At 41.7% G+C, this 72,089-nt stretch overlaps 2 protein-coding genes across 6 annotated transcripts in view; one reads left to right on the forward strand and one right to left on the reverse strand.

Annotated features, from left to right (window-relative positions):
* The window catches only part of sybu (syntabulin (syntaxin-interacting)), a 31,944-nt gene extending 15,985 nt beyond the window's left edge, over positions 1-15,959 (reverse strand). For 3 of the 5 annotated variants that reach the window (XM_039804810.1, XM_039804808.1, XM_039804806.1), the window contains exons 1-2: positions 9,670-9,689; positions 7,705-7,913 (exon numbers count right to left, since the gene is read on the reverse strand). In XM_039804810.1, coding sequence (XP_039660744.1) covers positions 7,705-7,913; positions 9,670-9,674 — 214 coding nt within the window. In that variant the 5' untranslated portion in view covers positions 9,675-9,689. Of the gene's footprint in view, positions 1-7,704; positions 7,914-9,669; positions 9,717-15,809 lie in introns of those variants that run through there. The other 2 variants (XM_039804809.1, XM_039804807.1) reach the window with 1 other exon arrangement.
* Positions 15,960-18,864: 2,905 nt separating this feature from the next.
* On the forward strand, positions 18,865-26,007 carry gdf6a (growth differentiation factor 6a). The gene is made up of 2 exons (XM_039804812.1): positions 18,865-19,388; positions 23,577-26,007. Exons 1-2 carry the CDS (start codon positions 19,028-19,030, stop codon positions 24,563-24,565), a joined length of 1,350 nt encoding a protein of 449 aa, XP_039660746.1. The 5' UTR covers positions 18,865-19,027; the 3' UTR covers positions 24,566-26,007.
* Positions 26,008-72,089: the final 46,082 nt, after the last annotated feature.

Consider the following 72,089-nt stretch of genomic DNA (forward strand, 5'->3'; position numbering starts at 1 on the left):
GTATCGGTCAGGGAGGAGCAACAAAAATGCTGATGCTCTTTCTCGTCAGCATCCACCTCGTCCTCAGGATGTGGAAGTGATGCTTCCTAGTACTGCAATACCTCAGCCTTTGCAGCAAGCTTTAGAGTTGAGAAAGGTGGAGGTAACCCAAGCTGCCATTGCAGCTTTGCCACAACACACCTCCTCAGAGATTTATGCCTTTCAACAGGCTGACCCTGTGATCCGGGAATTGTTAGCGTTTTGGGAACAAAAGCGGCGTCCCAGCCATGAAGAGCGGGCACGGTTGTCCCAGGCCACACTGTCGCTCCTTCGACAGTGGGACCGCCTGATCGAGAAGGATGGAATCCTTTATCGCCAGGTGTTCCGCTCCGATGGTGCTGAGGCTGTTTTTCAGCTGTTGCTTCCTGGTACGCTGAGAAACAAGGTTTTGACCCAAGTCCACCAGGAGCATGGGCATCAGGGAGTGGAGCGGACATTGGTGCTCCTTCGGTCTCGGTGTTACTGGCCTGGCATGTCTTCAGATGTGGCACAGTGGTGTCAGACATGTGAAAGGTGTCAAACTGCTAAAGATGTTCACCCAACAGCTCGTAGCTATATGGGGCATCTGTTGGCGTCTCGCCCCAACGAAGTCCTTGCCATTGACTACACTACTCTGGAGCCTGCCCAGAATGGTGTGGAAAACGTCTTGGTGATGACAGATGTTTTCAGTAAGTACACAATAGCTGTCCCCACCCGGGATCAACGTACCCCCACTGTGGCTAGGGTTTTGGTGGCGGAGTGGTTTTACAAATTTGGCGTCCCTGCTCGTTTGCATTCCGACCAGGGCCGTAATTTTGAAAGCTCTCTTATCCAACAGCTTTGCAGTTTGTACGGTGTTGTAAAAACCCGCACTACCCCATACCATCCAGCTGGGAATGGTCAGTGTGAGCGGTTCAACAGAACCCTCCACAATCTGCTGCGTACACTGCCTGTCTCTCGAAAGCGGGACTGGAACGCATGTTTGCCCCAGGTACTATACTGCTATAACACAACGCCCCATCAGGCCACTGGAGAGTCCCCCTTTTTCCTAATGTTTGGCCAGGAACCTAGGCTGCCAGTGGACTTCTTGCTGGGTAGAATCGAGAGTCCTGTTAGTGGAACTGTTCATGAGTGGGTTCAGGAGCATCAGGCTCGACTGCGGGTGGCATTTGAAGGGGCAAGGGAGCGCTTGCAGCATGCGGCTGACCGCAGAAAGCAAACCCATGATAGGCATGTTAAGGACCTGCCACTGAGTGAAGGTCAATTGGTGTTCTTGCGTGACTTCAGTGCCAGGGGGCCCCATAAGATCCGGGATCGGTGGAGCTCTGTGAGGTATAGAGTGTCGAGAGCACCCAGGGAAGGTGGCTCAGTGTACACCATTGTGCCAGTAAATGACCCGACCAAGGTCAGGCAGGTTCACTGCAACATGCTGAAGGCGGTGGTTGGAGTGGACCCCCCTGGTGGTGCCTCTTTCCATAACTTGGTTGTGGAAGAGCCACCCTCTGTGGATGAGCATTCAGTTGAGTATGACTTGTGGGTTCTTGGACAACCGCCCTCTGTGCACCCTTCTGCTTTGCCCTCTGACAGATCGACCCTGGTGACCCTTAATCCCTACCAACTGCCAGTACCATCCGACCCAGATTCTCCGGGGTGTAGCGCATCGATGACTCCACATGTTGGAGCATCGCCACTTCTGGCGGCTCCTCCAGTTGGCTGTCCTGGCCCCAGCCATGAAGCCCCACGTCGGACTACCCGGTCAACTGCTGGCCACCACGCTAATGTTCACCATCTTCCACGGCCGGTGGGAGAGGTGGCGCCTGCTAATCCTCCCACTGTTGTGGCTAATGCTGTTTTTGCTCTGTTCAGACCTTGGAGTTAATTTGTAGCACTTGCTTTGATTTGTCCATCGTCGGGGCGTCGATGCAAGAAGGGTTAGTGCAGCAGAATGTAGCAGTATAGAAATAAAGTTGTCTTGTTGCGCCTGCTGACCACTAGGGCGGCAGTGTATAAGTGCGGCCTTCCTTCTCGCGCTCCCACTGCTGCATCATTTCCGGGTCAGGTGTCTGTCTGTGCAGAGCAGCGACCGAGTGCTCCGTGTGGCGTTCTCCATTTTTATTTCCTGGTTCTCTTGAGCGGTGGTAGATGTCTGCTGTCGTGTGGGTCTTTCTCTCCCTCCCTCTCGCTGTGCAGGTTTGACTTTGAAAACAGGGAATGCTCATCAGCTGGCCGAAGTCTACCGGTGGTGATTGATGTGATTCCACCACCAGCTGATTGGGGCCGCTGCTGTTTTGTCTCCACTGCTAAATGCTGCTTGGTCTGCCTTTGTCTCCACTGCTAAATGCTGCTTGGTCTGCCTTTGTCTCCACTGCTAAATGCTGCTAATTGTACAGCTTTCTCTGTTGCTGAATGTATAGCTTTGCCTACAGAACCTTGTCTGCTGCTGTGCCTCGGCTGCTAACTGCACAGCTTTGTTTTTGCCGCGAACTACACAGCGTGTCGCTACTGCTTGGCACTGTTATTGCTGGCTTTTGGTGCGCATGGTGAATTGCCAACACCAGACTTTTAACTTGTTTATTCCTTTAATTTTAATTGACAGAGGGATTAATCATTTAGTTTGTATTATTGTTTTTTTTATTTTATTATTTTGATCAAGTAAACTGTTTTTGTTTATCTTATTGTTTTGGTTAACCTGATTTTGTGAATTATCTCCTGTTTTGTTGTACATTTTTGAGATTAATTTTGTTGTAACCTCCTTTTTGTTTGTCCTTTTCAGTGGCTGCAGGCTGGTGGTGGTGCTGGTGACGTGGGTGGTGGTGGTTTTCCTTCTCGTGTGCCGTGTTAACTTGGATTTGGTGATCTCACTGTGTGTCTGGGTGAACCCTTTTTTTTTTTCTTTAATTTAGTTTTATTAGTTCTTCTTCCCCTTCACCTGCCCTTCCCACCAGTAGGCCTCAGCCCCTGATTAGGTTTCTTTCCTTTTTCTTATTTGTGATCAATGCTATATTTTATATCTATACAGTTTTATTGAATAAACTATTTTTGTAATCTGGGAACCACGTGTTTTTGCCCATTGAGTGGAACGAACCTGTGTGCTTTAAAGGTCTTGGGCCTATCCCAAGTGGCGTTGTCGGAAATCTTAAAATCTCAGAGTGTCATCAAACCCATTCGCTTTGCCACATTACAAATAGGGCCATATTCACAGGGTAGTTATGGGCCCATAAAATAGCATTCGGGCAATTTCAGCCCAACCAATGTAACATTGGTTGGGCTGAAATCTCCCAACCCTATTAGGAGACCTTAAGGAACAATGTGAAATACCCTAAATAATCCTTCTATCACCCCTTTAAATTGTCTTGTTGCTGAAATGTGCTATACAAATAAAACTGCCTTGCCTTGCAAGGTGCTGTAGGTAGGACTGTGAAGATCCAGGACTTAGCCAATAAAGTTGAACATCAACAACTTCTCAGTCCCTCCCCCCTTTCCGCTAAAGCCCAAAATGGTCTCCTAAGCCCCTCCTAAGCCCCTCCCCCCACAAGGGAGAATGAATGTGTGTGCATGAGCAGTGATTGACATGCAGTTAGACACCCCCCCGCCCTGATAGGTGCATCTGAACAGGGAGCGGTGGATTTTTGCAAATCACACTACAGGCTGTAGGTGGAGCCAGAGGAGCCAGATGTTATTTTTTTAGTGACCTGCTTCATGTAGTTCTACTGGAACATAGGGTCAGTTTAGCAAATATGACAGAAAGGTAGGTAGTTTTATAAGGCTTACCTACTGCATCTTTAAGAAGGCTAATTTAGGGGAACCTAAAATACACATAACCAAATTTTCTGTTTGAGGTTTTATAATCCGGCATGCTGTACTAAAAAAAGAAGTTAGAATATCTGAATCAAAGTAACTGCTTTCATCCAGTAAAGTAAAGTAACTAAGGATTTACTCAGTCACTGTACTCAAGAATAATTTTCAGGTATGTTTACTTTACTTGAGTATTTTCGTTTTCTGCTACTTGATACTTACTCACGTCAGAGGGAAATATTGTACATTTTACTAGTCTACTACATGTATATGATTGATTGAGTTACTTTGCAGAATAACATTTTGCATAGTGCAAACTGTAAAAATCTTTATGTTACCAAGTAATGTGTGTCTATTATTAAAAATCTTCCATTGTGGTAAGATAATATAGATAATAAGATTTGAAGAGACATGGTCAAAACACATTTTGTTAAAACCAAAACTACGAGCTTATATTAAAATCAAACATTGTTATGGTCCTGAACTATATGTTACAGCAAACTTATGGAGAAGTCAGAGGTGGTTGGTGGCTCAGTTGAGAACAGGAATCCTTCCCCTCGCTCTTGAAGTAGGTAGATTCAAAAACATCCAAGGAAATAAAAGGTTGTGCAAACTATGTAAACTAGGAGAAGTTGAGAACGAATCACATTTTTTTTTTGTATTGTCTGTATTATGATGAGGTGTCGAAGTAACGAAGTTCAAATACTTTGTTACCTTACTTAAGTAAACATTTTGGGTATCTATACTTTACTAGAGTAATTATTTTATAGCAGACTTTTTACTTCTACTCCTTACATTTTCACGCAATTATCTGTACTTTCTACTCCTTACATTTTAAAAATAGCCTCGTTACTCCTATTTCAGTTCGGCTTGTTTTCATTCCAGCTTGTCATCATTCAAAAAAACACAAAAAAAACAAAAACCTATCCAGATAAATCACGCCATTTGATTGTGGTTGGATGAGAAGTATAAACATATACCATTCTGACACCCTATTGGTTTGCACCTGATCCATCGCACCTGCACATGACACAAATCACGTCACGCTCCAGCAAAGAAATAGCAGACGTATGTAGCCTAGTATGAAGATGTCCGTGGCAGAGACTCAAGAGAACTTGAGCGAAATGTCCCAACCAAGCACCAGCGAGGACGTTGGTAGCCAGGAAGACCAGCCAACCCTTCTACAGCCCTGATCGTACCAGGAAGACCAGCCAACCCTTCCACAGCCCTGGTCGTACCAGGAAGACCAGCCAACCCTTCCACAGCCCTGGTCGTACCAGGAAGACCAGCCAACCCTTCCACAGCCCTGGTCGTACCAGGAAGACCAGCCAACCCTTCCACAGCCCTGGTCGTACCAGGAAGACCAGCCAACCCTTCCACAGCCCTGGTCGTACCAGGAAGACCAGCCAACCCTTCCACAGCCCTGGTCGTACCAGGAAGACCAGCCAACCCTTCCACAGCCCTGGTCGTACCAGGAAAACCAGCCAACCCTTCCACAGCCCTGGTCGTACCAGGAAGACCAGCCAACCCTTCCACAGCCCTGGTCGTACCAGGAAGACCAGCCAACCCTTCTACAGTCCTGGTTGTACCAGGAAGAATTTTTCAAAATGGTTGGATGCAAAAACAACTCCTTTTGAATGCGCTGCAAGCTCTGCGCACCCAAGTAACATGAGCTAATTGTTTCCAAAACTCGCCGTCTAATTTGAAAAAGCATATTGATATTATTTTTTTCCCTTACATTACTTTTACTTTTATACTTTAAGTAATTTTGAAACCAGTACTTTTACACTTTTACTTGAGTAAAAAGCTTGAGTTGATACTTCAACTTCTACAGAAGTCTTTTTAAACCCTAGTATCTATACTTCTATCTGAGTAATCAATGGGAATACTTTTGACACCTCTGTGCATGGATGATGACCAATTGGTTGTTTAAATTTAATATTTATTAGTTGGCGACTTTTATTTCTAAAGCTTGGCAAAAAAGACTAGAAGGTTTATTTGTTTAGGGTATGTTGTTACTTTGGCATCTGGTCCTTTGTCCTAGGTAATGTATAATATATATCACTTTGGAACACACGTTATGATGCTCGCCTAGCTGCTAGCATGGTATGTCCTCATGCTCTGCTTCTGACTGGCTAGTAGTCCTTACCTAGGTACTGTCAGGGCACGCCCTCATACTCTGCTTCTGACTGGCTAGTAGTCCTTACCTAGCTACTGTCAGGGCACGCCCTCATACTCTGCTTCTGACTGGCTAGTAGTCCTTACCTAGGCACTGTCATGGCACGCCCTCATACTCTGCTTCTGACTGGCTAGTAGTCCTTACCTAGCTACTGTCAGGGCACGCCCTCATACTCTGCTTCTGACTGGCTAGTAGTCCTTACCTAGGCACTGTCATGGCACGCCCTCATACTCTGCTTCTGACTGGCTAGTAGTCCTTACCTAGGTACTGTCAGGGCACGCCCTCATACTCTGCTTCTGACTGACTAGTAGTCCTTACCTAGGGACTGTCAGGGCACGCCCTCATACTCTGCTTCTGACTGGCTAGTAGTCCTTACCTAGGTATTGAGCATGTGCGACTCCCAACAAAGATGTTACAGCAGTGAGATGTCTCACTCTGTAGCTAAAACAGAGAGCTCAACACACAGGGTGAAAAGAGGAGCTGCAGCAATGTGCAGTACAACAAAAATATGGTGTTTTGAAAATTAAACCATGTAAAATTATTCTGATATAACCTCTAAATACAATTATGAACCTGAAAATGAGCATAATATGAGCATTTTAAGGAAAAAATCTAATTGTGATTTTTCTGCCAGATATTGCGATTACGATTAAAGTTTTGCTAAAGTTCAATATTCACTGTGTACCAGATAAAACATGTCATGGAACATTATAACATGAGACACCATCAAAACTGCTCTATATCTTCATGCGAGGAACATAGATACAAATTTCCAGCAATAAGTGATATGTAACATTATTTCAGTATTTACTTTATAAAAAACAGTAAATATAATAATAAAAAGAGGAATAAAAAATGTTAAACCAAATGTTACACCAACCATTCAACTAAATGTTGCACATTTGATTAATCGTGGCCTTCATGATTAGCTTATCGCATTCTTTCAAATCGCGATTTCGATTTGAAAACTATTAATCATTCAGCCCTACTTTAATTACATCTTGCTGATAATAATTCTGTACTTGTTACTAAGTAGGATTTTTGTTGCAAGAGTTTTACTTGTACTGGTCTTTTTTTACACTGTGGTTTTGATTTCACTTAAGTAAAGGATCTAAATAGGTCTGCCACCTCTGCTTTCATCAGTAAGGATTCACCTAGTCTTGCATTGCCGGACCTTCCTCTACAGCGCTGTGGAGGAGGGTCTGGCTAGTCCACACAGCATTCTGAGGTTTGGTTTGGTTTTATTGTCATTTCTTTAAACCAATCACAATCATCTTGGGCGGTGCTAAGCACCGGAGAAAAGCCGCTGCTAAATAGTCTCAGGAAGGAACTTGTTTTGGTGGAACATGTGTACGTTCAAAAGTAGTTTTAGTCGTGCAACAAAAAAATCAGATTGGACAGATAGCTAGCTGTCTGGATTTACCCTGAAGAGATCTGAGGAGAAGTTAACCATAGTCCTCACAAATCCACCCGAGTTTAAAATGCCAACACAAAGAAAGCCCAAGCTATTGGATATCTGGCCTGAATGAGTGAAATCTGGCGGAATTTCTGTCGGCAACGGAGCAATCCCCGAAGTGGAACGTCGAGGAAATAGACTAGGATTCACCCAACCAATCAAGAGCATTGCAATACAATCTTGCACTTGACAGCCTGTAAATGACTTTTTCCCACCATGAACTCAGCTGTCCTCAGACGGGAGCTGAACTTCTTACCAGAGCAGTAGCTGTTGGTGCTGATGGTCCTTTTGGAGAGGTCTGAGCTGTCACATTCCTTCCCCTCCTCCTCTGAAAAAGGTGAATCGGACAGAGGCGAACCTTTGTCTTTTGGTCGGAAGGGATGGAGGACCAAACGCGGGATGCGGCTGCGGGGGCTTCCTTTCTCCGGTGACTTCTTTTCCTGTTCGAAGCAACATCTGTCAGAGCTGGAGGCAGGGATGTAACCACCCACCCACCTTAACTCAGTGTACCATCTTTTTCAGGATGGCAATATTTTCAAAGTCATTAAAGGTCCCATGACATGGTGCTCTTTGGATTCTTTTATATAGGCCTTAGTGGTCCCCTAATACTGTATCTGAAGTCTCTTTTATATAGGCCTTAGTGGTCCCCTAATACTGTATCTGAAGTCTCTTTTATATAGACCTTAGTGGTCCCCTAATACTGTATCTGAAGTCTCTTTTATATAGGCCTTAGTGGTCCCCTAATACTGTATCTGAAGTCTCTTTTATATAGGCCTTAGTGGTTCCCTAATACTGTATCTGAAGTCTCTTTTATATAGACCTTAGTGGTCCCCTAAAACTGTATCTGAAGTCTCTTTTATATAGACCTTAGTGGTCCCCTAATACTGTATCTGAAGTCTCTTTTATATAGACCTTAGTGGTCCCCTAATACTGTATCTGAAGTCTCTTTTATATAGGCCTTAGTGGTCCCGTAATACTGTATCTGAAGTCTCTTTTATATAGACCTTAGTGGTCCCCTAATACTGTATCTGAAGTCTCTTTTATATAGGCCTTAGTGGTCCCCTAATACTGTATCTGAAGTCTCTTTTATATAGACCTTAGTGGTCCCCTAATACTGTATCTGAAGTCTCTTTTATATAAGCCTTAGTCGTCCCCTAATACTGTATCTGAAGTCTCTTTTATATAGGCCTTAGTGGTCCCCTAATACTGTATCTGAAGTCTCTTTTATATAAGCCTTAGTCGTCCCCTAATACTGTATCTGAAGTCTCTTTTATATAAGCCTTAGTGGTCCCCTAATACTGTATCTGAAGTCTCTTTATATAGACCAAGTCTCTTTTATATAGACCTTAGTGGTCCCCTAATACTGTATCTGAAGTCTCTTTTATATAGACCTTAGTGGTCCCCTAATACTGTATCTGAAGTCTCTTTTATATAGACCTTAGTGGTCCCCTAATACTGTATCTGAAGTCTCTTTTATATAGACCTTAGAGGTCCCCTAATACTGTATCTGAAGTCTCTTTTATATAGACCTTAGTGGTCCCCTAATACTGTATCTGAAGTCTCTTTTATATAGACCTTAGTGGTCCCCTTATACTGTATCTGAAGTCTCTTTCCCGAAATTCAGCCTTGGTGCAGAATTACAGCCACTAGAGCCAGTCCCACAATAAGCTTTCCTTAGGATGTGCCATTTCTGTGTCTGTAGCTACTGAGGAGGAGAGAGGGGGGGGGCAAGGTGGAGGGTGGGGGTGTGGCCTTGACCAACTGCCACTTTGCTCGTTTGAAAGCCATGATGTCTCTCTCTCATGGGTGGGCCAAATTCTCTGGGCGGGCAAAGCAGAGAAAGGGGAGGTAACCTTGCTCCTTATGACCTCATAAGGAGAAGATTCCAGATCGGCCCATCTGAGCTTTCATTTTCTCAAAGGCAGAGCAGGATACCCAGGGCTCGGTTTACACCTATCACCATTTCTAGCCACTGGGGGACCATAGGCAGGCTGGGGGAACTCATATTAATGTTTAAAAACCTCATAAAGTGACATTTTCATGTCATGGGACCTTTAAAGATTACATGTTGTATCTGTTGTTGGTTGTCTGCCTTCTGATCATACACATTTTACTCGTCTTTTTCTATATTAAATTGCTGAAAAAACACTTCTATTTGGAAAAGACCCATACAACATGCAGACATCTATCACCAAAGGCCAGCTGCAATGATAAGACTCACCTCATATTCTTGGAAGGGTCCCATTGTGCTTCACGCAGCGTTTTCCTCTGTCAAATGAAAAAGAGGAGAAAAATCAGTCATTTTTTCAGTGTTTTGCATATGTGGCAGCGTTTTGACATGGCGCTCAAACCCTCAACAAACAAGGTCCCTCTGTCTGAATTCTGTTACGCCACTAAATCCCTCCCACCACACACACACACACACACACACACACACACACACACACACACACACACACACACACACACACACACACACACACACACACATCCTGCCAGCCTGGTACAGATGGCACAGGAAGCCAAGAGCATGACTAACACACACTGAATTTATGACCTTATGAAACAAATTCTCCACATTAACCCAGAGAAATAAACAGCCAAGTACCTTTTTAAACCAGAATATGTAGTCCTTTAACAGTCAAATCAAGGCAAATTAATTTAACAGCAAAAGCAAATAAAAAGTGTAAAAATAATGAGATAACAAGACTAAGAGTCTGCATGCTTACATCCCCGCAGTGATAATGCTAGCATGTTGATGTTTAGCAGGTATATTGTTAACATCTTAATTTAGCATGTTAGCATGCTAACATTTGTGAATCAGCAAGTACAGCTAAGGCTGGTAGGAATGTCATTAGCTTTGCACGTATTTGGTCATTAATTAAGTATTTGATTAAAAAAACAATTTTGACCTGAAGATGGCCCTAGATCCAACAGTCGCAATACAAAACAAAAATGTCAACTTCATGGTGGCATTAGAGCAAAAGTCAGGGGATCACTAAAGTCTTTAGGATCCATCCTCTAGGGACTATGAATGTACAAAATTGTACGGCCATCCATCTAATAGTTGGCGAGATATTTCACTCTGAATCATAGTCTGTATATGAAGAGCTCTGAATCACAAATGTCAACCTCATGGTGCCACTACAGGACATGTCTGGGAAAGTCTTAATGATCCATCCTGGGGGGACCATGAATGTCTTATGAATGTCTTATGAATGTCAGAAGAAGCACAGTAGCAGATGAAAGGAGTCCAACTTCAGGATAACACTCTAAGATAAGCAAAAGATAGCAAAACCCACTCTCTGTGTCCTCATTCTGTGCCATGACTGTGGGGCTGCCTGCCAAAAGCTACCAAGTGCTCCCAGCATTGACAGATAATAGATGATGGAGTGATATTATATCCTCTTTAAAAAGATTGGTCACAAGTAGAGACCAAACTAGTAATAAACTCTTGGCAAAACGTTTTGTTCTGTACGTGCACATTTAAACAAGGTAGAAACTATTTCTTATTGATGATTTGAAGCTAAATAATGCAGAATTTCTCTCATGCTTGAATAAACTTCATACAATCACTTAACTTCCTCTCGCCTGTTGATTTCCTCTCAGCATCGTTGCCTTAGGGGTCAGTTGCATAAGTGCACACGTTCTTTCCTTTTTTGCATTTGGAATGATGTAAGACCTGTGTGCTGCTGTCACATCAGTGAACCCAAGCCTGTCTTCCCTCGCTCCGTCCAGATGGTACATTGTTTTACATTTTGCTGTGATCATCTAACTTCCCAAACAATTCCCCATCAATAACAGCATGATATCACCACTTGACCCAATATAAGCCATGTTCCCTTTATGAGCAGCCCAGAATCCTCTTTCTTTCCATACTGAGGCCCAAAGAGGATTGCAAAAATAGAGCAGAGACTCGTGGGAATCAAGCTCAAACCTTGTTTTATCAGACTCAAAAATAGATTTGCGTTCTGGGTGGCCTGCGTCATCTTGCCTACAGTTTCACTTTTATTTTCAGGCATCCATAGTATCATCATGCTGGAGCATTGTACAGCTGCCTGGCACACTGGCACAGCAGAATCAGATTATAGGCAGCAAAGCAGGGCAGAGCAAGCAGAGCCTTGCCCTAGCAACAGTCTTAGCAACCAAGGGAAAAAACGCTGCATGAAGGACTCAGGCTAGATGGGACCAATTATGTGTAAATCTGCACCGTACACAGTGTAGGTTTCTGTTGCTCATCCTGAGACGCTGTTCTTCACTGAGAAAATATCTGGAGTGTGCCGAGGTGGTGTGTGGGTGTTCACCATTCAGCTGCACAGTGTTTTTCTCAGACTGAATAAACATTGTGTCCTTGAGCCAGCGGGTGTCAGCTTAACTTCTATGCTATATAGTTATCCAAGTACTACAGACTTGTATTTCAGCTGTTTGTTGCCTAAGATTATGGTTTCATTTGGAATAATTTGGAATATGTCGCTTTTTCAAAACAGATTTTTCTTCCGAGGAGTGCAATAAATCCATTTATCAGAGAAAATGAACTAATGATGAAGGCATCATGGGTATTTAGCCATGATGATGGGCGTTAAATTAAATCTTCCAATGAGCCTGGGATATTGTTAATTTTGTCACCTATTTTTAATTTAGTCTTAGTCTTAGTCTTGTGCCAAAATGTTTTGTTAGTCAAGTTTTAGTCGACTAAAAGTCTCGTCATTTTAGTCTAGTTTTAGTCAAAAGAGAACTCAAGGTATCTTAGTCAAGTTTAGTCGACTAAAAGTCTCGCCATTTTAGTCAAGTTTTAGTCAAAACATTTTAGTCTTTTTTTTAAATAAATTATTTCTGATAACCATTTAAGTCAAATAGTTATAAAAATAAATATATGCTATAAAGTTATATAAATATTGAGCCTCTTCCTTTTTTCACTAGTAAACGACAAAAACAACCACTGCATGGGGAAAGGATATTTTACAATAAAATAAATGCAGCACGAAACTGGCGAGGCGTATTTCAAGTGAACGCAACATGTGTTGTTTTTCAGACAACGGCAGCTGCAGACTGTCGTACGTCTCGTGTTGGAATCCTCCACAGTGAAATAGAGACAAACCTTTACACCGTTTAGCTGTCAGCATTTTAACTGTGTTAAATCCAACTGCTAGCTAACGGTGGGCTAACGTTACCTGCTGCCAAGTGTAGTGTTAACTAGCGCCCCATGCAGCGATGTTTCGGTTGACTCTAACGTCCGTTTAGGAGCATCAGAGAGCAGCGCAGGCTATTCGGTCCGGTAGATAACGGTCGTTAGGGCACCTGTCGGTGCCGTAGCACCGGGTCTCGGTAACAGCTGAATATTCTATCTCATGATGAAAAAGTAGAGACGATTGTAGACAAAAATGAAGAGAGATTTTATCTTGGTTTTTATTTTATGCAAAACATTTTAGTTTCATCTTTTTTCTTCAACAATAATGAATGTTAATTTAGTTTTAGTCAGCGTTTTTGGACATTGGCGCAGTCTCGTCATCGTCTCGTCTTAGTCATGGAAAAAAAGGTCGTTGACGAACATATTTAGTCTCGTCTCGTCTGACGAAATTAACACTAGCCTGGGATGACTATGTACACTAGTAAAGTGCTTGAAAAATAATAAGATCCGAAGCGAATAAATAGTGGGAGAAATAATTCAACAAACAGGATGTCGTTGAGAGGAGAGAGCGGCATTTTACTATCTTAGGAAGTGACTTTTATACTTTCATGCAACTACAAGCAGCCATATGAAGGAAGTGCAGGAAGGTGGTGACATTAGAACATGAAAAATAAAGATCAGCTGTAGCGTCCTGGATCAAAATCATTTAAAAAGGAATCATCTCCTATTATTTTTTTGGGGGGGGGGGGGTATTTTAAGGTGTTTTTCCCCCCTTTTTTTTCCGCTTTTACCCCGAACCCCATTTAGGTTGTTTGACCAAAAAAAAAAAAAAAAAAAAAAAACGCCTGCTCATGCATGCTCTGCTTAGGGTTGGGTACCGAAACCCGGTTCCACTATGGAACTGGTTCCTACGCAACCGGTAGGAATCGGATCGAATTAGAACGCAAATTTCGGTTCCTCATTTTCAGTTCCATCATCCTTTCTCTGTAGTCTACCGTTAGCTAGCTAAAGTAAATGTAGGCTACTTTTAAAATGCCATATTTCCCCTCTGGGCTCACCAAAACAGACGTAAAAGCATATTAACCATTCACTTTTCAGTTTTTCAAGAATCAGTTTAGGAATCAGAATCGTTTTAAAAGTACCGGTTCGGCATCGGAATCGTAAAAATCCAAACGATACCCAACCCTAGCTCTGCTACCTGAAGTTAGTTAACAGGTTATCATAATTAGATTTTTATTTTTATTTTTATTTTTTTAATCTTAACTGTGGTTTCCATTGTGTTGATCCTGAACTAGCCCCTGTAAAGAAGCATTATGCCTTCAGGTCTCTTGCTTGACTCCAGACAATGTTGATTGGCTAGCCACTGAGCGACAGGCCAAGCATTATCTAAGTTGCAAACACAGGATTTTCAACTCTCTTAACCATGACAAACTGCTGCACACTACCTGCATAAGCAATACACAGTCACTCCAACAACTCAACCAAACACAGGAGTGCCCTGATTTAGGAAGTAGAAATACCGGGAAAGGAAGACTTGGGTAAAAGCTGTCAGTCGGATGCTGAGATAACACATATATGACTGGTAAACAAGTCTTTAAGCCTCAACTGAAGCTATTTCCCTGATCCAGATGGTCTACTTTTAAAACAGCATGGAGTGGGCGTGAATAGTAGATTCCCTTAATCCATCCCAGTCTATGTGCTTTCTAATGTTGATCATGCACATGGATTAAAGCTCTTTATTCCAATTTAACATTAACCCCATGATGCTCTCAGCCCATTTTGTTGTATTGACGTGGTTTTTAAGGAGGCTTTTTCCCAGTGATGACGACATTTAAAACACACTGATAAACTCCTAGGCGACATACTGTTGTACAGTTTTAAAAGGTGTGAGCTTAACTGAGCATCTATGTTCTAACACAGTAATTAGGGCTGGGTATCAGCAGTGAGCTCCTGAAATCGATTTGCTTCCGATTCACAAGGTCCCGATTCGATCACATTTCCAATTCAATATCATATACAGTAGGTTAGAGAAAATTCAGTTGCAATACCAATTTTGCTAGGATATAAAAGAGTTTCGTGGAGAACTTATGCTGTAAACTGTACAAGCAAGAAGCAACTCTCAAATATTTTTTAATACGCAAATGACCCGCATAAAGTACGTTTAAAGTACTTTTTTTCTTATACATTCATGATGAAAATGCATGTGTTAAAATTATTTTTTGAATCTATCACTCAAACAAAAATCGATTTTAATTGGTATTTTGAAAATGAAAAGATTTCACTCTTTTTTTTAGCAGCACATCGTTGGCAACACTTGTTCTGAGCTCATCAACCCTTAAACAGACTGCATCATCATTGCATGATGGCATGGCTGAGTAATCACTTCATCATTCCAGGGAGCATAAAGCATATTGAAACCAATACCAACACTGATAAAAAAAAAATGTTTTGATAGTCCAGAAGATGTTTATCAAGCTTGTATCATACATAAAAACACGGCTGACTGCTATGATGAACCCTACAGCATCTTTTTTATGCATCATTTTCTTCCACATAGACAATTAATGGTGCTAAAACCTTCACAAAATACATGAAATTATCACAATAATAATAATAATGTAACATTTTTTAAAGACTATATCAGCCATCAAATAAAACCACTGCTCTTACCACTGAAAAGACCCTCCCATGTGTTTCCATGTTTACATGCCTGCCTTTGTTTTTCACATCACTTCAGAGCCATTTTCATTGTTTCTAAGGAGATTTTCATGTCCTGATATCCACTGACAACGACAGCATCTTCTCCCACTCTGCCTGAAAATGGCTTGTGTTTTTATTCTATGATGTTGTATCCAGCGATGGGGATTTTGTTTTGCTTCATCTGGCGCTTCCACACTTGCTGCCTGGGCAGGTTTTACCCCCGGGAGATGCCTCAAGACTAAAGGCACGCGAAGTACGACATAGGCTAAGCAATGGTGATGTAAACATTCAACTTCAGACCTGATGGGTCCACATTTAACCCAGAACCACATACAACATTCATAATGTGTGCGAACATTTGGATGACTCGACAAAAGACTCGATCTTGAACTTATAAACAGCTCCTCCTCAGCCAAACTGTTCCCACCCTGTGTATAGTTTCATTTCATTTCGTTTTTCTTTTTAACCTAATGGTAATAATGGATTGGTTTGAAGTACTTTTTTGGTGAAAGGAGAATAAATGAAATGCTTGCCTGGATGTGTGATGGTGGTTGCTCTCAGAAGGATGCTGGTGCTCCGGGGGTGCCTGTCTCTCTGTCTCTCTGTCTCTCTGCCTCTCTGCTGCTCGGATGTCGGCTGGAGGAGAGCTGTGTGCACACTGAGGACACACACGATTGGACAAGAAGCGAAACCACTGACAGTGCACGCGCAATATGACGACCATCCCATAGTGTGTTACATAACACATGAGGCGTTACTTAACCACGCACTCCCCTCTATCATATGGAGCCATACGATGCAGACAGGCACACGTAGGTTATATGTGACATGTTTACATGAAAATCGGGCACATGGCATGTCTGTCAACATATGATGTAAATCTAAATGTAGGCTACGTTGTCCCTATAGTTTTTTTCAATCTAATAGGTGTTGTCTCATTTTACCACATGACATACGCCACAATACATTATTCATAAATGCACATTCTAATATATGAATATGTGAAAATCGACAAAATCAATACTATGTTTTCAGTTCTTGCATGGATTTGTGGGATATAATATTTCCTTGAAGGTTATTTTGTTGACTAAGTCACGCTAAAATGCACAGCATGACATACAGGCTGTTCAACACACAATGCAGGTACAGTGATGTGCATGTGTATATGTGCGTGTGTGTGTGTCTGTGAGTGCCTGCGTGCGTTTGTGTGTGCGTGCGTGTGTGTGTACGTGTGTGTGTGTGTGTGTGTGTGTGTGTGCGTGCGTGCGTGCGTGTGTGTGTGTGTTTGTTGACTTCCTCTCAGTGTGAGAGCGTGTTTGCTCTCCATGGTGCTGAAATCAGGGAGGTGGGTGCTGTTCCTGTGCCAATGCATATATCATTTATATTCGCCTGCGCTATGCCAATGTATCACGGTGACTGCAGCACTTACATATTTTGTAATATAGAAACATCATGTTTGCCTGAGCAACTGCGTCATGTAATCAAAACAGGGGAATTGTAGTGCCCTATTAACAGTCACTCTAGCTCTAGCCCATAGTAGGAATCCAATAATGTCATACATGTATCTCTGAAATAACCAGTAGGCCGTACGTTAATGTTAATGTGTCTTCGTTTGCGCGTTCATCAAGTGTGTCAGATTGGGTTCTAAAGAAGCACTGGACACTGGCAATTGTTAGCATGTGACATATGAGCAGCAGTGTGTCTTCTTATCACAGAGGCCCTCTGCTGGAACCCGATAATGTCAGACAGTGGGAGGCTGCCGGTTAACACAGCTAAATGGATTGCCATGAAGATCCCCATCACTATGACCTGATCACTGCAACTCACAACGCCTTGTTTGTTTTTGTATGGCCTAAAGCAAGTGGCACAGCCCTCCACGCCTATCTAAAACTTATGCCTAGCATTGATTATTCTTGATGCAAAATAACTTCAAACTGTTGAAATTACATTTGCTCCGTGATCTTGCATTATTGTGCCTTGTTTCATTTCTTTTTCGGTTAAAAAGAGCAAAGGACTGTAATAGGCTATGGCAATGACTGCGTGTTACACTATTATTTGATATGGCGGAGTTTACTTTAAAGAGTCAGAAAACCTTTAGAATATTTATCTAAACACAGTATGGCACGGTTTGGAAATTACAAATTTAGCCTGCAAATACATTACAAATCTTCCATCTGTTGGTGGCACGTGCATCTTTCTGGTTATCCAGACCATAGACTGTTAGTCTATGATCCAGACACAGCCCTGGTGATGCATTTAGGTAACATTGAGAAAACATTTTCCTACTTGATTTTTCTTTTCATTGGCTACGTTCTGCAGTGAGCCCTGGTGTCACCTCCTGAAACGTAAATGCTGGTCACAAAGAAAGCCCTGTGTAGAAGGGTTGGGAATGATATGTTCACTTCGGATTAAATGAAATAAACGACTTATTCTTTACCATTTGAGATGGCAACCCCTCAACTCATTGTTACATTTTATGTTTTTACATCGACATCATTACATCATGTTCCCTTTGCTATGAAAAAAAAATCAGACGCGTAAGTCCGCGCGTGAAAGCTGATCATGACTAATGGACGAGGTTAAAACCAGTTGAACGATAGAGCACTGGCCTAATACTGCACAATTGAAACGGTTTCCTACGATCAGATTTCCCCAGAGAACGTGAATGCAGCGTTTGTCCTCGTTTCTTTGTTTATGGGAGACATCGGGTTGTAATAAATGGCAATGTCCACTAGAGGTCACTGATGTTATTTAAAACATGTTTATGCATTGGAATGACTCCACATCGGAGCTAAACTGGGTTTACTGTGATCACACCTTTAGGTTACATTTTAATGCACGAGACATCTACCCGCAACTTATCGAACCGTGGTTCTGTTTCTGAGAAGTCGATTCTCTGCTCTTTAAATGCCATCCGCTCAACACTAAAGCAAATACTGAAATTCCATTTGGCTTGTTATATATTCATTCCATAGAATTTACGAACATCTCTACATAACGTGTCAAACCCAGTTACAAAACGCATGTCTTTAAATACCGCTGCTTTATGATCACCTTGTGCACACAGTGTTTTCAGTATATCTGTGCGTAAAATCTAATCTAATCTGACGTGTCCTTGGAAGTTTACAGACTCACAGACTTTGTGATAAGGAGCACTATAACTCTGTTTTAGTTTCTCTGAAAATTGTGTGGCCCTAAATATACTTTGGTCAACTTTATAAACTTGGTAGTAACGGAAGTAGCTCTATGTGCTTATAGTCTAAGTCTTTGAGAAAGGATCCACATTGACAATAGTTTATTTCATTTCAGTTTGATTCACTAATTGATGTCACAAGTTAAGTCATTGTCATCCAAAATAAAGTTCCCTATTATTCTCTATGGACAGTGTATATAGGCTAAGTTCAGCAATTGGCTGCTGAACCACCACCAACAAAAACTCTCGTGTCTGTATCTTGTGGCGATCCGTTGTCACTAGTGCGCGTCTGTTTGGAAGGTCTGTGACAAGAAATTGTTTGGGAAGCCCTGCACTGAGCGACCATGTGGGCGTGTTTCTCTCGGCCCAGCAGTCTCCGCTCTTGTGTGTAATCCAGAGCGCAAAACGCACTTCTTCTGGTGCGACCGGAGGGCGCAAAAGTAGCAGTTCTCCGACACTGACGCGCACACCATCTCCAACTCCGGCGGCCCCCTGAATCCAACTTCAGTGAGCGGGAAATAAAGACTTTCTCAATAACTCCCGGTGACTCTTCCAGCCATGGACGCATCTCGACTCGTAACGCTATATCTGGGCCTGCTCCTTCTTTTCCTTGGGAATATACCGTGTTTCCAGTCTGCTGCTATCATCTCTCCCTCTGCGCCGAGAAGAAACAGAGGAGCCCGGATCTCTCATCGGGACGGACAAAGGTCATCCAAAATCCTAAAAGACATATTCACGTCTACGCACCCTATCGTGGGCCATCACAAAGAAGACCTAAAGGACTCTATTGTGCCGCATGAATACATGCTCTCCATATACAGGACGTACTCGGCTGCAGAGAAGCTCGGACTAAACGCAAGCTTTTTCCGCTCCTCTAAATCTGCCAACACCATAACAAGTTTTGTGGACAGAGGAACAGGTTGGTTTCAGTCCGCTGCCAGCTCCATCAGCTCATTCTTGCATAATTATGTGGCACAGTTTCTTCTCAACTGACTTGTCTAATATTCTCCTCTTGTATAGATCTGAAGCAAATGTGACTAAAAACTACAGTCATGCATAAAAAAATATAGAAAAACACGCTCGCAGCGGTAACTTTTACGCACGTTTTAAATCGGGCAAGAATAATGTGCAAAAGCACTTTTACGCGCAGAAAATATCAATAAAAAATAAGAATAACTGTTAAACAAAAGAAAAGTTAGAAAGCTGCAGGATTATATGTTGTTCACGAGCAGTGCTGTGGTTGTATTCGGATCTGTTTGCCGTACAGCTGCCGAAACATGTAACTTTTTCCAAGTATTAACTTATATTACACTTAAATTAACCTCTTGGCAACACGACAGTTAAACACTAATTAAGGCACTCTAAATGAAGGCTGTAAATCACTGTCAGTGCAGGCTGCAGCCAAAACTGTTCTGCTCCCAACCTCCACGTGAATACAGAGGAAACTTTTTCAGTAATATGAGAGCACTAGGTGGTTGTTTCATTTTCGATTTTTATAAATAAATCTCCAAACGCAAACACCGTGGAATAAGCCCGTACATTTTAAAATACAAACCGAGGTTAAACCCCAAATCCGGCACATATTAGAAAAGTACAATCTGTTGCCATTATGGTGCCCAGTTTGGCCAACTTGTGCTGACAAAGGGAGCCGGGGGCCCTGGCAGAGCGGCTCGGTGTGAGAAGCAGGTGTTTGGGTCAGTTAACATGTGTTACTAAGTGATTTGACTGGCCTGCGAGGACAAACACAATCTGATAAACACAAACACATCCAACACACACAATGGGACATCAGCCGAGTTAATCTTTGCAGGGGAAATAAAAGCTATCTTTGTTTGCGTTCCCTCCGGTCTGAAACACTGCGAGACTGCGCGCTGCAAGAAATGTCCATCATTACGACTTATTTAGTCCTGAGTAAATCACATTATTATCTGCCTACTTGTTGAGGTGCAACTGCAATTATTTCCAATGCAATTTTTTTTTCAAGCTTCATGTTCAGTGAAATGTACTTTTTAAAAACCTATTACAAGGTTTGATACTTATTGCTAAAAATAAACTGATGAATAAAAGGTGTTCTCTCACACAACTGCTCGTTTTCAGAGGAAAAAACAAGACGTTTTAAGAATGAATATGAAGCTAAAAGGCTCGTCCGTGTGGGCATTTCTTGCAGTGTGAACTGATTTTATAGGAAAAACGCCTCACTTTCTCCTGTGATTTTGATGTGATGTGTCACTGGCTCTGACCCCGAGCTGGACCCTCTGAGAGCTGCTTGGCATCGAACGGCTGATTGGAGTATTTGAACTCGGTGATCTAATTGAGTATTCATGTCATAACATATCAAACACTGTCTATTCTCCCATAATGACCCAGCTCGGCCACGATGGGCACATCACCAAAAAAATGAATGAGCACTTCCTCCGCTGTGAAGTGGTTCGTATTTTTACTGCGGAACCTCCCTTTGCGACCGCCACTTTAATTACGGAAAATTATTTTTTCTTCCAGTTCTTTCAGCTCAAGCGCCTTTGTTTTTTTTTTAGGATCCCTCCCAGCGTCCCCTAAGTGTTGCATTGCATTAACCTGCAGAATGAACCTCAGCTGGGAGTTGTTGTTATTTAAATCGCCTCCATCAGGAAAGAAATGCACATGGGGCAGCTTTCGACGCGTAAAGTAACAGGTTTTACGTCTTTTACGCATTATTCATCCAAGCAGAGACAGGTTTTACTGAGTGCGCCTATGATCCACGGCTTCTTTGGCTTTTTGCACTTTTTGTAGGTAAATCCATTTTGCTTATAAAACCAGGCAGGGTGTTTCCTGGAGGTCAGAAAAGGCAAGATCAGAAAAGAATAACCCGAATCTGAAAATCAGTTTTGGCACTTGGGGTAACTCATTAAAGCGCAGATGGCGCAGTCCGGCCTCTCTCTCTCTCTCTCTCTCTCTCTCTCTCTCTTTCTAAACAGAGGCATACATGACAAAAACATGTTTTGCATTTGTTCAAATACAAGCAACAAGGTCAAACAAAAGTGCACAGGATGCCGTTTTAGTACTAAAGTCCACCGCATTCTCCCCCCAATTATCCACCGTCAAGCATCTTACGCGTAAAGGAAAAAAAAATGGCTTTTTACGTTATAATGAAATTAAGAAAACTCTCTTTTTTGAAACTGTCAACACGAATATCTCTCGATAACTCCAACAGTGTGTTCAGTCAGTCAGTCAGTCAGTCAGTCAGTCAGTCAGTCAGTCCATGCAGGCGCGTTTTAAGGGGAATGTTGTCGTTGGCAGGATGAAATGAAATATAAGAAGGGAAGTGCTTTAATGAGGAAGTTGGGAATTCAGAACTGTTAATTATTTGGTGAACTTGTATTCGATTTGTTTGAGGTCTTATAAAAAAAGGAGAAAAAAAAAGAATCCTAATGCAGACCATACGCGCAGACACTGAAACGAGCACAAGGTTTCAATCTGCTTTTAGTGTTTGCCTCGGCAGGGTTCACGGAGGGAAACTGACAACTAGATTCAAATATGTCTTTAGAACAAGCTTTACAAATCTCATCACAGGGGTGTTTAGATGTAGCATGTCACTTTTATTCATTTATTGATTTCTTTCCAGAAAGAAATGGAGACAACCAACCATCCATCTCAACAAGCAATTTAATTCCGCATTTAGGTTTTGAACATTGGGCTTTTAATAAGTAGAAAAATGGGACACGTACTGTAAAAGAAAATATTTCACTCATCCCAAACGTAAATCAACTTTTTCTTTCTTGGATTTAATGCAATATTCTTGATCAATTCTGCCCCGGATTCTGCAGTTGCTCAATCGAAAAAAATGCAGGAAATAAAAATTATATTTAATTCATATTTGCTGAATTGTTTTCGTTTTTCATAAGAAGGAAATAGGCTATATGAACGAAATGTTACAAAATGGCTTGTTATAGCGTATTGTTTTTGGGAGCAAAACCGAGAAAATGTTCATTGTGTCTATACTACAATAAGCTGCAGCTTGACATGAATGATAACATATGCTAAACATAAATCATTTTGATCCAAAACGTATTTTGTAAAAACCACAGACACATAAATGAAGAGATTGAAGGTGTTGTTGTAAACGCTTCGTGTATTCCAGTCTCATTGATTCGCCTTGATGGTATATTTGCAGGCCTCCTGGGTCTCCAGCGGGGAATAATGCATTAATTGTGTATTGTTCAGTTGAGTGTACAGTATGTCGCCTTTAGTCCGTTGTGTCTGGCAGCACCCAGGGGCCTTCACATCACTAGGCCCCTTGTTTTTTTTTTTTCTTTGCTTTACAACTCTGCAAGAGCTCTCAAGAAAAGAAAACTACATTGGTGATGTTCTGACTGCTGCTATAGATTTAAGACCTGTTAGGACTGTAAAAAAGGAAAAGCTTTCTTCCACTCTGTCAAAGAGCTGGAAATTCATAATCAATCTGTCATCAAGTGAAATGAAAGCAGAACTATTTTCATTAAAGCATACTGGCTTTGATTAAAAGTGACGTAGCATTCAAATGTCGCCATTTCGAATATATTGGATTATTGTCACTGCAATATCAAAAACGAATGCTGGCCCAGATATTCCTGTATGTGACGTGATATTGTGTACTTTGCATCACAATATAATTTCAAATTGTTCATGTGCAACAAATTTGCGTGAAATGAAATCAAGACTTTTGGGGAACTAGAAGTTTAGGGAGGAAGCCTGGCAGCAGGTTCATGTAAACTTAGCCCCCATGTAGCCTTTAGCATTATCACAACATGTATTATCAAGAGAATGATGTTAGAGTGTAATCAAGTCACAGTAAATACAGGGAAGTAATGTACAATATAGTCATGGAGTTTTTAACAATAATAATTTTCAAACTGAGGACTTGTCAGCTGTAGTTTGTTTCAGACAGGTGCAGGGTGGACATTTGGAAAACAAGAGAGAGAGAGAGAGAGATAGATAGAGAGATAGAGAGAGAGAGAGAGAGAGAGAGAGAGAGAGAGAGAGAGAGAAGGCCTCTGGGGTAGAATGTGCCCCCTCCCCCCCTCCATCCCTCTGAACACTGTACACCCTAAGTGAATCTGACTGCAATTATTTTCTTCTTTTATCCTTGCAGACGATCTTTTGCACTCTCCTCTGCGAAGACAAAAGTATCTGTTTGATGTCTCAACCCTTTCAGACAAAGAGGAGCTGGTCGGGGCGGAATTAAGGATATTCCGGAGAGCGCCCGGGGACGTGCAGACTTCCCTGCAGACGACGGGCCTCTACGACATCCAGCTGTACCCCTGCCGCTCGGACCGGCTGCTGGACTCCAGGTCTCTGGACCCGCTGGACTCCACCAAGGCTGGCTGGGAAGTGTTGGACGCGTGGGAAATGTTTAAAGCACACCAGCATCACTATCATCCCCACCACCCCCATCATCATCACCACCCCCATCCCTATCAGCAAGGGAACCAGCTCTGCTTCCAGCTCCGCGTCACTCTCCGCAAATCCAACACCGAGGTGGACCTGAGGCAGCTGGGGTTGGGCAGGAGCGGCCGGCCCCAGCAGGAGAAGGCCATACTGGTGGCCTACACCCGCTCCAAGAAGCGGGAGAACCTGTTCAACGAGATGAAGGAGAAGATCAAGTCGCGGAGGTCGGTCGGCGAGAAGGAGGAGAGGGCGGTGAAGGGGAAGGCGGCGGAGGAGGAGGGGGTGGCGCTGAGAGGGGTAACAGGAGAGGGGCCCAGGCGGCGGCGGAGGACCGCGCTGAGCAACCGGCACGGAAAGAGGCATGGGAAGAAATCCAAATCCAGGTGTAGCAAAAAGGCGTTGCACGTGAATTTCAAAGAGCTGGGCTGGGACGACTGGATCATCGCGCCTCTGGATTACGAGGCGTACCACTGCGAGGGGGTGTGCGACTTCCCCCTGCGGTCGCACCTCGAGCCGACCAACCACGCCATCATACAGACGCTCATGAACTCCATGGACCCCAACAGTACCCCGCCCAGCTGCTGCGTCCCCACCAAGCTCAGCCCCATCAGCATCCTGTACATAGACTCGGGCAATAACGTGGTGTACAAACAGTACGAGGACATGGTGGTGGAGCAGTGTGGGTGCAGGTAGCGGTCCTTATATAATATACATAAAAAAAACTTTAAAAGACAGAGAAATCAAAGATAAGTCTTGATGGGTCACAGGTTGAAGATGTAAAGCCCTCACAGGTCTGACATGCTTTGACGCATGACGCGCCTTGTCTTTATTGAAAAGGGATGCACACAGTGGCGATAGCTGCTATTTATTCAGACTCAGTACAGTCATAATAATTCACACTCTCTGCCTTAACGCGTTACGCCTTCATTCCCATCCACGCAACAAGTCATCACTCATCAAACAGGCTTCTGTTTCCCAGTGAGTGAGGCGCGTCCATTATGGCACAAGGGATGGGTACAAGGCGAGATGCACGGGGGCCTATTGAGTGCGACTGTGCACCTGTTCGTGCCGAGGCCAGCGGACAGTGGGCTTTGCCTGTCAGCGCTTTATTGTTGCAGCTCTGCCGTGTGATCCTGCCAGCCAGGCCGGCCTCTTTTGGGTATGTGCATCCAGGCCGTAATTGCCACTGTCCAGCTGGAGCCATTACAGGCCCGAGCAAGTGCCTGTTTTCCAAATAAAGGGGGTGAATGTCTAATCTACCAAACACACACACACACACACACACACACACACACACACACACACACACACACACACACACACACACACACACACACACACACACACACACACACAGACTGGTCTGAGGAGAGGAGATAAGATGGTGATGGTAATGCCTTCAAGAGATTTTTGCCTTACTTGAGAGCATTTGAGAGGCGCTGGGAGAGGCGTCGTGCGCCTTTGTGGACAGAAAGGACACAACAGCAGGCTTGTGCCTGACTGGGGCCCTGTTGTTAAAAAAACAAACAAAAAAAGCACACAAATTTGAGGCGAACTTTTTGCTCAAAAGTCTGCATCTTTACGAAATGCACTTCCACGCCTGACTGCGCCAAGGACCCGCGGTCAGCGAGAGTTGTCTTTTCTGATGACGACAATATAAGAAAAGAAGACTCGCAAACGAGACGATATTTAAATGCACATTAGCTTTGAATGCACTGCTGTTCATTATTAATTTTTTTGGAGCTGTAAATATTTGTACAGTCGAAAACTTTACAAAGTGCAACGAATGAAGAAATGAGAAAACGGCATTTCTTTGTAAATATACAAAATGCACTCAAATCGGTATAATTTCTATTCTATAATTATTTTATTATTTGTGATGTACAGAGTTCCATGATAATCATATATTTCTTACATTGATAAGAGTAATTTAAGCTGTATTCGATATTGTTCTTGCAGAGGGTGGAAAATACCATTATTAATGTCTACCTCATAATTGCATATAGGATCTGAGTTTTGAGGTGCATTCAGTTAGAGTGTAAAGAGCTTTTACAATGATATATAAGATCATTTATATACATATATTACTGGATACTATTCCACACCATTACTGTACAAATAAAATTCAAAACTAAGTCTACCAGTCTGGTACTTCTGATGATTAATGTAAACCCCATTTTTGTGCTTCCATTTAATTCATTTTAAGTTGTTTTTAAGAGTCTGACTTCCCTTAAATGTACAAAAACAAGAACACACAATCTTTATGAGGGAATAGGGGGCCAAGAACTTGTCTTTTTTTATCAATGAATTAAAAATGTATTATTTATATATATATATATATATATATATATGCTTAAATGACACACACATCTTAACAAAACATGGTTTAACATCATATTGAATGGCTTTTTATGAAAATAAACTACTATATTATGGCAATTTTAGACCCTTCTAAGTAGTTATAGAGAATTTCTAAGCTTTGGTTTCCTCAAAATCAACACCAGAATCCCCCAATACGATGTGTACAGTGCATATGGAGCACATATGCCTTTGCTTCAGGTATGCTAATCTAGTCTCCCCTTTGTAAACAGTCTCTCATCATGGACAAGAAATGTCATAATTTAGTGACAGGCTGGCTCAGGGTTGTACCATATAAACATATGGTGACCATCCGTATAGAAGAAGGAAGTCCACTGACTGACTGTCATTGATATGGCACTGAATGCACAAACCCAATGAATTAGCCGGCCTGGGTCAAGTTTACTTAACACTTTAATGTGCCCCAATCTGTGGGTGAAACAAAAAAAGTCTGAAAGAAGGGATTGCTTCCATATAGGCTTCCATGTCGACCTTGGCCTGGAAACAATTAGGAAATTGCTTTGAAATGTTATATGTTGTCCAGGCAGTCTTGTACAGTATCATGTCACTCCCCACATGTTTGCTAGGGGGAAACAGAGGATGCTAAGTGCACTCTTTAGCGCTCGCCGCAAATGACTGACACAACAACCATTCCCCAGAGTATAACCAAATGGCCCTCCAGGCTATATGTGTCTGGTACTCCATCGCTGGGGTGCTACTACTAGCCATGCTATCCCTGCTGCTCACAAGTGCACTATGGGAGATACTTTGCAACACCATGAGCCTTTGCAGCTGATTCTGGATTAGAAACACTGTAATGTTGTGCAATCAAGTCTACATTTCTCAGCAACTTCATGTAACTTGTGGGATAAACCTTTCCTTTTTGATTTATATTTATTTGACAAGTTCCCCGTTCTGGTGGGCACTGGCCTGGAGGTGAGACTGAATGTTAAGGGAACAGTTAAATGGTGATGAAAGGGAAAGGAATGCTTTGTTTACCCGCTTCAATCCCTCACTCTCAAGTTAAATGTTCCTATAAAGTTCTTCATCACAACCACCTTATTGTCCCTCCGCTCCATGCCTAGGAAAGCAAGAGCAAAAACAGAGAGTGGTGTTTATTTGAAACTCTGCCCTAATATATTAGTCTAAGCAAACCAAAGTTGGCAAAGAGACGGGTCCTTTTCCTCAGAAACACAAATAGTCTTGACACCCCACATCTGTGCGTGGAGGCTCCACTGCAGAGAGCTGTATGGCTGCATACGTGAAGATCTACTAGGTGTTGCTCTGAGTGGAAGGCCCGGGAGCCACTCCAAGATTTAAAAGAACATCTTGGCTTGTAGGGAGACTTCATACTTAACCTCTCCGTTATCAGTGATGTCCCCATCAGCGACAGGAAAGGCATAAATCACACTGATCTTTCAGATGGCGAGGACCTCTAAGCAAGCAGAAATTTGTTTAACTGGCATTAACGCGCATTAGACAATTTATCATGAGGACTTAGATCTCGCTCTGATTTCTTGAAAGGATACAATTTAAATGTAGAGAAGGGAAGATAATAGAGGAACCTGGACTTTTAAAATTCTACTGATAAAATCAAGATAGAACTTTTGTTTTTCAGTAACTGTTTCTTTCCTCACAGTTTTTTTTTTTTGCCTCTGGAGGGGTCCGTCCTTCTCTAGTTTCTTCTAGTACCCACCATTATGGTTTACAGATACTGTAGTTTCCCCTATAATAAAGCTTGACACCTTTTTCCAGCTAAGAACACAGGCCACTTCAATGTGGTGCTTCCCTGCACTAAACAGATGCAGAATGAAAACACCCTGACAGGCGTACGTGCCTACAGTACATGTGCATTCACACGCAACATCAAGTTGAGTGTATCTTTCTGCATATGTGTTTCTGGGAGTGTGTATGAGTGGACAGAAGGGCAGCAGCGTACACAGATGGACAGATGAGTGTTGCAGGAGAGCAGCAGATGCCTGAAGTGACCCCTACTGCCGCCTTTCATTGAACCACTGGCTTCAACACAAAGGCAGGGGCGGCCCCAAACATTAAATACACTTGCTTGTGCCTTAATGCCAGAGGTCACTGTTGTTTTTTTTCTTCTGATATCCATTTAAAAAAAACATATTTTGGAAAAACAAAGATTTGTTCTGTACATAAAAAAAAAAAAATCATGTGTCGAAGGAGAAGCAGAACTGTAAAAATGTTTAAGAGATTGATGGTTGGTTGCACTTGGCATCTGCTGTTTAATCAGAGACAGATAATAAACCCCAAACACAGCAGCCACAGTGTAACAAAAGATCAGGGTGTTTCCTCTAACGGGGCATCTGCCCATCTCTTCCTCTGTCTCTTTCTCTGTGGTCCTACAGAACGCCCTCCCTCCCTCCTGTCAGACCATACGATAACAGGAAGAGAGCAGACACCTCCACTTCACTACAGATAACCTGCTAATTGCATTAAACTCACTCACAACTGGGCTTTTGAAATGTGAGGATGAAGCCATTACTAATGCCTCTTATTTTAGCTGCTGTAGAACCTTTGCTGTAATAAATCTTTGCATGAAATGCATTTATAAACTCTGAAAGCAGCAAAGACTAAAGTCAACTTGATGGATCTGCTTGGAATACCTGTCCAGAGAAGCCCACTTTTGTTCTGTTTATTTTCTAAAGGAATGTCTGAGGGTGCCCTTTCACCCCTCCTCATCCATTTACTGCCCCTGGTCTATGTTACAGATTGTGACCCGGGTCCTTCACCATCCCAGACCCTGATTAACAAGTACACCTTCTGATTCTTCTGCAAATCTCTGCAGAAAGGGAGCTCGTCTTTTTGTATGCTCGCAAGTTCATCTTTTTGTCTCTGTGTGTGTTTGTGTGAGGGTCTGAATGAGCTCGAGTCAAAAGTAAATTTACCCAGTTCACTCTGACAATGCGTCTGTTTGGGAGCAAGGCAAGGACATGACCTCGCTGCCAATTCACATCCGCGGAGGCTTGTGGAGAGGAGAGGGGGGGTCGTTGACCAACAGGGGCCGGACAATGGCATTCACTGGCCTGAGCACTCGGCCCACATGAGGAAAAATTTGGCCAAAAATAGAAAAATGAAGCTGAGTCAAAGGCACAATTGTTTCTCTACTGATCCATGTTCAATCAATGCCCATTAACCTTTTCTCTCCAATACACGAAACATACACAAATTCAAAGAGGGACCTGGGTGGTAAAAAGAGGTTTTGGTTCTGCATTGTAAAACGAGACATGTAGGCAAACAAACAGGGGTCAGGGGCAATGAGGCAGCAAGACAAGGATCTGACTTTGGAAGGGGGGATAATGGTGGGGTGGGGGGTGGCGGGGTGCAGGAGGACTTGATGGACAACTCCACAACTCGGCAGAGGCAGAGCTTTCACTTAAAAATGGTGCCTGGCCTATCTCAAAAGGTCAGAGCCCAGAACACTAACACACTACATTAATCATGAGAGGCTGCGGCTTACCTGTCTAGCGTTTCAGCCATGCCGTACAGTTAACCTCAATTATGCTTGATTACGAGGTGTGGAAGACGCAGGGCCCAGGCAAAAGATCAGGCATCAATTATGCAATTTCAGATTAGATGTGCCCGTCTGTCACTGTGCAGAATGGACAGAGTGGTTTCTTGGGGACCAGGGACCAGGGTCAATGAAAAGGTACAAGTGGAGTGTTTTTTTGCAATATGATTCACTCTGTGCCTCTTTTAATATCTACACATTGTGTTCCTGAGCTGGAATGAAGCAGCAACATATGCATACACACAGACATATGCATATGAGACACAAACACACCAAAGCATTGTGTGGTGTACCAAAGACAGCTAAAGGCTTCATGCTGTCCTAGCCCCTTTCTTGGTAATTGCCCCATTATGTGTTGGTGGTGGATGGAGCCGTTACAGATGTTTTACGACGGGGCCATTTTCATTTTGTCTCCCCGATGAGGGACAGATTTATGGTGCTAGGCAGTCTTCCTTTCAGAGGTGAAAAAAACCCTCACCACCACATTCCCCAATACACAAACACACACACACACACACACACACACACGCACACACACACACACACACACACACACACACACACACACACACACACACACACACACACACACACACACACACACACACACACACACACACACACACACACATAAATTCACTGCACTATCTTTTATATGACAGTCATAACTGTGAGGCTGACCTGCCCTCCCTTTGCCAAGTTCACTGCAGTGCCCACGGCTGTGAGTGAGGCTGCTTGAGTGAGCAGCAGCTTATGAGATGAATAAATGTTTGATGGCCCTGTGGAACAAGGCACACTTCCAAGCTTCATCAGTCTGTTACCCAAGGGGGGAGGAGGGAGGTTGAAGGGGGGTGGGGATCTCCTTGAAGAGTCCCTGTTCTGCGGGGAAGCAGCAGACCTCGAGCAAAACCAAGTTTGACACTTTCTCACCAAATGTTATCCTACTAAAAGGAACCATCATAAAGGGCAAAGTAAACACCCGTTAGCTTTTCAGAATTAATCTCTTTTAGCTGGCAGTAAAGTGTTTGAAGTGCTGAAGACTCTTTGGCAGCGCGGTTTCTTTCCAGAGGCTGTTTTGGTGTGGTTCCCCAGAGTTCCCATTTGGAAATCGAATCTTTAGCTCAGTAGCTTTTATGCCAAGAAAAATATCGGCCATAAATTGGTGCCTGAATAGGCAGTCTAATTACAGGGCTGCGGATTGAAAATGTACCCTCAACTCATGGCTACAATTATTAAGGTTAACAATAGGGACACTGGGGTAGAGATCACAAAGATCAAAGAGCTCAACTTATTCTATGACTCGTGTAACCGGCACAGGGAGACGTTGTGAAATAGGAGTAGGTCCCAGTCTGTGTCAGAAATAGTTTTCCTTTCTGAGCACAAACTGTGGAAAGTTGTCAGGTACAAGTCTTTTAACAAACAAGGTCAGCAGAGGAACACTCATTATTAATGATTTACCATAGCAGCACAAAGAGAGCTGGAGAGACTAGATAGCCCAAAGGACCCGGGGGGTTGTGACTGAAACACTGCCTCATCATGTTACACACACCGGCCACTGTGACATTTCTGACACCTCGCTGCTATCAGCCCTACCTGCCCGGTGATGATTGATTTTCCCATTGTGATGATGTGATGTGACCTTAGACAAAACAACCCTTGTATCATCATTTGACTTTACGGGGAAAAAAATATCCCACTGTTGTGGCTCCAAATTTCTACTGCAGCTGTTTGAGCTACACCAGGAAATCCGACCTGTGTGGAAATCTGGGTGCATGGATGTGGAGTTGAATGAATGATGTATGGCTGACCATGTCCGAGGTTAGCCTCTGTCAATTCTCTCAAATACCACTCTTTATTCACGACAACATAAATTCCCGCTCTGGCATGAGGAATGGAGTGAGGTTTGTTTGACCAGATGTAACTTTATCAGCAGCTCTCTCTCCCTAGCTACCCTTGTGTCTCTCACATCGCTTAGCTCAGGCACAAAAAAGTGAGCTCTCACACAATATTTCTGTTTGCTGTGTCTGACCCCTTTGTGAACTGCGGTAAAGTGAAAGGCACTTTCAGCCGAGGGGAATCGGATGGCAGTAACCATATGCCTTTCAACTGATACAAAGGTGGGAAAGGGGGGAGGCTAGGGGTGTGTGTGTGTGTGTGTCGGGTGGGGTAGGGGGAGTTGCATGCTAGGGTGAAAAGGAAAGTGCCGTGCTGCATCTTTTTGTGTTAGTAAAGTGGTGGCGGTTTAGGGTTGGGGGGTTTGGGGGAAGAGAAGGGGGGTGTTGGCTGGATGTGGTGCTGAACTCAAGACAACGTCCGGCTGACTGACTGTTGAGATGGAGCCCTCTCATGGATGAGTGCAATGAGTAAACAGCATTCCTTTCTCTCTGTCTGACCCTCTCTGACTCCTATTTTTGTCTCTCTTTCTCATCTTTCTTATAGTCTGTCTATATTAGCAAAAGTACTTCACCTCCCAGTTTGTGTCTGCTGTCTGTTATCCACTCTTCGTCCAACCATCAGCCTTTTTCATTAAAACTATTTACCTATGATAGTTCCTTTTTATGAGGGAAATATATGTCATTATTGAAATAATATGAAATACAGTCTACAGTCTTTTATTTGCACTGTACACAAAATCACATTCTTGGGGGACACTACACTGAGAGCCAACAAAACTGCTGCTCAAAAGTAGTGTGTCTCCTTGGAGTTGAAAAGTCAGTAAAGCTGAATTCTGTGGCCCTTGCTCGACGTGTGACGAAATAGCCAAGACTGACGTATATTTTGTTTGTTGACTGGAAAAGGCTTTTGTTTATCGTTGGAGGGTATGAAAGGTATTCCGGTCAAGATAAGTCCACCATATATGGTGGAAAAAGTGCCCTGTCAAAAGTGCCCTGAGTGTTGTTGCTATTCATACTAGCTAAAAGTGGTCAGAACGCATTTGACAAATAGCCTCTGGGGGGCATTGGACAATATTTTGGAGGGTCCCAATGTAACCAGCGGATATCTTCATAACTGATATCTGGACTACAAAAGGACTACAAACAGAAACCAGAACGCTTTTGATGCCAAAATCTATACTATTTAAAATACTTTGCACGACACCTGGATTCTCACGATACCAAGAGATTACGCAATAATCCATCTTGTCAGGCCTCAAGTAATGTTTGTGTCCACACAGGGGTGGCCCTAACCAATCAGCGTCTTGTAAGGAGCTACTGGCAGGTACAGTAAGGGCATGTTTAGGTTAAAAACAACAATGGCGGATGTGATAGACAGATGGTTCATCCAATCCCCTGCCAGGTATTTTTTTGTAAGTTCCTGCCCTTTTCCAAACTGTTTCCAAAGATGGCTTCTCAGATGGTTCTGTGTTGACAAACCATCTGGTGCGTCAGGTTTACAAATCTTGTCCCGTCGCCTGCAGGTTTTGCATTCATGTACAGATATCTATTTTTAGAGACTAGCCCCCATCTAACCCCTAACACCACATCACATTTCTTTTTTAATATTCTGGTAATAAGGATATTTTTCAAGTAGTCTATGATGTGATCTATGTCCATGCCTTTGAAGACAAAAGTGGTAGGTACTTAACTCAAACACCTATACTGTGCTTGTCAAAATTGGTATAAAACAATAAGAAATAAAAAAATGTGCCATGGTAATACAGTTTTTTACAATCACTTTGCTACTAATTTCAGAACCTTGACGTCATTTTTCAAAACTCTAGACACAAAACTCAAAACAATCATCACTTGGAACACAGGCTGTCCAATGTTCAAAACATTGCAGTGCATTCATATCTTTAAATAAATCTTGCACTTGCACAATCATTGGTTCAAAAGACAAATTGATTGTGAAATACCATTGAAATGTTACTTTAGATCACCCACACACAAGCTACCCATAGTTTCACTGGGTCATTGTTCGTACAATCATTAAATATTGTAGTACAAAATAGGTGATACCTGTTTCATTATGGTACTAGATGTAAATACGTCCCTGTAAAAGTACTGCAGTAGTAGAGAGAAAACTACAGACAGTGGATTCATTGACCATAACCTGAAATATATTGATGAAAAACAATACAGTATCACAACATAGGTTTACTTGAATCAAAGCAAAATAATTAGCTACAAAATAGAAAAGACAGTACTGTAAAACATCAAATGCAGTGTTCCTCAACTTGCTTGTACTGTAAAAAGCTAAACGAAGAAGTGATTACTGTACTTCTACATCTTCATCAACTCTGTCTTGTGGATTTGGCCACAGGTTCTCATCTACATTGCAATTAGCCAAACATCTTGGAAAAAACCGTCGTGCATGGCGAACAATGTGGTACAAGTATATATGTATATGTATATATACAGTATATATATATATATATAGGCCTGCATGCATACAGTGCAGTATTGTCAATACTGTAAATAGTCTCAAAGGGTATGGAGTTATATTCCTATCTTTAATCAAGAGCGTATTCTTTCAATTTGAGAGCATTTCTCACTGATATTACGTTCAGATTTTGTAATAATTTCCCTCAAAACCTTGCTCTCACACTCAAATAGTCACTGCTCGCGCTTGGATTTGCTCTGCTTGTGCTCAAAGTTTGTGCTCGCGCTTGGATTTGCTCTGCTTGCACTCAAACTTTCTGCTTGGACTCAGATATGTTGTTGTTTGGACAGATTTCCTGCTCTCAGCTTTGAACCTTCTCCTCGCACTCAGGCTGATTCTGGTCACTTGCAAAGTTTCTGCTCTCGGATTTCTCCTGCGCGCTTGGATTTTTTGTGTGTTATAACCCTATCAAAAGTCAACAACCAATAGAATGCCAGCTGTAGTGTTGACCAATGAAATGATCCCAACCCCGTTGAGGGTGCGTTCACTTTACTTTAGAACGTCTGTTGAGGGCGGCTGCACTGTAACCTGACTGTAACCAAGTTTATATATCCCCGCGCCGTTTATAGCTTTATTATAAGTATATGTCAACAATGTGCACAGAATGGTCGACGCACTTTCACCTGCACCCGTCAGGAAACGGGAGAAAGCTTTGAAGTGGGACGTATGAAGTTATGTCCACAACTACGAGGGTGAGAAACATAACTTAAGCACCTAGCTAGCTAGCTAGCATATGGCGCTAGCATATAGCCTAGCTTGATGTCCAGAAACAAATATATGTTCTTTATTGTATAGCTAGCTAGATTGAACGACATATGACGGACAGTGTGTGTATATGTGATGACCCTACTTTGTATTTTTTCCTCGTTTGGTTAACCATGTTCCTGGGATTTGGCTAATTTCATGTTAGAGCCAGTAGTAAAACATAAACTGTAATATAACTGAAAGAACACAAGAAACTGGATTGTTTGTGTCAGTTTTTGCATCACTGTTGTGTGTTGTTCATCAGAATTTAGTCTTCATTCCTTCATATAACATTAGTTTGAAAATAGATTCATAGCAATCTGTATAAAACGTTGTAATGTTAAGTTCAATTTTATCACTATAATAAAAACAGATCTAGAAATTATATGGTTTCTTATTTGCTCCTTAAATAGCAGTTATTTGTTTAGTTAATACAAAACAAACTGAACTGAAAAAACAAGTATTTTGTTTTACTTTCTTTTCATCCAGGTGGGGCTGAGGGGTTTGACCCCTGTTGATCTGTGTGTCATATCACCAACCCATGATAGCTAGAATTCAACCTGCTACTCCAGATCTACCTGCTGTATGGCTGGCTACAGACTACAACCATCTGCTCCAGATCTACCTACTGTATGGCTGGCTACAGACTACAACCATCTGCTCCAGATCTACCTACTGTATGGCTGGCTACAGACTACAACCATCTGCTCCAGATCTACCTGCTGTATGGCTGGCTACAGACTACAACCATCTGCTCCAGATCTACCTGCTGTATGGCTGGCTACAGACTACAACCATCTGCTCCAGATCTACCTACTGTACGGCTGGCTATAGACTACAACCATCTGCTCCAGATCTACCTACTGTATGGCTGGCTACAGACTACAACCATCTGCTCCAGATCTACCTGCTGTATGGCTGGCTACAGACTACAACCATCTGCTCCAGATCTACCTGCTGTATGGCTGGCTACAGACTACAACCATCTGCTCCAGATCTACCTACTGTATGTCTGGCTACAGACTACAACCATCTGCTCCAGATCTACCTACTGTATGGCTGGCTACAGACTACAACCATCTGCTCCAGATCTACCTGCTGTATGGCTGGCTACAGACTACAACCATCTGCTCCAGATCTACCTGCTGTATGGCTGGCTACAGACTACAACCATCTGCTCCAGATCTACCTACTGTACGGCTTGCTACAGACTACAACCATCTGCTCCAGATCTACCTACTGTATGACTGGCTACAGACTACAACCATCTACTCCAGATCTACCTGCTGTATGGCTGGCTACAGACTACAACCATCTGCTCCTGATCTACCTACTGTATGACTGGCTACAGACTACAACCACCTGCTCCAGATCTACCTACTGTATGACTGGCTACAGACTACAACCATCTGCTCCAGATCTACCTGCTGTATGACTGGCTACAGACTACAACCATCTGCTCCTGATCTACCTGCTGTATGGCTGGCTACAGACTACAACCATCTGCTCCAGATCTACCTACTGTATGACTGACTACAGACTACAACCATCTGCTCCAGATCTACCTACTGTATGACTGGCTACAGACTACAACCATCTGCTCCTGATCTACCTACTGTATGGCTGGCTACAGACTACAACCATCTGCTCCAGATCTACCTGCTGTATGGCTGGCTACAGACTACAACCATCTGCTCCAGATCTACCTACTGTATGACTGGCTACAGACTACAACCATCTGCAAGTTTTGTTTGTAGTGAACATCATCAACAGCTGCACTTAAAGTCTCTTGGGTTCATATGGGACTTGGTTGTTCTCCATACTGCATCAAATACTATATTATTTTTTTTGTTGTTATATTAGTACAGACAACAGTAAGTATCATTACTTAATCACAGTATATATTATTCTGGTGTACACTGTTGACTTGACTCCATGCTATTGACTATACTTTAGCTTGCCACCTCATAACTTTACCTTAATCGCTCTTGTATAGTTAATTTATATTCTACTAGTTGTACATACCTCCTATTTAATTGAATTATTCTTAATTTGTGTTGCCATACCTGAATCATCCCTCTTGTGAACACTAGGCCTATCTTATCTTTATTCATAACCCTGCTCACAAACTCACCTGAACCTGGGTCATCTGTTTGCCATCATTATAACTGTTCCTGTCTATACGGTACTATAGGCACATTGTACTGCTTCACCGTAGTATGAACCATACACTTTTAAGGTTTCGTGTCAAATATTGTGCAATTTGTTATGAATTACTCATTGTTTTGACAAGGTAAATTAAAGCTATTTACCAAGTGTCAGCTCTGGTAAATTTAATTGTAGTGTTTTTTTTTTTTATAAATGTTATGGAACATGAAAAAACAATTTGCCTTGATCAGGGTTTTAATTTGTTGCAAATGTGAACATGGTTTTAATAATCTGTATCTTATTGCTCTGAAAAACTACAATGATTTAAGAAATAGCAGTGATACTTATCAACATTTATTGAATTGATTGAATATATGGGCAGACATTACAGGCACCTATTCATGTCAACAGAGAAAACAATAATTTGTTCTCTCTTTTATCACTTTGATTATACGCTGATGGTGCAGAAAAGGGTGAAGTCCTCGTAGATCTCTGGCACTTTGAGGACAGACCGATCCAGGAACTCTCCACTGTTGTCTTTGTATAGTATGCTCCTATTAAAGACAGATTCATAGACATCAACACATAATATATTAGGTGTACATAGCTTTCTTTAACATCATTACTATCTTACCTTACCTTCTCTGATTTGGTTTTGTGGACATCAGTAATTTTCTCTCCCAGGCCTCGTTGTGCACCCTGTGAATTTAAGCAAGAAACATGTGTATGTAGTGTATGTAAGTGTATGTAACATGATTTTACTATTATATTATTATTATTTTTACAATTGCATTATTATCAGACTTGCCAACCTTCTTGGTTTGTGCTACTGCTGCCTGTCCTCTGCACACAGGTGAGTGATGTGCTGACTGGCACAGGTCCATGCACATAGTGCAGCTGTGATGCAGCTCAACGGGTACTTAAGTCACACCTGGAAGAAGAGAAACAAACCAACAAAATATTTGTTCTTTCTGCTCAGTTTGCTTTGTATTAATTAAAAAAATTACATTTAAGTTGCAAATAAAGCATATCATCTCTAGATCTGTTTTATTAGTGGTGAAATTGTACTTAACAGACTGGGTCCGTGTACTTTTTCGTTCATTTGATTTTCATTTCATAAACAGGTATTAAAAACAAATGGTTATTTGATTTTCGTTTTTAAATCATGGGGATCAGACCTCCGGTGCTGGGTCTAATATTCTAATATTAGCTGCTGCAGCTAGCTAGCAGCTAGCTACCAGCCCTGTGAGCTTGGTCCCCGCGGTTCGCTCCCCAGTGCTGACTGACTCTGGTCCGTCTGCAGAGCTGGCACCCCGCTCTAGCTGACCTGGGAATCTACCGCTGTGATTTATTCATATTTTATTTACTTTGCAGTGATATGCTATGCACTGATGTCAGGCAGGCTTGCTGCTGCTTTTAGTCTGAGCCTGTGAGATAACTAAACTTCCTTTGAATATAACGTGCATATAAATAGACGGAATAAATAAAAGTCCCCGGAAATAAATATAAGTAAAACATATGTATTTAGGCTATTGAACTATAATGACTAATGCCTATATATGTATTGCCTCATTTATGTATTTCATGTTCCATTTCATAGCCATATTTATTATGTAAAGGGGCAAAAATGGACGATCAGTCGCTCAGGAAGTTATAGACTACAGTTTCCCTCAACAGCAGCCGGGACATTCTAACGCTTAACGTGAAAAAGCTTAACGTGGTAACTTAATGTACCTAAACAATGATCAATCAGATATCAATCAGTTATCAGTCACATAACGTCCATAATAATTGGATTTTGGGTTAGATTTTTTGACAGTTTTCAGTGGTTATGAGGAGCAATATGAGAGAGAAATTTGGTAATCATTGATCATTGTTTAGGTACATTAAACCACCTCTATTTGTTTCTGGACATCAAGCTAGGCCATATGCTAGCTAGCTAGCTAGGTGCTTAAGTTATGTTACTCACCCTCGTAGTTGTGGACATAACTTCATACGCCCCACTTCAAAGCTTTCTCCGTTTCCTGACGGGTGCAGGTGAAAGCGCCGACCATTCTGTGCACATTGTTGACATATACTTATAATAAAGCTATAAACGGCGCGGGGATATATAAACTTGGTTACAGTCAGGTTACAGTGCGCCGCGCCTCAACAGACGTTCTAAAGTAAAGTGGCACGCCCTCAACGGGGTTGGGATCATTTCATTGGTCAACACTACAGCTGGCATTCTATTGGTTGTTGACTTTTGATAGGGTTATAACACACAAAAATGCCGCGCAGGAGAAATCCGAGAGCAGAAACTTTGCAAGTGAGCAGAATCAGCCTGAGTGTGAGGAGAAGGTTCAAAGCTGAGAGCAGGAAATCTGTCCAAACAACAACATATCTGAGTCTAAGCAGAAAGTTTGAGTGCAAGCAGAGCAAATCCAAGCGCGAGCACAAACTTTGAGCACAAGCAGAGCAAATCCAGTGACTATTTGAGTGTGAGAGCAAGGTTTTGAGGGAAATTATTACAAAATCTGAATGTAATATCAGTGAGAAATGCTCTCAAATTGAAAGAATGCGCTCTTGATTAAAGATAGGAATATAACTCCATAAAAGGGACCATAGAAACAGTGTCTGATAAACAGTAATACATTACAGTAAAGAATGATGATGAAATATTACATCCATAGATAATGTAGTCTAATTGGTTCCTGCTCCAAACTAATTGGTGACAATGAATCTCGTTATCTTGAAACTTTCATGATCAAAACATGTAATATTGTTTGTCTGTTTCCATACAACTATGCATTAAGAGTAATGCAACAGTTACTTATCATTTTGAGCAGTTGTATCAATTGATAATTAGATGATTGTAATGAAATGAATAGACAATTATCTGAAATGTAATGTGTGAAATGCTTTTTGAAATAGTAGTACTTTGATGTTAAGTTGTGTCATATTGAACAGGTGATCTTTGTTAAATGAACAAATGATCTCAGGTTTATGTGTATTGTATCCAAGCAATTGAAAAAAGTAAAGCATTTTGATCATTGGTTGTGAGTTTTGTGTCTAGAGTTTTGAAAAATGACGTCAAGATTCTGAAATTAGTGCCAAAGTGATTGTAAAAAACTGTAATAATATGATATCTCATTTTCTTGATCACCATAAAGAAAGTATCATAATTTTAGCCTCTCTATCAGTCAAAGGTAAGGAATATTTACAGAACCGCAAATCAGTTTACTCGTTGACAGAAAGCGAAGCAAATTTTCTGTTTTATTTTCTCAACAACCCGCCAATGTAGCGACTGTACAGATGTTGGCTGTAACGTACACACTGACTATGTATGTGTGTGTGTGTGTGTGTGTGTGTGTGTGTGTGTGTGTGTGGAGTACGCATGTGTGTTTGGCATATGACTGCTCTCAGAACTCACCGGAAACTCCAGTTTCTTCTGTCATTGCTCTCCACTCTGTCTCATTTCCCACTCTCGTCTTTATAGGCTACAGTGTAGAATGTAGGATGTGATGAGAACCTCATCACAGCATTTGACATGGATGGGATTTAATGAAAAGTTTATGTTTGTGTGTCCGGTAGTTTGTATGTTCAGTTTGTTGAAAGAGATACATCGATGCATTCACATACATGCATACATCTCTGATTGACCTGTACTGATACAGGAAACATACGGTATAATGCTGTATGCAAAGTAGTCCCCTTATGACATAGTGTCCAGTATGTGTTCACATGCCTTTCCTCTTTAGTTGGCATAACTCAAAGACATATAGATTACTTTACATGTAGATTACATAATGGGATACAGAAGCAACAATTTTGTGATATAAGAATTAAGCACAAATGCCTTATCAGTTTGAAATCATGGCTGGTACAATATTGATGCACATACTGTACACACATCTTAAAATGATTTGCTGCTTACTGTACAGTCAGTAATCTGTGTATGGTTACAGCACATGTAGGGAGCCAGTGTGTTTAGTAGGAAAGGATAGACAGGAAGAAGGTTTGTAACAGAAGCGACATTAATCTATTCCTCTCTGCGCTCTTTGAAGAGCAGCAGCAGCTATGACAGGCTAAATGTTTCCAGAGATGTCACATTTCCACAAAATCTAAAAAGGCTCTCGCGAGCACTCATCCTTTCATGTTTGATTGTGTGTTGGAGATCCTATGATAAACAGACGAGGGTGGTGGTTGGAGGGGAAAGGGGGTTGGGTGGAGAGGTTTTTTTGGGAGAAGGGTTGTGGATGGGAACATACTCCACTGTTTGGCCTGCTTCACCACCGGATCCAGATGCTTTTTGCAAATTACCTCTTTGTCTACTTCAGAGGGGTTCGACATGCAAGTCTGAATTAAGATCCGGGGTTTCTCTTTAGACTTCTAGGATTGCAGGGTTATTGCACTGAATCTGATTGAGCTGGGGCGAACTATTCCATCCACCCCTGTCACTTGTGCACTTAATGGCCCTAAAAATGCATATCCACCCTCAGACAGACATTGAACAGATGCTGCGAGGCTGCTGTGAACCATTAAGCACGTGAGATGTAGCTCATCAACGTCAAATTGGAGCACAACTGGGCAGAGCAGGTACATTTAACACCATATGTCCTCTGGAAGCCAAACGCACGCTTCCTGTGAGATTTTGGAAATTACTTTAAATAACAAGTAGAAATGCTTGGTCATCAGGCTGAAATCGCACGCACGCACCGCCGCACGCACGCACGCACGCGCACACACGCACACACACACACACACACACACACACACACACTTCCTGTCTGTCTCCATCCCTCTCCTCCTCATTACTCCAGGGCTTTGTGTCCCTGTTTGTCAGTCCCGTCCCGTAGTCTTTTCCAGCGCTGCTTAAGTGTTTTGTGTCTCAACACTCTGTTAGAGAGTCATAAAATTCTTGTGGAGAAAACAGAGCACTTGCAGCTGAACTCCGGAGAAGTGGCAGTAAAGAGAATATAAGCTGAGGCAAAGAAACTAAACGGAAAGGGAGGAAAGAAATATGTTCTCATAAAAATGAAATAATAAAAATACCAGAACAGTAGTGAAACATCTTTTCAGCATTTTTTAATAAAACCTATTAACAAGTGTGTACATTGATGGACACAGTTTCATGACAGAGAGCCATTCACATGTCTATGACTGCATTTAAATTGCACCAGTACCTCCGCATACAGGCTACAATCAATAGTTTATGAATGAAAACTCCAGAAGTGATGTGAAATATGAGTAACATCTATGAGTATCCTGTCTTTTTTTCCGTTTACAAATCAGAAACATTGGCGCTGTCTGCATGAAACTTTAACCTCTGGGGACGTGCCTCTGCCTCCCATTACATTTAGCTTATGTAGAAATAGCACTCTGGCATGCACAGATAGAAAGCACCAGATGCAAAGCATTTGCACTCATAATCCTCCACCTCTGGGGAAGTTGGTGGCAGTCTTCTCATGGTCTGAGGATGGTGCGGTCACAGATCTCCTGGTGAGTTTGGTATGAGCCATTAGGAAGGGAAGGAGGAGGAGGAGGAGGAGGAGGAGGAGGAGGAGGAGGAGGAGGAGGAGGAGGAGGAGGAGGAGGAGGGCATTCCTGTTTTCCAGCCAGTCTGATTGGCAAAAGCTTGCTCCTCACCTGTCCCACAGAGGAAATTCTCTCTGCAGCCAGCAGGGTGTCTTGTGACTGGCACATCTCGTTAGTAGGAGGAGGAGGGGACGAGCGAGGGTGAAATTGAGTAAATGAGATTGGGAAAGCAAGTGTTAGTTTTGTTGTCAAGCCTGCAGCCTGTTTGCTTTGGTCTAAATCAGGTTGGGTGATTGGCATAAACGCATCATTTCAATGCAGAATTACTAAAGAACCATAACTCATCAACAAAAGCCATGTTAGAGCCATTCCTTCCTTCACTGCCCAACAATTTGGGACATGAAAGGACTGTCTTTCAAGGTAAAACCTTAAGCCATAATTCATGGCACATTTATCCCATAATGTACAGTGCTTCCTGTCGCTGGGTGGGATCACCGGTGGATCAGGAACCAGATTCTGGAAAAGGTGTCAGTCCAGTTGTTGTGTTCTTATACAGCTGAAGAAACCCAACAGAAACACTTACTGTACATTTTAAATAATTGTTTTTGCAACCCTGTCTCCCAAAAGATTACATTCCCAAAGTGCATTCTCAATTACGTTTTGAGGGAAATGTATTTGTTGTGACGCAACTTTAAACAAAGGGTTAACGTGAGTTGAAACAAAACTGCTCGTTTAGGTTCAGGAAAGGATCATAGTTTGGGTTAAAATAAGTAAATTTGTCACGTAACTTAAAGCTGTAATCTCGAAGATTTTCATTTAAATAAATGTTCGTTAATTCAATTTCTATCACTCAAGGAGGTAACACAATGGCGAATGAGCCTATGGCCCAGTGATTAAAAGTAATGTATTACAGTTAATTCACCATTGTATACACACAATATGGAGCAAAGCACACAATGTTAAAAACTTGAAGCTGATGTATAAACAACGAGGCTCCAGAGCATAGAAACAGAACCAAATTCCTTTTATTTCTGTGCTCCAGACTGCTAAACTCTCAGCACAATTCCATTGTTTTAACTCAAATACAAATTCTACATCAAACAGGACTGAAATCTTAAGGATTGCAAATGTATTAAGTACGCAAATACGTTATGTGCACGACGTAATCTAAAGATGTTACATAAATTAATTTACAAATGTCAGTTTAAAATGAGTCAACGTTGACTTCTGGTTTGACACGGGACACGACCAGCGGTCTCCTGGCTGGGGGAAGGTTCCGTGTTTGTTTGACCCACCCATCCACTCAGACCTCCTCCGTACGCCGAAATGAATTTGAATAAAAATGTTTTTGTGATAGCAAAAAAAAAAAAAAAAAAAATTCTTCTACTAATGTCCCTTGAAATGTAATCGAGAATGCAGTTTAATTGTGTAAGAATGTACATTTTAGGAGACATGGATGGTTTTTGAAACTCTTGTGTTGACATAGGCATTACTTCCTCATTGTTTGGGGTCAGAAAGACACAACATCTGTATTTGTAACAATACAAATTATAATTGGAATTTTTTTCCGGTCAAACATTTTTCTTTTCCTCTGACCTCATTAAAACCCAGTATGTAAAAAAAAAAATTATTAATTGTAGTGGTCAAGTATTCCTTTGCAACAAACAGAGCTTGCACATTCAATGAAAGTGATGAAATCCAAAAATTACCATAAAGTACACCAAATCATATTTTGTGTTAAGTTAAATGGGTTATGTATTCATGAATACAATAGCTATAGTATGCACATGGAGGAGTTTGCGATGACTGTATGTTTCTATTTTTGTTATCCATCTACTGTATTTTCAACACCTACGTTTTCCTGTTAAGGGTCTTCAAAAGATTGGATTTATTAAAATTCCCCCTAAACACCTATTGAAACAGTTCACCTGCATGTGTCTGGACTGTGAGAACAAACTGCATCACCTGCAGGAAATCCACACAGACACCACATGCAGACTCCACACAGAAAACACCAGCTCTGAGTTTCAATCCGTCCCCTCACAAATATTCTCTCCACTGCATAATGTAATGGTTTGTCCTTGTCTGAAGAAGAGAGCCCCCTGATAGCCATAATATACAGTCAGCCATGACTCTTTGGCTCCAGTTCCTGGACTCAAACTGAACTTGAGTGCATCTGTGGACAGTAAACTTTTCTGTTTTCTGTTTAGTCTGGCCACAAACTTCTACTTAAGAAGTTTTGAAACATGCCTTTTTTCGAAAAGAAAAAAGCACATCCCTTAGACTGGGAATCTCATCCAAAAACTGTCAAAACTGGTTGAGAATACAGAGAAAAGTGCAGAATGAAATAGCGGAGAAAGGCATTGCATCTATTAATTTGTGTCAATAAATGCATGAATTTACAGACATGTCAATTTTATGAGCATCTGGCCCGAGTGCCAGCACTTTCCACTAACACTGAGTTGGCCAAATAAAATGGCTGAACTGTTTATGATTGACTGCTCACAGGAACAAGTTAAAGTTTGGCATACTGAGTATACCTACCTAAAGCAATTTTTACAGTGTGTGTGTGTGTGTGTGTGTGCGTGGTGTATGTGTGCCCAGTGCTTGAAGTGGAAAAAAAAGGTGCCGGTACTCTCTTGCATTGGCAAATCATTATGACATTTGAGATTTCTACGGTGAAAAACAAAACTTGGAGATATTGCTGGTACAACAATTTTGTGTGTGTGTGTGTGTGTGTGTTTCTCTTGACAGCCCAGTTTGTTGTCTATAAAAACGAGCCAGCTGTTCGTGGAGCAAAAATACATAATTTGGTCCCTTGACCAACAGTCAGGCCATCCATGTGTTTCGTTACTCACGTTATTGTTGATGTCGGTGTCACTGACTAAGGGAACATTAAGGTTGGTAGCTGCAGACTCCTCATTAACGCTAGCTGTTCCGCTCACATCAATGTTAAAGTTAGTTTGAAGCTCATGAATTGTACCTGATGTTTCTGGTTGGACTTGGACCTCTGTTGACGTGTCTGGCTCTGGCACACGCATTGTTTTAGTACCTTTCTGAAGCCAGGCTAACATAACGACTTACAAACTTGACACAATTCGTTTTAGTTTCTAGGTTTTCAGCAGTGAAAAATCTGTTACGGTCAGGCTGCAGTGTCGGCTGCAGGCATCAGACAGCTTTTCTGAACTAGCGTCTGTGGCTTAGCTAACGTCTGATAGGGTGGGCCGACTGCTTGCCTTTATGTGATTCGTCAAGATCTGAGGTAAGTCACATAGTGCCCTCTGGGTAGTGTAGTTTATGTAACGTTAGGGTCAATCTCTCTGACACTGACGCTTTCTCTGTCAGTGGTAAAGTACCTGCTACATGCGAGAAGTAGCAGTACGCAAGAAAAAGTGCAGGTACGCTTAGGAGTAAAATGTAGAAGTGCCGGTACTGTGTACCGGTGAGTAACGGCCCACTTCGAGCACTGTGTGTGCCCATTTACAGTAATACTAGTTTGAACATCTGCTCAGAATGAGAGCGACACAGATTCAGTTGTTTTTATGCATATGCATTACAGATGCACATGTCTCCAAACATAATTCAGATTTCACTTCTCTTCTCAAAATGAAACAACTTATCATTTAACCTCGGGCTCAGTGCTGGTAAAGACAATTACATGAGCTATTTGAAATCGATAATAAAGCTAACCCCCATCCGCAGAAATAAGCGGGACTGTTGTGGTCGGCTGTTTGCTGATTTATTGCCCTTATATACTACTGTGTGTACTTAACTTGCCTTGGAAAACATGTGGATAGAAGTTACAGCGCATTTCTTTCTTTTTTTTCTCTCACACAGACCACATTGTGCTCTTCACCAATCACATCGCAAGCTTGGCGATGTCATTTGAGGTGGGAACCCTTGTAGGAGGGCCTGATGTGAAGGTGGGTGGGAGTTAGTTCTTTGCCAGACACTAGGCTGAATAAATAAACCCGGAAACATTAAAAGGCCTTTTCCCCTTCACCTCTGAACTTGTGCATCAGATTATGTAAACATACATCGAGACATTTAGACACAGCTTGTCCTGACACTGTTCTACACACTCGGCTGGTTCTTCCTCCTCTGCAACTGCAGATCTAACCTCTGGTTGGTCTGTGTGGGATCGCAAAGGGTCAGGAATAAAAGTAATAGCGAGTATTTATAGGAGAAATGAAGACCGATGACACCAGCAGTGAAGCCAACGCAGCAGTGATTCCTTTTTGACTTGTGACCCTTTTGAATAAAGCAATGTCTATTTACAGCCCCTTGTCATCGGTGGCATGTGTCTACTGGTTGTGACCATTTCAACCAAAATGTGCTTTTCCATGTTGTATTTCTATAGTTTTAAAAGCCTTGAAGAAGTTAAATTTAATCAAAGATTAGCAGAATAAGTCTGAATAAGCTTTGTGTTTTTTTTTTACTTGTTAAGTTATTTGTTAACTTATTAACAACTTGCAAAACCATCAGTTTGGGAATCACTGCTACACTGTATGTGTTTTTACACTGCAAAGAATAAATTTCTGCATATATGCAGCAAAAATCGACATATTCAGAAATAACGGTAACACTTTACGATAAGGGTGCAATAATTGTCATGTATTCTAGCATGACTTAATGCAAAAAGCAGGAATTCATGTAGTCCTCGAGTCCTATTCTCTGGACTCGTGACTTAACTCAGACTCCAACTCAGGTACTTGGACTCTTCTTTGGTGACTCACTGGGAACTCGACTACAACACTGCTATCAGGAATGTACAAGAATGAACAGTAAATCATGCAACGCTTTGTTCTTGCATTAACTCATGCATGAGATACATTGGAATAGCATGAGCAGAAAATTAATACAGCTCTGATACATCTGTAGGACAGGAAATACTGAATGGTGATATCAACAGCAGATATCAATGTGATAAAATCAGTAGTTAATAGTAATGCTTCCTATTGCATCGTTTCCTGAGAATCCCTTGGGTCTAGGTTGAAAAATTGCATGCAGTGTAGGAGTGGCGGACTCCGCCACTATTAATGAAATCACTTTATAGAGAGGAAATTCAAGTTATTGACAGAATTTAAATATACTGAATGGGTATTGCAAAAAAAACAGAAAAAACTGTTGACAATAAATAGTATCAGAAACAAGGTTTGATTTCATGAATATCTTATTATAACTTCAAGGACTAAATTGCATAGGAAACATATACACATGCTAGGATGAGATGTTAAAAACAATTTGACAACATGTTTTTGAGTTCCCTTTGGTCTCCGTTTAGGCTGGTGAACAAACACAGGCATTTCAGCAGTGCCATATTTAAGTGAACAGAGGATGAAGTTACCACTGTGTACTTTTGAAGTACTACCTGGGTGGGCAGGGAGGAGAGGAGTTTGCAAATGGGCAGTCAACACTCACACACTTACACACTTGCTGGGCAAAAAGGGGAGAAGGGGAAACGAAGGGGAGTGCAGATCTGTGGTAAGAATGTAAGTGTCTCGGCTTTAGAGAGCAAGTTTAGCTTGTGGTGTCATGTTTGGTCTCCAAATATGTAACGAGTCTATGCAAACATAGTTCCCACAATGTGGATAAAATAAAAAATACACACTGAGCAAAGCCAAATTAAAGTCATTTTTTGCCACAGTGGAGTAGCACAGGGTGGCATTAGCAAACCTTCCTTAACCACATCACTCCAAAGTAAAAAAACAAAACAACCTACGTCGTGCGATGACAAAAAAATTGGATTAACTTGAAATTCCACAGTTAAAAATTACCTGCACTCAAATCTCCAAAAGCTCATTTTATCATTTGTTTGTTCTCAACAAAATGCTTCCCTCATGCGTGCGTACATTAAGTTTCTGTGTATGTGTGTGTCCCCGCCTGTTGGTGTGTGTCATCGTGTTTGTGTGCATATGACCTGCATTATCCTGCTTTACTTTGGTTCCAGAGTCCTCTTGGTTCTTTGACTCAGGAGCCCTGAGGCAGACAGCAGGGGTTCCATACTTAGTTTCCTGTAAAAAATACCTCAGCACTCCACATCCTAATTAATGTGAAGGGCATGCCCAAGATCCCTATAAAATCATACAAGACTATACCAATTTCCTGGTAGCTTGCTTGCTACATGTGCTTCTTGTTCCTCAGCATAAGAGTTTCCTTCCCTGCAAACCCCATGAAGATTTATACACCACCACCACCAGCAGCAGCCCTGCTACCCCTGCCTTTTATTCTTCTCTTTCCAAGCATTTTCCCTAAATTTTATTTGTACTTTATACCATGATACACTCTGAAATGAAACATGAAGATCTCATGAAAAGGGACCGTCAGGGCAACATGAGAAACACATGGCGTCTGCTGGTTGAATGAGGAACTGGCTTAAATCATTTGTCTTGGAAAGGACTACAAAAGGTTTTTTCATATGTGTGTGGTTTTTTTGTATCTATGTATATTTGTGTGTGTGATTGTGTTGGTGAGTTGGCACTGAGGTATAGGGGGACAAAAAATGATTGAAAAAATGATAAAGAAACACAGACTGATTGCAGCACGGCTGCACCCCAACACTCAGAAGCAGTAACAAAGCCCTCTGTCTGAAATGTAACAGATCCCCCTAAACACACACACCTACACACAAACACAGATGTGACCACTTACACAAAGCATGCAGACTGACCTCTACGCCGTTGTTACCATGTTTTCTACATGCATCTGTTGTCTGACTTTCAGTAAATAATCTTTCACTCCCCGTGTTTCATCATGGGCATGCTTATCAAAGATGCTTGGTCCAGTGCATCAAGAATCACTTTATTTATTTAATTATAATAATATAATAATATTGGTTGAGTATGAATCATCTCATCAATAGAGAAACAATGCTTTTGGACACCTGTTATCCCTATAAACAGATATCTGCATATGAATGCAGAATCTGTAGGCAACAGATGATGATTTTGATATCAGAAGTGTTGTGGATTCTGCAAACAGTCTGTGTGAAGAGGAAATGCTTGCATTTAAATTTGCTAATCTGACTGTAATAGCATCGATAGCTGATGGATTCCGAGATTTAGCCACCTGCAATAAGCCAAAAACACATTTGACATTTATATTGTGTATATCTAGATTTTCAATCAACTTTAACCCTCTGAGGACGAAAGACGCACTGGCGCGTCCTAACGATGTTTGACAAAACGACTACTCAAAAAGCGATATTACAAAGATTTCATTTCAGACATTTGCTTATTTTAATCATATATAACCCAGTGAACTCATTTCAAGCACCGAAACACATCATAAGTTAAGGTTTGTTTTCAAAAAGATGTTAAGAATTTCATCAACGTTCCAGCTTTAGCGCCAAATTATCTCTTCACACATTACTCTAGAAAAAATGTGGGCGTTGCTGTACGGGAAGCTAAGTTTTTTCTGAACATTTTGATAAGCAACACATGGGGATCAGTTTTATGCAAATACCTTAAAAAGGTTAAATTTAAGAAGTGATGTGTGAAAATGCCCTTAGACCTCAGAGGGTTGAAGCTGCATGGGATCATTAAATATATAGGTGTCCCTAATGCCACCTTAAGACACATGGTTGTTGAGCCCGATGGCTTCCCACTTTGCTTTGATAGAACTTCAACTTTAAAAAGAAAACAATATGCATATGCATAGACACACATCACTCTGGAAATCAACTAATTTGTCATGCGCTGGTATGGTGGCACCGTGAGAAAATACCTTTCCAATTAGAGCAGCGTATATCAATTATGTGCTCAACGCAAACATGCCCCCCCAAAACTTCATGCCTCTGAGAGGCAGGAGAAAGCCTGCCACATAATCAGTTTTTTTCAGAGGTGTAAAAGGCAGTAAGAAAAAACTGATGCTGAGAATTTCAAACCCCTAATAACATGTGTTACGTCTGCAAAGTATAATGTTATTGGACCTTTCTCTTGCTTGGGTGGTGTTGATGAAGCCGGTACAGTCATTTTCTCACTGATTCTTAATCACTGTTTGCAATATTGCTCTTGTAATTCAAAAGAAAATCTTTCCGTCGCAGCTTTAAAACAACATGACTGTAAATGGATCGCCTGGATGTTTCCAGGTTCCTCATGAAGAATCGAGTATGGTAGTGACCAACATTCGCTCATGGTCTTTGCTTTTATGGCGGCCAGGGGATGAATCATCCCCACTCACTGAAGTCCTTTACACAGACCAGGTCCCACTTCAAGGAATGTGTGTGAGTCACTGCCGCTCATCGGACGACTGTCTACGGCTCGCCTGCAGCTTCTCTCACTGATCACTCCCCGGGGACCCCCATATATTTTGTAATTAACTTTAACTGATGACTTTATGCAATAGTTGTGTTTTATTGTCTCCTTTAAATGCCATTTATCATCCTCCAGGTTCGGAGGTCCAAAAAAACGAGACTGAGCAGTAAGTTCCAACTGAGCCTGTTCTGAGCCGTGACCCTGCTAGCCCCCCCCACCCTTCTCTCTCAGGGTGTCTTATGACTGACCAAGACAGTTTTATTAGCCTCCGACTAACCCGGCAGGAAAGGAGGAGTTTTTGCAGGGTCTTAGCAAACACGCTGGCAGTCGAGGAAACAACTGGCATAAAAAAAGGAGATTTTCACTGAGAGATTGGTGACGGAGCAGAGGGAGGATTGATAAGCCAACTGCTGGATGGGGGTAAGAGAGTTGTGGGGTCTGGGGACCTGAGGAGACGGTGGCTTGATATGCATAAAGAAATAGTTAAATATGAAATGTTATCATAAAGTTTTAAGGAGAAAATGAGGATTTTTAAAAATATTTTGGCCCAGCTTAAAAGCAATATTGAAATCTAGACTTAAATTCACAGTGTTTCAACCTTTTAATATATTTTAATGTAAGTCCAATAATGTACTCCTCAGGATATGTATTCTTTTTTTTATATTACATTTAGCCACAACCAAAAAAATGACCAAACTCTGAAAGCATCAACAGGGATATGAAGGAGGGATTGTAATGCTCAATGTGTGCCTGTTATTTCCATACAAAAACAGAGGAGTCTGTAGATGCCGATGTCATTCTACACAGTTATGTGAGCCAAACAATAACTGCTGCTGCCAAGCTGGCTGCTGATTTTACCTAGTTTGTCCCCAGATGTTTGGGTGAGCAATGTGAGTCCCTGAATATCCTCCTTTATCCTCTTTTCTTTCCAGGTGCTATTGAAGGTCTCTAGCACACACAAAAATGACCCAGGCCAGGCAGCATATGCAGTCAGAGCACTGACGAGTCTGTGTGCAGTCAAAGGTTAGCTGTTCCAGAGGCCTTTAATCAAGAAATGTTCTCAATTTCTCTTCTTTTCTTGACCTCTGGTCCTCATGCTAAAACTAGACTTGTACTGTAACACCCAAGACAACGCAACTCTTTAATCTTCTGCTCCTCATTAGAATTACTAATATGTCTGACGAAAGGTGTGTGACCACCTGCATGTGTGTGTGTGTGTGCATACACTTGCATGCATGCATGCATTTGCGTCTCCATTTGGCGTGGAGTAGGGAGGGAATACTTGAATAACAGCCTAATAAATATCAGGGGTAGGTTTATTGGTTTTGAAGCATATTTGCCGTTTGTTGGGAAACACTAAACCGAGGAAGGTTCCTGGCAAAGTGGCAAGGTGGTGCTCTTTTCTGGGTTACAGAGAACGCAGAGGAAATCTACTCTGACATTAACAGGCTGCTGTAGGAAGTGTTTTTGGATTAAATTAGCATGGCATGAGAGGTTGGCTGGTCTGAGCCAAGGATGAGGGCACACGTGTGAACAAGGTTGACATTAAGGGGTCCAGAGGGGCACTTTTGCACAGTTGAGAGATGAAGACGATACCAGAGCACAGGATCAGATGGTGAAGGGTGTCGGTGCAGCTGCAATCTCTGTAAGAGGTTTCATTATGCCCCGGGCAGCAGGGTGCGTCACCAGTCACAGATGACAGAGCTGGAGAATGAATCATGGGATGGATGGACGCCGAGACCTGCCGGTTTTGAGATGCAGGGTTAAGGCAGAGAGGGGTTGGGCTAAGGGTGGGGTAGTGCTTGTTGTTCCTTTAAAGCCTCTTTACAACTCTTAGGTTCTGGCATCACATAGGTGTTCGCCCAAGGGAGGATGTGTGATGGCTGAGGGCACAGACTCCCTTCTGCCAACCCTGCAGGACATGTTTCAGCGCTGTGTGGTAGAAAAAACACCAAACTCACAGTATATGCTATTTAGATTCTACATATGCTATTTATTATCTCCATTTATATGCATTTAACTAATCTAGCTGAAGTAAGATACAATTGGTTATTGTGCTTTTCATAATTATGGTAGTAGTATACCAAAAAATGCTATGCTATCCTAAATCATTTTTAGTTTCCTTTACAGAACTGATACCTGATATGATATAATGATGTAATTGGCATCTTTACGAACACTGTGCATTTTTAGCTTTACGATCTTGTCTTTGACTTATGTTTAATTTTAGCTTCTTTTTTTTAGGCGATATTAAGTGTAAATAAGCCCTGAGTAGTGTCTCAGGTCTGGTATTCCTTTCAGGCTCTTCACCAGCCTGTATGTCGCCTGAGAGATGGAACCCAGGGAGAAAAGGCCTGCGAAACACTCACCGCTGCTGGTTAAGCTCCTTGCATTGAGTGCAGGATAATAACTGAAGAAGGTTTTTTTCATCAACTCAGATCTTCTCTCATCTGGACATGCAGTGGCTGGACAGTACAGTAAGAGGACAATGTTTAGAGAGATTATAGTCATCCTGAAAGTGTAAAAGTGATGCAGACGGCCTCCCCCATCCCCAGTGGAAATTATACCATTGTCCACCCAACATTGTTTTTTAGTTTAGTTTATTTTTTCAGACATTTATTTAAACGTTACATATTTCTTGTAAAAACTGGATACTTTTACCGCTTTAGGCCTCTAAAAGTTATTTGATTTAAAGAAGTCTGGGCAGAAAAACAGCACTCTGCTCTGGAACTGCTCACAACACACACACAATGTAACATGTGATGGGGGTCGCTGGTAGACAATGCCTCATTTTAAGGGGTCACAAGTAGGGTTGGGTACCGTTTGGATTTTTACGATTCCGATGCCAAACCAGTAATTTTAAAATGATTCCGATTCCTAAAACGATTCTTGAAAAACTGAAAAGTGAATGGTTAATATGCTTTTTCGTCTGTTTTGGTGAGCCCAGAGGGAAAATATGGCCTTTTAAAAGTAGCCTACATTTACTAGACTACAGAGAAAGGGGGATATTTTTACGTCCGTTTCGGAGCGACAGAGGGAAAATATTTCAATCGACACATTAAGTGGAAACAAAATGAGGAACCGAAATTTGCGTTCTAATCCGGTCCGATTCCTTGCGTAGGAACCGGTTCCATAGTGGAACCGGGTTTCAGTACCCAACCCTAGTCAAAAGGCAAAAAAGGTTGGGAACCACTGTTGTAAAGCATCTTGCAGAGGTGAACTGTTTTTTCTTCCATACAGTAGATGCATTCTGCACTAATTGTGCATGTGGTTTTGCATAGGCCCTTGACTACAAATCCCATACTTAACCTACTTTCCAAATCCTTAACATTATTGCTGACCCTTTATAGACATTAAGTTTGATTCCATACTTTGAAGACAACCACTTGATTCCATTCATGTCAATCTGCCATAAAAAGCAACTACAAAACATCTACTGTAACTTGATACAGTCGGTAGCCCAACACGATGAACGTTAACATTTATTTACTATTCCCCAAATTAGTTTAAAATTTCACCTGCTGTAACTTCTTGCGTGACTGACAGGTTAACCATCAACTATCTCACACCGCAACCTTTATCTACTCCAGCTGACATTTTATTCGCTTTCATCGTTTGCAGTTTGACTGACATTTCAACTTTCATCTCCTCTTCAAATTACCTTAAACTGACGATTCCACTACTTTCGCTGCCTACAGGTCAACTGACACTAAACTATTTTTTTGCACATCAACTCCAACCAACTTAAACTGCAATTCCCATTCAACATGTTACATGCAAATTATGATCTTCTAAAAAGACACTTGATGCCTTTCACTGTTTGCAACTGAAATTGTCAGCGTACGCACTTTTTCTTCTTTAGAACATTTAGCCTTCTCTTAATTTTTTTCTTTTGTTAGTTACATTAGTATCGTGTGGTAATGCAGCTACAAGCAGGGCCATATTCATTCTCTTTGCTGGTGCTTTCAATGGCGCTGACATCCAAACTTTGAGAAAATTGATGTTGTGAAAAGGATAATGTGAAGTTTTTTTTCCATTCAAAGGTTGCTCTTTGGCAGAAAGAAATATTGCAGTTCATTCTGCTCACTTATATATTTCCTTTAAACACTAAAAAATGTAAATAAAAAATTAAAAACTGTAGCACAAGCACAAGGTTATTCTACTCCCACTGTTGCAAACATTTCATGGACATTCCATACACAGATGTTTGTACCTGCACAGTGCTGAGTCGCTCCTATGACCAGGTGACTTCCTGACCTCCATAATTTATCGTTCTTTACTTCCTGCAAGAAAAAGAGAGAAACTTTCATTTTTTCTCCCTGAATTTTGAGAAGGAGGGAAGTGAGTTTCAGCTCTTTGTCCTTGAAAGAGGGTCACAAAACCTGGAATGCACAGGAAGGAAGTCACAGAAGCAAGGCTATCTGTACTCACCCCCTTCCTTTACTTCCCTCCTCCTTTGTTTCCCGCTCCTTCTCTTTCTGATAAAGGGGAAAGGAATGATGGAGCAATGAATACGTTGAGCCCTGGGGTGTTGCTCTGGGCATATATACGTGCACATGCGTGTGTGCATGTATGTTGTGGGAGGGTTAAACGTCTCAGAGGCAGTGGTCTCCCCTCCCGGGCTGTCTCTCATCACACCGTTGACCCCCCAGGAAGCTTTAGATGTCCGCCTGGCTTCATAATTCTCTTATCGAGCTAATCTGGTAGATAAGGAAGGGGGGGTTGAAAGTGTAAACCCAGCACCGCGGCCCTGGAATCCAGTTGCAGCAGCTTCATTCTTTACCTGCCTGCCTGGGAGACTTGTTAACTTTGTGTGTGCTGTGCCCATGTGTGCACAGAAACTACCAGAGCTTTTGTGTGTGTGTGTGTGTGTGTGTGTGTGTGTGTGTGTGTGCACACCTCCCAAACCCCCCTGTACTGATATGGTTGCCCCCCACATACAGGTCTGCTGGAGTATGATTGATCTGGGCAGAGGTAGTGGTCACATCCTGAACTGGAGTTGATTTCCTCTCCTCCCCAAATACAGACCTGGTGTTTATCATAGGCTCAGTGTCATGTTTGTATGTTTTCATAGATCAGCGCTGTTATGGGCGGCAGTAGGAGGGTAATGGGAGGCGGGATTGGGTTTGAGAGGAGGAAGAGGAAGGGGAAAAGAAAAAAAGAGATTCTGAAATCAGAGAGTGCTTTCCCTCGCTGTCTTTCCCTCTTTCAGGCATAAATCTCCAGGCAGACGGAGCGGATGCAGCTACTCAGGGAAAGTGCTAATTAATCGACTGAGGTTGAAAAGTTTTTGATCAAACCAGCAGATTTATATGAAAGGCTGTCACTGGTGAACTAGCAGAGGCCCTGTTTGAATTCTTTTCTTTATTTGTTCTCTCTGTTATATACAAAAATACCCCAGCTCTCAACTGATTTATAAATCAGTTTGCTGGCATTTAGTTTTTCAAAAACAAAGCACAGTACAGTAACATCTCAGTCTTTCATAAAATGAACCGACAAACCCCAAAATATTCTAGTTGTTTAATTTTGATTACTTTAAGGTTAAGTCTTATTTCTATAGTTTTAGACATCATATATATCATAATACACTATTAACGCCATAATAACAACATACTCACCAAGTTTGTTGCTAAGATCTAGTAACAATGCAAACCCTCAGATTTAGCCTCACACAGTTTCCCTGTGCATTAAGGGATCATTACCAACATTTGAATTTGTCATATACATTCAAAACAATGCAATGTGGCTACTCTTACGGCTAAAACATATAAGAAATATACAGGTTTTTTTTAAATGTACATATGTCACAATTTAAGGTAAACCACACAATACAATTGTGGACATGCTCCATTGCAAATATGCAGGGTAATGCAAAAGGATTCACAAAGGACAATGTGCTCGATGTGGTGTGCTCACTTAGTGTTACTCACGTGTTGCACTTGACGTTTCAAGGTCTCAGCAATACTTCAGTAAGTACAATATTATCATAACTGACTGAAAGACTGTCCAACACTATAAGAATACAACTCTGGCTTAAACTAAAATAAACTGGAACTATCTGTTATTTTGTGGTGTCTTATAAGTCCATGTGGGCGCACTTGTATGCATTACTCAATGATAAAAAAAAAAACTTCATGAAGATCATCATATCAGCCACTGGCTACCACCTTAAATGTATGTAAGTGACAAAAGTACTAATATCACACTGTAAAAATACTCTGTTACAAGTAAAAGTCCTACATTGAAAATGTTATTTACAGTTTTTTCCAAGTGCTTACACACAAAATCTTTTCATGTCACACGATTTTTGAAACCTCTCACTCAAAGTGCAAAACTACACGGCAAATCTCCAAAACCATAAGCTATTTCTCAGCCTTTCACTCAGTTTTCAATTGTATAAAACACTTTTGTCAAAACATTACACACAATTTTCTACCTAAGACACAACAATCTAACAGGAAGTGACTTGCTTTCCTTTTCTAAACACAACCAATTAAAATGCCACACTTATTCATCAGTATCAAACGTGAAACGCAAGTAGCTTTGTGGGCGGGTCTCGGGCGCTGTTGCTATTATACCGGCGGGATAAATGACTCTTGCGCCCGAAATCTAAAATGGGTTGGTCTGAAGTAGCTAGGTGTGGTTTGTGCGTAACGTGAAAATAACCAATCAGAGTGTCATCTCACATTCCCTTTACAGTTTTTTCCAACTGCTTACACACGTTTTCAAAACTATGTCTCCTTTTTTCAAAACTCTACGCACAATTCCTAAAACTGCACACACAAAATGCAAAATGCCTCACATCTCCTTCAAAATGAAACACTGCATTCAAAATACCATAAAGACATCTCAAAATGAAGCATTTGCATCAAATGGCAAACACTTTTTTCATAATAGTACATTTTTGGATATACCATGTACACACTGTTGTTCTAAATCTAAAGCTCTTTTGTCTTTCATAGGCTTATGTCTACAATGTTCTAGAGAGAAAGTAGTCTGCTGAAAGTGGTTGAAAAGTGCACCTGTAAAAAACAATGTAATGTTACAGTAAAACAGAAAATATGTATTGGGCAAAACATTACATTTGTAAGAGTAGCACAGTGTTGTATACAGTAGCATGACTCAAGAAAACAAAAGTATAAACATATGTAAACCAAAGGTATCATTTTTAGAATAAAGAATATGTGTGTGTGTGTGTGTTTGTGTGTTTGTGCGCCGCATCCACCCATGCTCTGCAGCGCCACGTTACATCCCGCAACGCCCTGCTGTGATGTTCATATGCACAGAGTAGTCAGGATCCGGTATAGGAGACTGCACTACTCAGTATGCCACGATGTGCCCTGCTATGACATGAACTTCCACGATGACCTTCGAAGTCACTGTTCCATTATCTTTAATGTGACTATTATTTGCCACTGTTCATCACACCCCCAACCGGCCCCGTCAGACACCGCCTACCAAGAGTCTGGGTCTGCCGAGGTTTCTTCCTAAAAGGGAGTTTTTCCTTGTCACTGTCGCAATAGCCACTGCTATTCAATTCAATTCAATTTTATTTATGGTATCAAATCATAACACAAGTTATCTCGAGACACTTTACAGATAGAGTAGGTCTAGACCACACTCTATAATTTACAAAGCCCCAACAATTGCAGTAATTTCCTCAAGAGCAAGCAGTGCAACCAGTGCGACAGTGGCGAGGAAAAACTCCCTCTTGGGAAGAAACCTCGGCGTTACAGGATGAAGCGTGGCCCATCAGAGCATGGATGGACGTAGCAGGAAGCAGCAGGGTTTAGCAGGACGCAGGATGACATTGCAGGGCACCGCTGAGCTCAGCAGGGAGTGCAGCAGGACCACGGCGACAGCTGCAACTAGGATCTTGGTGCCAACGTTCTCCAAGGAAATACGCTGGGGGAAAAGGACTCCGGGGAGTAAACTCCCCAGAAGCTAGGATTAACAACAAGCATTTCTGGAACAGGATGCACACAAATGGTAATAGAAAGGGAGAGGAGAGAGCAGCTCAGTGTGTCAAAGGAAGGAAGTCCCCCGGCAGTCTAGAACTATAACAGCGTAACTGAGAGAGACAGGTCATTGTACTCTGATATCAAACTACTGGCCTCGGTCAACCATCCATCAGTCAATAAATCAGTTGAGCACTACAATTTTTCTCTTCACTGCCTCCTGGATACACATGCCCCCCTCAAAACAAGAACCGTGTCTTTCTCTCGTTCTGCCCCCTGGTTCACGGATGAACTGCGCAAGATGAAGGCTGGTGGCCGTGCCATTGAGAGGCGTATCAAATCATCAGGCCTGGTGGTACACAAGCTGGCCTATAAACATCACCAGAAGGCCTATGCAGCGGCTCTAAAACAATCTAGGTCCATCTACTACTCCAACATTATCAATAACAGTCCTGGAAATTCCAAACAGCTTTTTTCCACCATAAATCAACTCTTAAATCCCAAAAATCAAACTCACTTCGAACCCACAGCAGAACAATGCAACAGTTTTCTTCTATTTTTCAAAGATAAGATCAACTCCATACAGTCTCAGCTTTCTGGTTCCCCAGATCCGTCTCTACCATCTGTCTGCTCACAACCTCCTCTTTTCAGCTCTTTTACGACAGTCACAGGCAGAAGTCGAGGGTCTCATCAAAAGATGAAGCCTTCCCCACCTGCGGACCCTCTCCCAACAGCACTCATCAAATCAAACCTGTCGGCCCATTAGTCCTCTTATTACACAAATTATAAACCAGTCGTTAAACTCTGGTTTTGTTCCACCCCACTTAAAACTGCCGTTATCAAACCTCTCCTGAAGAACCACAACCTTGACCCCAGAATGCCTCTCTAACTATCCGGCCTATCTCACATCTTCCATTCCTGTCCAAGGTGCTTGAAAAACTGTTGCTGCACAGCTACAGGAACATCTACAACGTCATTCATTGTTTGAAACATTCCAATCTGGTTTTCGACCTGCCCATAGTACAGAGACAGCACTGTTGAGGGTTATCAATGACCTTCTTATCTCTGCAGATTCTGGATCCCCTTCTGTGCTCATCCTTTCGACCTTCATCAGCCGCTTTTGATACCGTGGATCACCAACTTCTATTAAGCCGCCTCCACACTGACATTGGTCTCCGTCACTCTGCACTGGACTGGTTCATCTCATACCGCTGACAGGACAGAGTATGTCAGCTTGGGATCTGCCAGGTCCCGAACAGCCCCCTGTCACTTGTGGTGTTCCCCAAGGATCTATCCTGGGACCCCTGCTTTTATTCTATACATGTTGCCACGGGTGTCGTGCCATCAGCCGACAACGGCATCTCCTTTCATTGTTACGCTGATGACACTCAGTTATACCTGCGAACCGATTCATGCTCCACCCCGGTCCCTTCAGCATCGCCGGCCCCCGTCATCAGCCGTTTCCTCTTCACCATCAGCTCTTGTCCTCTCTAACTGCCTGGAGGAGATTAGGGCTTGGATGAGTCAAAATTTCCTCCAGCTGAACACTTCTAAAACTGAAGCCATACAAATTGGCACCCCTCATCAGGTCCAGTCATCACTAATAACCACTATATCTTTCTCTGGTCAAGACATCCCCCTCTCAACTACTTTCACCAACCTTGGTGTGAAGCTGGACCCACAACTGACCTTTGCAAACCATATCAAACATCTGTACAAAACCTGCTTTTTTCATATCAAAAACATTTCTAAACTTCGCCCATTCCTAAGTTTTCCTGACGCTGAAAAACTTCGTCCCGCGCTATAATCTCCTCCAGGCTTGATTACTGTAACAGCCTGCTTATCGGTATACCAAATAAAAACCTTCAGAAACTCCAATTCATTCAGAACTGTGCTGCCCGAACTCTGATGAAAGCTCGCAAATACGACCACATCACTCCCATTCTTCAGAACCTTCATTGGCTACCCATAACCTCAAGAATTCTATACAAGATTGCCCTCATCACCCACCATTGCATCTACAACAACGCCCCGCAATACCTCAAAGACCTCATTATCCCTCACGCATCTACCCGTAACCTCCGGTCCCAAAGTACAAACCTCCTCTATCAGCCCCGCTCAAGACTCCGCACCATGGGAGATCGAGCCTTCTCCATCGCTGCTCCTCGCATTTGGAATTCCCTCCCTGAACATCTGAGAAAACCCCATTCTGTGGACACCTTTAAAAAAGAGCTTAAAACTGTTTTGTTCAGGCAGGCATTCTTAAGTTGTCCTTAGGCTTTGCAGATATTATTTTTTTGCACTAAACTGCTCTTTTAGCTGTTTTTATGCGTATTTTACATATGTATTTTTCTTTTTTTTGTAATGCGTTTTAATGTGGTTTCTGTAGCACTTTAAGATTCTTTTATGAAAAGTGCTTTACAAATAAAATGGATTATTATTATAAGGAGAGGTGGCCTGTTCGGGCTTGAAACTCTCCCCTGCCGGATCGGGCTGTGCTGGCCTGCCTCCCTCTACTTTTGTTATATATTATTAATCTAACAATTATGAAGAGAAGCAGTTGGGCCAGTTAGGTGGACACTGCAACTCCTCACTCCCTAATTATAAGCTTTATCAAATAGGAGAGTTTTAAGTTCATTCTTGAATGTGGTGACAGTTTCTGCCCCCCCGAACCCAGATTGGGAGCTGGTTCCATAGGAGAGGAGCCTGATAACTGAAGGCTCTGGCTCCCATTCTACTTTTAGAGACTCTAGGTACCACAAGTAACTCTGCAATCTGGGAGGGCAGTGCTCTAGTGGGACAATAAGGTATTAGGAGCTCTTCTAGGTATGATGGTGCTTGACCATTTAGAGCTTTGTAGGTCAGGAGAAGGATTTTAAATTCAATCCTGGATTTTACAGGAAGCCAATGCAGAGAAGCTAATACAGGAGAAATATGATCTCTTTTCTTAGTTCTTGTGAGAACACATGCTGCAGCATTCTGGATCAGCTGGAGAGTCTTAAGGGACTTATTTAAGCAAACTGACAGAAGGGAATTACAATAGTCAAGCCTGGAAGTAATGAATGCATGGACTAGTTTTTCAGCATCATAATTTCTTTTAAACTCATCATTTATTTAAACAATAAAGCAGAGTTGAGTACGTTTTTGCTGGAGCAGCAAACTAGCGTTTGTAACACGGAAACACCGGAAGTGACACAACACGCTTACCTTACACGTCAGCACGTTCGTGCTAATGCTTGCTCTTGAGGGAATTACTGTAATTGTTGGGGTTTTGAAATTTATAGAGTGTGGTCTAGACCTACTCTATCTGTAAAGTGTCTCGAGATAACTCTGTTATGATTTGATACTATAAATAAAATTGAATTGAATTAAGTCCTCTAATATTTCCTCATTTATAACACAACCAGCCACAAAGAATGCTGGGACTTTTTGAGGACTGTACTGTAAAGAGCCTGCTGATCTATCCAAACACCTGAAGCGCATTTTCAGTAATATTTTCCCTTGTAATTATGTATGGTTTGCAAAAATAGGAACTGCTGCGTCCTTGTAGATGAGGGAAGCAAAGTGTATGCGCGTTGTGCACACACTACATTATGGCCAAGCATGCGCCCCTAAAATAGCATCTGAATAACGCGCTACTGACTTTAGACCAGGTTTTTCCTGGTCAGTGGCCGAATTGTTTTCTGAAACTGCAAAATAGCACTAGGGAACATTTGCGCCGGAACACGCCTCCTCTTTTCGCTGAACTGCACCGGGAGCGCAAATACATTCCCTAATTTACAGACGTGCGTCTGTGGAGGGAAAAGTCCGCTGTGCGTCGGGTGCAAAATAGGAATGATACATGTGTCAGTGTACAAAGGCAATTGCGCTGAGTGCAAGATAGGGCCCATTATGTCATAACTGAACACTAACCAATCACTGCTTTAGTATAGGCCTATACAGAGGTCAAAGGTCAGATTTTGGAACAATGGATGCCAACAATAGAGCAAGGGGGGGGGGGGAGGAGGGAGAGACAGGGGACAACAACGAGGAGGAGGAGGAGAAGGAGGAGAAGGAGGAGGAGGAGGAGGAGGAGGAGGAGAAAGGAGAGCCATCTCTGATGAGATCAGGGCCACACTTATTCATCATGTGATCAACCACGGATTGACCAATGAGAGAAGCCCATGAGTAGCTTTACAGTGGCATTCATACTGCATGCAACTATCTAATGACTATTTCAGCATTACAAACAGTGTTCAAACTATACCGTGGCCTTCGGGGGAGCCCATTTTTTTTTCCACGGGGGGGATCGTACGCTTGTGACTTACATTGACTTACAAAAATACATTACAGCTACAAGTGTATGCACTACAGGATTTACCCTATTATACTTTATCGACAGGAATACTGTAGATAGGTCAAACAGCAAACAGCCAGCCACAAATAGTCTATAAACAAAGCATCAGGCTGTCTTTGAGATTTCACATGAACAACGGTTAAAGTTACTCAGGCTACCGAAGAATACCAGAATTCCTCCGTTCAATTAGACCTTAGCGATGCACCCCAAGCTTCTATCCTTAACAAACAGCCATGTTTATCGGCTGTTCTAGTCTCTCCACTGCTGGCTGTTCCAATTTAACGGGAGAGAGAGGAGCAAGAGGGGTTAGGATCATCTTCAGCCAGAGAGGACATTATTTCTTCAGCTTCTTCTTGCGTTGCCCCCCCGGTGGCAGATGTGCCAACAGGGCTTGCAACAGGTGATTAGTTGTGCTATTAACGTCATCGCTACACAATTTCTTAAAACCAAAATTAATTAAACTGCCTTGTTATCTTTTTGCCATGGCTATATGATGCTTACTGCAGAATGGATTTCAAGGACTTTGCGCGCCGATTAATGGCCTCCAACGTTTATATTTTTTCTGTGAATCTTTGAGTTAACATGTAGCCTACTAAACATGAGTTGAATTTGCACCGCAGCGCCGCCACATTTGGTGTGATGGTGAAGTGCAGTCATGCTGTGTTCATGAGTGTAGGGTAGGCTCAGGTCGTCCGTAGTAGCCTATATTTTTATTTAACGTCTTTAATGGTAAGAGATCACACAGGAATGGATAATGAGCGTTGATTAAGATTAAATTACAATGCCACATATGGCAGACACCTTCAGATATGAGAGACCCCCTCAGATTTTTGACTTTGGTGCTTTCATGGGAGCCAGTCCTCACTCTATGGGAGCTCGGCTCCCTCTGGCTCCCATGTAATTCGAACACTGATTACAAATCAGATTTTGTTTTGCACAAAGTGCATACAATTCCTCCCCACCCGCCCTGACACACAAGCACGCACAAACACCCACAACACGCACAACACGCGCACACACACACACACACATGCACGCACGCACGCACACACACACACACACACACACACACACACACACACACACACACACACACACACACACACACACTCTTTATTCTAAAAATGATATCTATGGTTTACATATGTTTGTACTTTTGTTTTCTTGTTTCATGCTACTGTATACAACACTGTGCTACTCTTACAGACGTACTGTTTTGCCCAATCAATATTTTCTGTTTTACTGTAACATACAGTTTTTACAATCACTTTGCTAATTTCAGAACTTTGATGTCATTTTTCAAAACTCTAGACACAAAACTCAAAACGGTCATCACTTGTAACACAGACTGTCCAGTGTTCAAAACACTGCATTGTGCATTCATATCTTTAAAGAAATCTTGCACTTGCACAATCATTGGTTCAAAACACTAATTTATGGTGAAATACCATTGAAACGTTACTTTAGATCACCCACACACAAGCTACCCATAGTTTCACTGTGTCATCGTTCGTACAATCATTAAATATTGTAGTATAAAATAGGTGATACATGTTTCATTATGTACTAGATGTAAATACATCCCTGTAAAAGTACTGCAGTAGTAGAGAGAATACTAATCGTTGAACAAAACCTGGAATGCATTGATGAAAAACAATACAGTACGATCACAACATAGGTTTATTTGAATCAAAGAAAAAATAATTAGCCACAAAATAGAAAAGAAAAGACAGTTCTGTAAAACATCAAATGCAGTGTTCCTCAACTTGCTTGTACTGTAAAAACAAAGAAGTGATTACTGTACTTCTACATCTTCATCAACTCTGTCTTGTGGATTTGGCCACAGGTTCTCATCTACATCGCAATTAGCCAAACATCTTGGAAAAAAACTTCAGGCATGGCGAACAATGTGGTATGAGTATATATATATATATATATATATATATATATATATATCTCAATCATCAGTAATGAGTTGGCAGAATTGGACAAGCAATTCCAAGGGCCTGCATCCATACAGTGCAGTACTGTCAATACTGTAAATAGTCTCAAAAGTGGTACATGGGACCATAGAAACAGTATCTGATAAACAGTAATACATTACAGTAAAGGTGGTACATGGGACCATAGAAACAGTGTCTGATAAACAGTAGTACATTACAGTAAAGAATGATGATGAAATATTACATCCATAGATACTGTATTCTAATTGGTTCATGCTCCACGCTAATGGTGACAATGAATCTGGTTATCTTGAAACTTTCATGATCTAAACATGGAATATTGTTTGTCTGTTTCCATACAACTATGCATTAAGAGTAATGCAACAGTTACTTATCATTTTGAGCAGTTGTATCTATTGATAGTTAGATGATTGTAATGAAATGAATAGACAATCATCTGAAATGTAATGTGTGAATTGCTTTTTGAAATAGTAGTACTTTGATGTTACAGTTTTTTAAAATCACTTTGGCACTAATTTCAGAACCTTGACGTAATTTTTCAAAACTCTAGACACAAAACTCACAACCAATGATCAAAATACACATTTTTTCAAAACTCTAACACTTTTTTCAATTGCTTGGATACAATACACATAAACCTGAGATCATTTGTTCATTTAACAAAGATCACCTGTTCAATATGACACAACTTAACATCAAAGTACTACTATTTCAAAAGGTAATTCACACATTACATGTCAGATGATTGTCTATTCATTTCATTACAATCATCTAACTATCAATTGATACAACTGCTCAAAATGATAAGTAACTGTTGCATTACTCTTAATGCATAGTTGTATGGAAACAGACAAACAATATTACATGTTTTGATCATGAAAGTTTCAAGATAACGAGATTCATTGTCACCATTAGCGTGGAGCATGAACCAATTAGAATACAGTATCTATGGATGTAATATTTCATCATCATTCTTTACTGTAATGTACTACTGTTTATCAGATACTGTTTCTATGGTCCCATGTACCACTTTTGAGACTATTTACAGTATTGACAGTACTGCACTGTATGGATGCAGGACCGTGGAATTGCTTGTCCAATTCTGCCAACTTGTTACTGATGATTGAGATATATACTTTATATATATACACTGTATATATACATATACACTCACCTAAAGGATTATTAGGAACACCATACTAATACTGTGTTTGACCCTATCCTCTCAATATTGGCCAACATTTCTACAGAATACTTCCAGCACCTTGTTGAATCAATGACACAAAGAATTAAGGCAGTTCTGAAGGTGAAAGGAATCCCCCACACCATTACACCACCACCACCACCAGCCTGCACAGTGGTAACAAGGCATGACGGATCCATGTTCTCATTTTGTTTACGCCAAATTCTGACTCTACCATCTGAATGTCTCAACAGAAATTGAGACTCATCAAGCCAGGCAACATTTTTCCAGTCTTCAACTGTCCAATTTTGGTGAGCTTGTGCAAATTGTAGACTTATTGTCCTATTTTTAGTGGAGATGAGTGGTACCCGGTGGGGTCTTCTGCTGGTGTAGCACATCCGCCTCAAGGTTGTGCGTGTTGTGGCTTCACAAATGCTTTTACTGCATACCTCAGTTGTAACGAGTGGTTATTTGAGTCAAAGTTGATCTTCTATCAGCTGGAATCAGTCGGCCCATTCTCCTCTGACCTCTAGCATCAACAAGGCATTGTCGACCCCCAGGACTGCAGCATACTGGATGTTTTTCCTTTTTCAGCCCATTCTTTTTAAACTCTAGAAATGGTTGTGTGTGATAATCCCAGTAACTGAGCAGATTGTGAAATACTCAGACCAGCCCGTCTTCAAACACATTCAGTTTGAAGTTTAGGAGATTTTCTAGACCTGGACCACACCCCTAAATGCATTGAAGCAGCTGCCATGTGATTGGTTGATTAGATAATTTAATTAACATTACATTTAACAGGTGTTCCTAATAATCCTTTAGGTGAGTGTATACTTGTACCACATTGTTCGCCATGCCCAAAATTGCCATGCTAATTGCGATGTAGATGAGAACCTGTGGCCAAATCCACAAGGCAGAGTTGATGAAGATGTAGAAGTACAGTAATCACTTCTTCGTTTAGCTTTTTACAGTACAAGCAAGTTGAGGAACACTGCATTTGATGTTTTACAGAACTGTCTTTTCTTTTCTATTTTGTAGCTAATTATTTTTTCTTTAATTCAAATAAACTTGTTGTGATCGTACTGTATTGTTTTTCATCAATACATTTCAGGTTTTGTTCAACGATTAGTATTCTCTCTACTACTGCAATACTTTTACAGGGATGTATTTACATCTAGTACCATAATGAAATGTATCACCTATTTTGTAAAACTAAAACTTTCCCACAATTAGCAAAACCTTACATCTTGATTGTGAACACACTGCAATTTCTACTGAAGCTTCAATATAAAATATTCATAAGTTAAGTTCCTTCACCTGCTTTCAACCAAAATGGAAGGAGTCAGAAGAAGAAGACTGAGAGTGAGAGGGAGAATCCACAGAGGAGGAGAAGAAGGTAGAGGAAGAGGCCCAGCCAGAGGTAGAGGCCGAGGTGGAGGTAGAGGAAGAGGGAGAGGGAGAGGAAGACCTGAAGCCGGAGAATATGCTCAAAGAAGAAGAGGACCAAATTTATCAAATGAAAGTCGCGCAACACTAGTGGACCATGTTGTGAACCACGGATTGACGCTGAGGGAGGCTGGACTAAGAGTCAGCCAAATCTTAGTAGATATACAGTGGCATCTGTCATGAGGACATTTCAACAAGGAAACAGGTCAAAGAAAACCTGTCTACAGTTACAGTAATCAGCTGTTCATTGTATGCACCATATCAGCACTTTTGATACCCCTAACTGTGACATTTGAGGATTGAGGGTCGAGAACGACAAGGAGGAAGGGGGCCCATATTCACGCAAGGGTTTACAATCTCTAGCCCCAGGCTCAGGTACCCCTCATTGAGGCCCCAGACTCAGGTACCCCTCATTGAGGCCATGGAGGACGCCTGTGACCAAGTCAACGCCGCAGCTGCGCAAGGATGGATTCGACATTCAAGACGGTTGTCTTGCGAATGAGGATGTTTGCCTGTGATGATGAAATTCTCTGGTCAGATCCAGCTAGGCGAAGAGATAATGTCTAGTATTTTTCTGTGTATTTCTGTGTATTTTTGTGATTATAACCTGTACTGGATACCGTATTTTATGTTTGTCTGTTGTTTGCTGAGCTAACAGTGTTATGCACACTACTGTAGTAGCATGAAAACTGGACATGTTTTGTTGTGATTCTCCATGTTGACATGTTGACTGGTATGGGTATATGGAGAGAAATAAATAATATGTGTTACAGTGTGTAACTGGTTCAAACAGGATTAAGTCATATGGAACGTGTGTGTTTCATATGGTAACAAAAAATGTTTTTATAAATTAATGTATAGTTTTTGCAAGAGTGTTTCATTTTGCAAAGGGTCTGAGCTGTTCTGCTAATTGGGTGTGTGGTTGTGCTAATTGTGTGTAGTGTTTTGAAAACGACTGTCCCTGTTTTCAAAATTGTGCTTACAGTTTTTTCCAACTGCTTACACACAAAATCTTTTCATGTCACACGATTTTTGAAAGCTCTCACTCAAAGTGCAAAACTACACAGCAAATCTCCAAAACCATAAGCTATTTCTCAGCCTTTCACTCAGCTTTCAATTGCATAAAACACTTTTTTCAAAACATGAAACACAATTCTCTACCTAAGACACAAAAATCTTACAGGAAGGTACTTGCTTTCTTTTTGTAAACACAACCAATCAAAATGCTTCACTTATTTACTAGGGCACACACGCACTCCTCACATTTGCAAACACATTATGTCATAACTGAACACTAACCAATCACTGCTTTAGTATAGGCCTATACACAGGTCAAAGGTCAGATTACCTGTTTGGAACAATGGATGCCAACAATAGACAGAGAGCAAGAGGAGGAGGAGGGAGAGACAGGGGATAACAACGAGGAGGAGGAGGAGGAGGAGGAGGGAAGAAGAGAGCCATCTCTGATGAGATCAGGGCCGCACTTATTCATCATGTGATCAACCACAGATTGACCAATGAGAAAAGCCCATCTTGAGTAGCTTTACAGTGGCGTCCATACTGCATGCAACTATCTAATGACTATTTCAGCATTACAAATCAATAAGAATTTTCTTTTTCATACAATCCCCCATATTTTCTGTTTTACTGTAACATTAGATTGTTTTTTACAGTGCACTTTTCAACCACTTTCAGCAGACTACTTTCTCTCTAGAACATTGTAGATATAAGCCTATGAAAGACAAAAGAGCTTTAGATTTAGAACAACAGTGTGTACATGGTATATCCAAAAAATTACTATTATGAAAAAAATGTTTGCCATTTGATGCAAATGCTTCATTTTGAGATGTGTTTATGGTATTTTGAATGCAGTGTTTCATTTTGAAGGAGATGTGAGGCATTTTGCATTTCGTGTGTGCAGTTTTGGGAATTGTGTGTAGAGTTTTGAAAAAAGGAGACAGTTTTTGAAACGTGTGTAAGCAGTTGGAAAAAACTGTAAGCAATTGAAAAAAAATTTAATGATTGTAAGAACGATGACCCAGTGAAGGTAGCTTGTGTGTGGGTGATCTAAAGTAACGTTTCAATGGTATTTCACCATAAATTAGTTTTTTGAACCAATGATTGTGCAAGTGCAAGATTTCTTTACAGTTTTTCTGAATTGCTTAAACACTATAACCAGGCTTTTGAACTAAAATTTCAAAACCTTAACGCCATTTTTCAAAAAGCACACCCATTTCACTAAACTATAAACACTATTCCCTGGTTTTGACACATGAGTCAGATTTGTTGAACTGTTGCTGCAAAACTCTACACACAAATCCCTTAATTTCTCATTGCCTACACCATGTTGTCATTTAGAAAGCACAGCATTCAATATTGCTCACTCAAGTCAGCACAGCTGAAGCTCAATTAGCACACAATTACCCAGGTGGAAACACTACGAGTCAAAATTGATCACACACCAATCAGAACTTTCAAGAGATAGATAAAATGGCCAGTCAGTTCATTGAGTTTTGGAACAATGGATCCACAGAGAAATGACGGTCGAGGAGGGAGAGGGAGAGGGAGAGGGAGAGGGAGAGGGAGAGGGAGAGGCAGAGGGAGAGGACATGGTCGAGGAGGAGGAGAAGGAGGAGGACGTGGTGAAGGAGGAGAAGGAGAAGGAGGAGGACGAGGACGTGGTGAAGGAGGAAGGCGAGGAGGGAGAGGAGGAAGACGTGGTGAAGGACGAGGTAGAAGAGGAGGACGTGGTGAAAGACGAGGTGGAGGAGGAGTAAGGGCAAGGAGACAAGCAGTCTCGGATGAAATTCGAGCCACTTTAGTGGACCATGTTGTTGTCCACGGTATGACCATGAGGGAGGCTGGGCAACGAGTCCAGCCTAATTTGAGTCGCTTCACCGTCGCCTCCATCATCAGAACCTTCAGGGAGGTGTACTTACAGTACGACTGCTCTGTACAGTAACTTTTGAGTGCTGTACTCTGTGATTTGACATCACATGCACTGTTGTACTATGCTTCTGTAATACTAAATAAATCCATCAAATTTACAGTAATGCGTGCTTCTATTTTTGTAGGATACAGAGACGACCATCTGGTGGTGGGAGGCCAAGGCTTTTGTCAGAGGACCAAGAGAGGGAGCTTGTAAACATGGTTATTGCCAATAATGTAATCTGCCCGCGAGAGATTCAAAGGAGAGTGATTGAGGATAATAATCATTTTCGCAATAATTTCCATCAGCCTTTCCACAATTGATCGCATCCTCCGAAAGCATCGGTTTCGGATGAAACAGGTGTACCGCGTCCCTTTTGAACAAAACTCTGACAGGGTAAAAGACCAACGAGTGGAATATGTTCAGGTATGACTTTTGATATTGTATGAAGTATTGTGCACCATCACAGTATAGCAGTTTATGCTGCCATTTGTGCCCTTTTGAACTGTGCTTCAGGGTAGTGATATACTCTATTGTGTTTTGCAGAGAATCTTTGAGATTGAAGGCTGGCCTGTTCCACCTGAAATTATCCTTGTGGATGAGGCTGGTTTCAACCTCACTAAAAGAAGGAGAAGGGGGGGAATATAATCGGCCATCGGGCTATTGTAAATGTCCCTGGTCAGCGTGGAGGGAATGCACGTTGCGCGCCATCAGCCAACGAGGGGTACTCCACCGCCATGCCAGTCTAGGACCCTATAATACTACTCTCCTTCTTGCATTCCTTGAGGTCTAAGAGAGCATATGTTCCAGCTGGACCACAGGGAACCAGCACAACCAGAGCACCCTCACTATGTTGTTGTTTGGGATAACGTCAGCTTCCATCGCGCTGCTCTGGTTCGTGACTGGTTTACCGATAACCCAATATTTTCCAACCTCTTTCTGCCCGCGTACTCTCCATTTCTTAACCCAATAGAGGAGTTTTTTTCGGCATGGCGGTGGAAAGTGTATGACCGAGAACCTTATATGCGTGTTCACCTCCTTCAGGCCATGGAAGAAGCCTGCCTAGACATATCAGTAGAGGCGTGCCAGGGGTGGATCAGGCATGCAAGAGGATTTTCCCACTCGCCTGGCTAGGGCCAATATAGCCTGTGATGTGGACGAGATTCTCTGGCCCGACCCAGAGCAAAGACGGGATGCTGATGCAGAATAATTTTTAATTTTTTTGTACTGTGTAGTACTGTAATACAGTAATGAATAAAATGTGCCAATGTAACCATTGGTTGTGTCTTGTGTTCATCTGAAAAGGTTTGTGGCAACATAACTTAACAGTTTTGGAAATGTTGTTTTGAATTTATTACACCAGTGTGTAAAACTAAGTTTTAGTGTGTATGTTGTGACAGCTTGTGTGTCCCGTCTGAGGTCAAAGTTTGGTTTTTCAGCAAGAGTTAATGGTTTTGATAT

Source organism: Perca fluviatilis, chromosome 7 (genome assembly GCF_010015445.1).
Source record: "Perca fluviatilis chromosome 7, GENO_Pfluv_1.0, whole genome shotgun sequence".
In the NCBI taxonomy this organism is placed as follows: Eukaryota; Metazoa; Chordata; class Actinopteri; order Perciformes; family Percidae; genus Perca; species Perca fluviatilis.

Bases quoted from the DNA above. Each gene is read 5' to 3' on its own strand.
- gdf6a (XM_039804812.1), top strand. From the start codon at position 19,028: ATGGACGCATCTCGACTCGTAACGCTATATCTGGGCCTGCTCCTTCTT. The intron at 19,389-23,576 runs GTTGGTTTCAGT...TTATCCTTGCAG, and splicing joins TTTTGTGGACAGAGGAACAG to ACGATCTTTTGCACTCTCCT.